This window comes from Porites lutea, chromosome 2 (genome assembly GCF_958299795.1).
Source record: "Porites lutea chromosome 2, jaPorLute2.1, whole genome shotgun sequence".
NCBI classification, from domain to species: domain Eukaryota; kingdom Metazoa; phylum Cnidaria; class Anthozoa; order Scleractinia; family Poritidae; genus Porites; species Porites lutea.
The window spans coordinates 41,528,858-41,600,503 of NC_133202.1; the positions used below are offsets into that span (position 1 = coordinate 41,528,858).

General features: G+C 38.7%; 4 protein-coding genes across 4 annotated transcripts; 3 read left to right on the forward strand and 1 right to left on the reverse strand.

Moving 5' to 3' along the window:
- The first annotated feature begins 12,502 nt into the window (after positions 1-12,502).
- LOC140927028 (monocarboxylate transporter 12-like) lies at positions 12,503-18,259 on the forward strand. The gene is made up of 4 exons (XM_073376690.1): positions 12,503-12,674; positions 13,938-14,506; positions 15,793-16,162; positions 17,664-18,259. The coding sequence occupies exons 1-4, from the start codon at positions 12,503-12,505 to the stop codon at positions 18,170-18,172; spliced, it is 1,620 nt and encodes a 539-aa protein (XP_073232791.1). The 3' UTR covers positions 18,173-18,259.
- A 4,171-nt stretch (positions 18,260-22,430) lies between these two features.
- LOC140928646 (E3 ubiquitin-protein ligase rfwd3.L-like) lies at positions 22,431-32,709 on the forward strand. The gene is made up of 12 exons (XM_073378424.1): positions 22,431-22,932; positions 23,171-23,262; positions 24,937-25,233; positions 25,946-26,084; positions 26,527-26,625; positions 26,795-26,955; positions 28,482-28,688; positions 29,400-29,497; positions 30,109-30,200; positions 30,339-30,426; positions 31,463-31,605; positions 32,333-32,709. Exons 1-12 carry the CDS (start codon positions 22,540-22,542, stop codon positions 32,489-32,491), a joined length of 1,968 nt encoding a protein of 655 aa, XP_073234525.1. The 5' UTR covers positions 22,431-22,539; the 3' UTR covers positions 32,492-32,709.
- LOC140928644 (glucose-6-phosphate exchanger SLC37A4-like) lies at positions 32,317-42,972 on the reverse strand. Its single transcript, XM_073378423.1, has 6 exons — positions 42,550-42,972; positions 39,014-39,410; positions 37,538-37,623; positions 36,397-36,510; positions 35,535-35,673; positions 32,317-34,436 (listed from the first exon to the last, which is right to left on the reverse strand). The coding sequence occupies exons 1-6, from the start codon at positions 42,964-42,966 to the stop codon at positions 34,273-34,275; spliced, it is 1,317 nt and encodes a 438-aa protein (XP_073234524.1). The 5' UTR covers positions 42,967-42,972; the 3' UTR covers positions 32,317-34,272.
- A 2,364-nt stretch (positions 42,973-45,336) lies between these two features.
- On the forward strand, positions 45,337-48,699 carry LOC140927029 (histamine H2 receptor-like). The gene is made up of 3 exons (XM_073376693.1): positions 45,337-46,351; positions 46,656-46,869; positions 47,901-48,699. The coding sequence occupies exons 1-3, from the start codon at positions 45,572-45,574 to the stop codon at positions 47,975-47,977; spliced, it is 1,071 nt and encodes a 356-aa protein (XP_073232794.1). The 5' UTR covers positions 45,337-45,571; the 3' UTR covers positions 47,978-48,699.
- Positions 48,700-71,646: the final 22,947 nt, after the last annotated feature.

Genomic DNA, 71,646 nt, shown 5'->3' on the forward strand with positions numbered 1-71,646 from the left:
AAGAAATCAGTTTCTGTGAAAGGTTTGAACCCAGGAGTCATTTCAAAAGTAGGTTGAGTTTGATCTTCCGGGTGAACGTAGTCCTGAATAGGACTGTTGTTAACAGTTACAGACGTTTCGACAGCCTGTGCTGTAGTCATCTTCAGAGTCAAAGTGAGTTGTGACATGTCAGTTGATGGTATTATACTCTGGTTATTGATCTGTTTCGTCAATTACGTGTCGATGTTATTGGTCGTCTGTCAGTTAAGCCGTGATGTTATTGGCTATGAAGACTCGTAATCAGTGATGGGTGCGTTTCGATCCTCTATTGTCTATAGACCATTTTACAGTTGTGGGCTAAGTACCCTAGCCTTCTAGTGAATGTGAGGCTGAAGGTGACCTTGTTTAGATACAAACCTCCTTTGCTTTGTTATGGAAATTGTCCTTGAAAAATACTAGTTAGCATAAGAATAACTTGGTTTACATAATAAAACAGGAAGGTTTGCATCAAAACAAGGTCAACTCCGGCCTCGCTTCCATCCATAACTGTAAAATGGCCTATTGTTAGTCAGTCAAATTGTCAGTTCTCCAGTCGTTCCCCCAGGCTCGTAGTTAGTTTTGCTTGATCTCGTCAATAAGTCGTTTGTACGGTGCTGGTAACTGTTGGCTACGATTCAGTGGCGTTTGTTCTGAGTTAGTAAACCAGCTCTCTAAAGTAAGTCGTTGATAGTAATCTTTAGAAAACGTTATAGCAAGAATTATACACCGAATGAAAATATGGCGGATCTCTTGGCCGGCCCGGGTCTAGTTGCGCGAAAGCGAGGCTAGTGAGGCCTCGGAGTTTTGTTTTGACTTAACCAGAGTTTAATTTCGTCTGCGCGCAGGCTACGCGTCTTAGCGATTCAGTCAATCAATATGGTTCCTTCGAGTTGTTACGTGCTTAAGAGCCATCAAAGAGGAGATTTAACTCCAGCAGAGACGAAAGTTGATTATCGTTGCTTTGCCAATGTTCTTTCCGAAGAAAGAAATGGATTCAAATGGCGAATGGAGGCACTTTTCTATCACAATGTTAAAAGAACGAAAGTGTGCTCGCCTCACTTCAGAAGAGAAGACTCACGAAACTATTACAATGGGCGAATAACTGAAAGATTCATGGTTCTGTTTCAAGTTTGCTTTGTCCGTTCTCTTGCCAAGGAAAAGTAAATATCCTCGAGAACGAGTGAATCCGCCGTTGCGACTTACCAATCTTTAGGCGCTCTCAGGGACACAACGACAGACAACAAGGCCAGATGTTTTCACAGTCTTCACGATCCTGTGTTCAAGAGTTTGAGCAGTGCCAAAAAGAAGCAATTTTTGGAAAATCGCTGTTAGTTTGTCTCGAAACCATTCGACAAGTTGGTAAAATAGATCACGTGCAAGGTCAAATACAATGCTCGAATACTTGCACGCTCTTTCTCTGCCAGAACCGTTTTCCTTCTTCTTACTTTCTTAGTTGGCAATGGTTTCTCTGTTAGTTTTTTCAGTGCACTTTGGTCAAGGATTGTACTTGAAATATGTCGCTTTCTTCAGGTTCTTACGTAGTTTCACAGGCCACGCTTGTAGGATTAACAGGCGATTGTTATTGTTGTTGTTATATTTTAATGCAGCTGTTTTCAGCGTGAAATCTAAAAGATCTTACAGTCCAGAGCGGATGCTCTAGCCTGCGCAGCAAGCGTTTCCTCGCGAGTTCGTCGAGAAAGTTGGAAAGAGAGCAAAAAAAAAAAAAAGGAATGACGGGGGAGGGGGAAGGGGAATTCTTTTGCTCCCGCTCTAACTTTTGCGCAGTAACTCGATTGGAAACGCTTGCTACGCAGGCTAGGATGCTCCCGTTGTCGAGAATGTTTACCTTTTGTTGGATAAATAGCAGACCATGCAAACATCTTGGAACAGCACCATCTCTTGTGAAAATTATTTCATTCCAATACTTTCGTGAGTCCTCTCATCTAAAGAAAGTGTTCGAGCACACTTTCGCTGTAAAGTGCCTCCCATCGCTGCGCCGAATCGCATGAATCCTTAACTTTCTTTGTAAAAAGATCTCGGGAAAGTAAAGGTTATTCCAGCTAGAGTAAAATCTTCTTTTTGGTGGCCCTCAGGCACGCAGCAACTCGAAGCAAACCATATCGATCGACTCAATCGCTAAGGCGCGCAGTCAAAACAAAACTCTTGAGGCCTCACTAGCCTCGCTTTCGCGCAACTAGACCCGGGCCGGCCGAGAGGTCCGCCATATTTGCATTCGGTGGTTATTCCTTTCGTCTGTAAATCCCTGCAGGGGGGGGGGGGGGGGGGGGGAGGGGGTTACTTCCATATAAGAGGCTAATGGGGATGTTCCGCTGGATGGGGTCGTATCATTCACGTCTGTAGTGACTATAATGGGGCTGCATTTTTAATACAATTTCTAGAATGGGGTCGCACATTTTCTGATCTTTGGTGTAAGACAGTTCTTCATATTTACGGTTACCAAAATGTTTGCACTGTAGGTGAGAAGTAGAGTGTTCTTCATTCAATATAAGACATATAAGGCAGACACATAAAAAGAAAGTGACTAAGTCTCGGGATCGCGAAAATTACATATTTGCCCAAAAGTGACTAAGAGGGGGTCTATAATTGGCCACAGAATAGACTATAAGGGGGTAGAGTCTCTGAGAGCACAGCGGCACATACCCAGCAAAAATTCACCCAAGTAACCCCCCCCCCCCCCGCCGGGGGTGATGGTACGTGGGTGGACGTCGATGATAGAGAGAAATCGTACTGAATAGCCCTTTCTTTAGAGTGAATCGGGAGATTGCTGGTTATTTGTGGTTTATCTATGATTTTAGAAGACGCTATTAATGCGAACATGTAGCCTACGAAAACAGCCGGTTCTCATCCGTCTCTCAGTTTAGGGGAAAGTGGTGGCATTAGAAAAAAAAATTGGAAAAATTAGGTGAATGAAAGGCGCTAATTAATTCCGTGGGGATTAGCGAAGAAAAGGTTATTTAATCCTATTATAATGGTATTTAGAGTAAACAAACTTTTAGATCCCAGAAAAGGGTACAAAACTTATTAGTCGATACACAAGCTTACGATTCCATCGCGGAATCTTCAATATTCTAGCTTTTGATTTTTGCGTGTTTATACTGACTGAATACAGATGCCTTTGCTCACCGTGTGACCGGTAGCCATGTGCTCTGTCCTCTGGCCTAGAACGCTGACCTATTTTACGCATACTCATATCTTGGACACTCGCTGAAGGCGCCAGGGGGCGATTTGGGCCAGAAGAAAAAAAAACCTTTCTCATTTTTTAGTTCGGCGTTCTCATGGAAACGCCTGAGCAATAAGTAAAAAAAAAAATAAAATAAATTATCACACTGAAAAAAGTGAAACCATTTGCACAGGTCCGGTCAAACGTTTCAGACTTTTCAACGGACGAATTTTTTACCTGTGCAACCCGTTCACACGGAACCGTGTAAATTCTGTTGCAGATTACCTTGCATGGCAGGCGTTCGAAAGGGAAGTGAAGGGGATTTTGGGAGGGAGAGAACGCGAGGGGCGCGAAGGAGGGACGGAGGGAGGGAAACTTCCTCCCTTCTCCCTCGTGCGCGGTCAGTCCCATCCAAATTCCTTTTCGCTTGCCAGTTACAGATTGACTGTTTGTCGTTCAAAAACTTGCATGGTTCTTCGTGAGTCCCGTGTAAACGAAAGACGGCCCTATGCAAGTTCTTGTCCATTCGAAAGTTTGTCTAGCGCCGTGAAAACGGGGTCCAAATAAAAATGAAATTTCTTAAATTATGGGATTTGTCAGGATATTCTGAAAGAACAATGTCCAAGAGACCTACTTGCCAAAAACGAGCATTTGGGGGCAAATTGTCTCTGAGATCGTAGCCCAGTTATGCTTACAAAATTCCATACAAACCCTTCTAAATTTTTTTGGGTCGACCCAAGAAAAAATTAGAAGGGTTTGTATGGAGTTTTCTGAGTATAACTGGGCTACGATCTCAAAGACAATTTGCCCCGAAATGCTCATTTTTGGCAAGTAGGCCTCTTGGACATTGTTCTTTCAGAATATCCTGACAAATCCCATAATTTAAGAAATTTCATTTTTATGACGTCATCACTTTAGTATTCTATTGGGGAAAGTAGAAATAGCAACCCGTAGAGGGGGTGGGGGACGGGGGTCGAGGGGTCACAAATTAAGGCGAGTGGCTCTGGGGACGAGAATGGTGGGAGGAGTCCCCCATCCCCCGTTCCCTTTGACTCGCCCCATTTTCTTCTGTCTTTTAGAGTATGGCGCTTTCGCGAGCAAAAACATTGGCGCACCCGAAAAACAAAACGCCTGCCGGCATTGCAGGCTACCTAAACCTATTGCTATTTTTACTGTTTTTTTAGCCGTTCTCGTTGCCGTAAGCAAATCGACTACCGGGGGATATCCCATCATGCAACATTAAAACAAAACTAATTTTAGTTACTGGCCTACTGGACAAGCCGGATAAACCTGGCTAAGCGGAAACAGCCTGCCAGGTTACAGGGTAACTCCATGACCAATATTCATTTTTTCTTTAAATTTATTCAACTGTGGTAGCCCAGGGCCTTTGGTGGTCTTCTCGACAGCCCGAACAGGTATGGCAGAATTGTAATTATTCTTTTGTGAACTCTTTGCGATTACTCACAACGTAAAATTACTTATCTTGGAAAATTACGAAATATTTCGTGTTCGAATGACAGGGGCTGTAATCCCAAACGAACTCTTAACTGCAATATGAGAAATTTTATTATCAGTTGAAAGCCGTACTGTGGAGTGATTCTCAAAACGTTTTTTAAATATCATGATTTTATGCTAAACGAGTTGTAGCTGCAACCTGAACTTTATTTTAATTGAGCTCACCACGGGTTATTTTCAGCTTCTATGGCTGGAATAATAATTTATGACGGAGTATGTTAATTCAAGAGTCTTTGGCGAGCAAATTTACTCTGACTTTTGTTAGCCTTTGGAACTTAACCAAAGTTTAGTTTCGTGTGTGGTGCAGGCTAAACTTCTGTTTGCATAGTTATTTTTTCCGGAACTTGAGCTTGACCTAAGGTCAATCGAGTGTGTGGTAAAGGTGCTCAGGCTTTACAGTTTCCTGCTGTAACTTATCCTCGGAAACGTAACCTTAATCGAATCGAAGCCGCCGAACAATTAGTCAGTTATGCAGTCAACTTTACAGTCTTCTTGTTTACATACCAACCTATGGGTGCATTATTTCCTCGTGTCATTTCAATTGCATAATGGAGTAGATGTTACACTCATTTGCGTTGAGAGGATCATGAAAATAATGAGAAAACTTCTCTGTAGATTAAGTCAGCAGGTACTTTTTTGTCAATCGTTGCAGAAAAGAATTTTTTGCATCGTTATTTACATCACCGGTTATCGTGATATCGTTTCGTTTACGAAATATTATCTGAAATAACTATTGATTTTCATAATTGTTTCCAAAATAACCATTTTCAGTGGTCTGACTGATAAACAAATAAAAAATATCCGGGAGTGAAGTTACACTTTATTACAACAAAGAGCTACCAAATGAACAAAGGAAAACATGGGGTGTGCTACGTCTTTCACTCAAATTCCATGTGATCATGTACTTTGTAAGATTGGCAAAAAATTAATTTATTGCACAATTTTGTCGCTGGCAATTTCTCTCCAGACGATTAAAAATCAATTATTTAACCTACTGAGTGGTAAGGTATAGAGAATTTACAAAATAATAATAAGGTGAATTACGCTGATCGTATTGAATTCCCCACTGGTGCTGTCTTGCTTTCGCTGGACCGACTTCGCTTGGTGCATACTAAATCGAAAATAATTTGAGGGGGCAGCCTTTACCACTTAGAAATCAACTTGCCACTGGAAGAATGTTAGTTTATGTTCGTTTTTCTTTTCCTTTTCCTCTGTGCATTATGTCTCTCTCTCTTTGCTATTTTTACATTCAAACGATGTTTGGTATGAAACTGTATATGTGTATAGCTCACCGAGACTGGGCAAACCAGGGCGGATAAACCTTTATCCGCCCTGGGGCAAACCCCGCTTGGCGTTACGCAGTGTTCCAGGAGTGTTTTTAAAATGGTAACATGCGCTTGCCTCCGCGATATAGAGTTTGATGCTAGTTTAAAACTTTGAAACGCAGACTCGTGCACTCTATTAGTTAGTTGAATGATTGATTATTCAGACTATTAGTAAACATTATCCGCGGGTTCTCACATCAAGCGAGCTATAGAGGTCAATAGCTAAAGAACTACTAGAGAGACTGTCAATATTATTCACTATTTGGTAAAAACTACACAGTAATTTGCACACAAATTTGTTTCTAGCTCTCAGTTTTGTTCTTCCAAAATATTATGTCCCGAATATTTTATTTCAAACAGTTTTAAGTTGAAAAGTGGATTTAGACCCTGTTTACATGGAGTGGGGGACCCCGGTCTAGTGGGGTAGGTTTCTTTTGTTTTGTGTCCCCCAGAGCGTGAAAACAAAAGAAACCAACCCCACTAGACCGGAGTCCTCCACTCCATGTAAACAGGCCCTAAAAGAAGACAAAATAAAGAAAGATAAAAATTGGGTTGATTTCCGCTCAGTTTCTCTACAGGCCTGGTTTCTGTATTTGGCTGCATTGAAAGGTTTGTCATTGGTGCACTGTGGAAAGACTTCCCAGTAGGGGTGGTGCGAAGACCTCATTCCTTCTGATAAATTACTTGAGTAACAAGTATTTTGCTACAGTTGCAATTTATCAGGTGTTCTTTTCTTTGTGACTTTGGCCTACGCCACAAGTGTACAAATTGTACATTGTGTAGCGTAATCTTTATGGTGTGACGTGCCGGGTGAGTGAACGTCGCAAATCAGCAAATGTCTTTATATTCTTTATTCTCTATTTTCTAATTCCCCATAATACACTCTGTTTGCCCCCCAAATTCTGCATAAACCATTGTTTTTAAATGCTCCTGGGAGTATTGCATTTTCCCAAGAGCATTTTAAGACAATAAGTGACGCAAAATTTGGGGGGCAGACAGAGTGTATTATGGGGAATTCGAAAATAGTCAATAGTGCTTCGAAAAGAAAATCCAACTACGAAAGTGGAAACAAAAGAAAACAACAACAGAAAAAGAAATGACAATTGCATTACTCAAGGTGGCATAACCTAAATATATTTCATTCAAATACAGTTGTCACACTGTGAAAGGTTTGAACCCAGGAGTCATTTAAAAAGTAGGTTGAGTTTGATCGTCCGGGTGAACGTAGTCCTGAATAGGACTGCTGTTCTTGACAGAATGTTCGCGTGCAGGTGTCTGTCACGTGCAGCTGAACGGAGAAACATTGTGCTCAAGTATTTGATTTGTATTCTTTTTCTTGTCAGAAGTAGCCATGTTTTTGTAGCCGGAAAAATTATCGAAGCCCCAAGAACGTCTGCGTGGGAGGTTAGAGTACTGGCTGTGTAGTAGTGGTACAACAAATCTTTTCTGTTGCACAGCTGGTGATGAGAACGTGCCCAGTGACGTCCGCTTCACCTTGCTAAAAAGAAAGGAAACTGAGGACAGACAAGTTTTGTGGGTGTGGACACCTTAGCGGGGCTAGTTGCGGTGCCCTTTCCAGCTGAATATAATAAAAACAAGACGTTTTTGAACGACGAATGTTAACCGGAAGTGGACTTTATTCGGGAAAAGGCCTCACTTCCGGTTGCTGTGCGTAGATAAAAGCGCCTTTTCTTTAAGACATGTGCATGTTCGCTCCTTAAACTGAACATGTTTTTGGTACATGGCACTCTCGGGATGCAAGGGTGGCGAGGGAGGGAGGGTTGAGTTTGTTGTTGGTTCTCTCCCTTGCTCCGAGAGGTTTTTCTCCGGGTACTCCGGTTTTCCCCTCTCCTTAAAAACCAACACTTCCAAATTCCAATTCGATCTGGAACGCACTGACACGTTAAAACGAGTTCATATGAACTCTTAAGTGCTTCGTGGGTAAAAAAGCAATTTACAATTTTAATTTATTTTTTTTCCATATATCAAAACTCTCTGTATTCCTTGGTCGTTGCCCAATGGTTTTTTGCATAGACTGTTTTGCACAACCTCGTTCCCAGGGTTCTCTCCTACCAGCCCCCATGGGGGCGGGTAGGAGAGAACCCTGGGAACGAGGTTGTGTTTTGCAGACTATGTACATTCGTAATAAACCTTTTACTTTAAGTGCGATATACAGAAATGTCTCCGATAATGGTACCGAAATAAGCTATTTTCAAGGCATGAAATTTGAACTTGATTTATTTCGGGAAAAGTGTCTTTCACCGATCAATCTCCGCCCGCGGCCTCAGTGCCCGCGCCCGGTCCTTTGGGTCCTCTGTAATGTGACGCCGGGCGCATGAAAAACGGAACGACCGCTTGAAATTAAAAGGTGACACAGGATGGGCGTTACCAAACAAACGAAACATCGAAACACTAATGTTTTCTCCTTTATATGTTAATGAGCAAGTAGCCCAAATTGATCACTCTTGCGTTAGACATTTCTTAATAAATGAGGTCCAGATGGATGTTTTCGAACCCTAGGCCTGAGGCGGTCCGGGAGCTGTAAAGTAATAAGGTGCCGCAGGCGAATTCACACGAAAATCTCCACCACAAAAAAATCTCCACATACTGCTATCGACGTGTTCCGAGTGGCATGTACGGGGTTGGGAGATGCACAAAAAAGTCTAGAATCAAGTTATCGTTGTGCCAAAACAGGTCCTTGGTTTAACGCCAGTGTTTAAAACTAACAGAGGATATATGATAAAAAAAAAAAACTGAGTAGTCTCACTCTGATATAAAAAAGTGACTCTGGGTAAGTGTAGTACAGAATTGTTTCATATTTCCAATACATACAACATTGTTTGCCTTTGCTTCACTTGTCAAGCTCTTAAAGTTCCAGCTGACTTCTAACGTTCGTGGATTGTTGCAACATTTTTATACCAGATCCATCGTGAATTTAGCTGTCACTTAATTGAGTGTAACATTGGTTCTCATTTTTTCTTAAGTTTTACTTTGTTGAATGCTTTAAGTGCAACTTCTCTCATTTTTTGTTTGACCTTGTCCCTTTTTCTGAAGCAGTTTTGAATCCGGCGTGAAATGGAGATGAAGGAAATTCAGTAAAACGTTGCCGGGGGAGCAAATTGTTGAAAATTAAAGAATTGAGTCGCGGTATCAAAGGAAAAAAATTTCGGTGTAATGTGACAAGAGAATTGAGTTCTATTCAGTTTTTTTTTGCAAATGAATATATAATATATATAGCCAGTGTATAAATATCAAGTTCTTATACTTTTAAGTAAGTAAACCATAATCACAACCTGTTGGCATTTGGTAAGGCGTCAACCGTTCTGAAAGGCCAATGATAAATGTAATAAGCGCGGAAGATGTATCTCAACCTGTTGGCCGGAAGCTGTTATCCACCTGTGTTCTGTTGGAAGCGATTAACGTTTCAGACTAAACCGGAAATAAATGTTACGCTTTGTATTGTAACTCTTTAGGATGTGATATTATAACCTGCATCGCGTCGCATGGCTAACTAAAACGTAACTAGTAATGCTTCTGTAGTAAGACCAGTGTAAGATTTTCTTTGGCTACCTTCTTGTGATGTCCTGTTGAAATCTCGTTTACATTGGGGCTGTATTCATGATGTAGTCTTGGTATTAAACCAATCTTTTGGAGGCCCGGAATCTAAAAATATGAAGTTGCCGACAATCGGCAACTTCACACAGAACTTGGCTCCTACTTAGTCGTAAAAACCAATTTGACCAGATTAAATTGAATCACAGACCGGATGCCGTCAACAAAAAATAATCAAGGTCCGTAAAGTTTATCTATTTATGCCCTTTTAGCTTTTCCAAAAATATTTATTGTCAATCCTATGAATTCTAATTGACTTGGGAGGAAAAGAGTGTCGTGTAAAGTACTGTTAGGTAAATAAATGAAGTAGCATGTCAATCAAGGATTGATACCGGTGACGATATCAAAGTTAACACAGCTTGTTGGACTCGGTTTAAGAGGCTGGGCATGATGAGGAACGTTATTAACTTTAATGACCCTTTAAAAAACTTTCCACTAGTGTTGAGTCCCCAGCATTAAAAGGTAATAAAACCAGCCATTCATTACGCATAGCCACCTGATCTGTGATATGCAACCAGCGATGTTTAATGTTTTGTTCATTTGTTCATTTGCTGGGGGTATTATGGAATTTATTACTATCATCATCATCATCATCATCATCATCCGAATTATTATTATTATTATTATTATTATTATTATTATTATTATTATCATTCTTATTATTACTAATCTTTAATGGGATATCATTCATATAACATATGGTTTTCAAAAAGGATCTGATAAAATAAAATAAAACACACGCAATTAACGAAGACGTTAAAAAGCTAAAATATGTAAAAACTATTAAAATGATATTAACTCCAAACCATTTATATTACAAATTTAAGACGATTACGCTTAAAAATAATTAAATTCACGGATTGTCTGATTGCCGCTAAGGGTGGAGTTAATATCCTTGATGGCATGAAATGCAGTCAGTTTTATTACTATTATTATCATTATCATTATTATTATTATTATTATTATCTTCATGCTTTTCATTCATTTTCTAGAAGCAAGGTGAACGGATAACTCTGAATTTCATAAGTACACAAGCCGACTTTCACTGCTGCACAAAGCTCATTAATATGTATATTTAAAAACATTCGTGCCTCTTAGCGGGCAGAAGCGAAAACAAACTAACCTCGGCTTTTCCCGCTTTTTCATTTGCTTGGATTCGATTGGTTCATTTGACTTCGGGGCCTTGTGATTGGCTCGAGTATCACCTTTTATGATTGTATTGTAGGACGCTTGAAACCGCTCTAACAGAGTCTTGAAACTGTAATAAAATTCAAATTACTTTTGACAAACCTACAAGCACCTGCCTTAATTTTCCGCGGACACGGTTTTTACCCCTAATCATCTAATTGAAAGTCAACTTGCTGTTGGGACGACTTGGTTAACATCACTTAAAATTCGCTACCTACTCCAGGTTTTGTTGGATGGAAATTTATGGCGTCCTTTGTAACGTTTTTCTTTCTTTCATTTGCAGTTTGGTTCCCAGAAAGAAGGTCTGAGAACTAGGCGTGGCTTTGAAACCTCCAGCTGATTGTTTACAAAGGCAGAACTCGGTAACCTGTAGATTATTATTACAACTTGATTAAAAATAATATGCCACAGTACTAATAAGGGTACTAGGCTAAATTCATTTTATGATAAACCTGTTTGCCTCTTAACGTGCATTTTCAAAAGTAATTCAACACGGGACTTAAAATGATATCGACTTATGGCTAGCTAATTCATAAATTAACTGTTCTTATGTTGACTAGTACAGGCGCAGGTGTTTTCCACCATGAATGTTATTATTGTTTTTGCCGTTATGGTAAACGTTGTTTTCCAAAGTGTGTTTCGAGCAGCATACGAAAAATCGAAGTAGCTACAGTATTTGAATGTCCTGTAAAACTGTTCATACTAAGCGTCTTCGGCGACTTGGTTTAAATTTTAAGATCACACACCCTGAACAGTTTAATGATATTTCGCCTTATTTCAACCTCCAGCTCAGACTGTAGAACCACATTACTTTACTCATTTGTTCATCCAGTTTTCCTGCCTTACGTCAAAGTCGTCTTAAGACGACTTTAACGTCTAGTTAATTTATTTTGTATAAAAACGGTAAATAAAACAAACGCATTTAACGTCCGACGACATTAAGTGCGTCGTTCAGACTCACTTAACAAACGACTTTAACGTCTCAGACGTAAAATGCGTCTAGTATAAAAACGGGACGCCGTAAATTGGGACGCGTTTCTGCCCCACTCGTCCAGAGAAGACTGGGAAGAGTCAGTCACGGTGTTGTGTATATATATATTTTTTTCAGAAAACCCTTTTTTTAATGTTATCGTCTAGTTTTATGCGTCCCGATTTTACACCTGTCGAATCGTTGTGTTTGTCTGATAAAGAACTACTCTGGTACAGCTCCGCTGCCATCCTAAAACATATGGGAAGCGAGCTTCCTCCTTTATTGCCCCAAAACTATAGAATACCCTCCCATTAAGTATAAAATGTTCAAGTCAGCAGAATCTTTTAAATCCACTCTTCAGACGTACTTTTTTAGAGTTTACTTTATTGTAAGAATCATTATTATTACGTTTTTTCAGGCTTTTCTATGGTACTTAGTTTTCTTTATCATTCACTGTTGTAAAGCACTGTTGGTTCAGTAGAGAAACAGCGCCATATAAGATTATTATTATTATTATTATTATTACTATTATTACTATTATTATTATTATTATTATTATTATTATTATTATTATACGTCTAGATGACTTTAACGTCTCTAGTTGAAAATTGCCATGCTTTCCTTTGTGATTCTTTGCTTCCGATCCTTATTGATGTCTCTTTTACATGACCAGGTAAAGAGACGAAAGGCAACATGGCGACAAAGCGGAGAATTCGAATGCAAGGGACCCTCGACGGCGGTCTAAGTTGGTTGGTTGTTTTTGGATCATTCATGTCACAGTTTGCCGTTCTGGGAATACACTTCGTTTTCGGCCTTTTGTACATTGATCTGTTAAAGGAGTTTGGACAAAGCAAGGCCACCACAGGTGAGAATGAGTTGCAGCGTAGTTGGGCCCCCGAGTTCAATACCCGCCCTAGCCGCTGGCTGGATTTTTTCTCGGTTTTCTCGAGTGAAACTCCTCGGCCACGCTTGAAAATAGCCAACTGGTTTGCTTCTGGCTAGTTCTGATTTTTAACCTTGCTATGTTTATTTCCAAATTTTTGTTTCTACCTTTATTCGTGGTCCTTAATGAAAAGTAATGGGTCAGTATCTTATATCCATCTGATGCATCTGCATTATCTAATAGCGAAGACTGGAAATTATTACCTCGCACGTAGGACTAGCACTCCAAACGGAAAAATTTTAGTTTGGAGGTAAAGCCTAGTGGTTCGCTCTGACACTCACCGTAAATTTCCTTCTTTAATAGCAGTAGCTGTTTGGTCAACTGAATCGTCAGCTCCACCCCTCGGCCACGCCTGTTTGTAGCCAACCGGTCCAATGTACAATTTACATTTTAAATTGTTTTTACTTAAGCCATGTAATGATGAATTTAGGTTTGCCTGATTGTAAGATTTACAATAACAGAGCCTTGACAAATGCAGTCGAAACCCAACATTAGCGTATTGTAACTCCAAGAGCCGGGTCTAGCCGTCCGGTTAAAAAAATTGCGGAACAAAGTAAAGATATAATTTCACTGATAATTTGCGCTATTATCAACGAGTTAGGAGAGTGTCAAAAAAGCGACTGTGACACTTTCAAAACGATTATTTTTTAAGTATTCTGACAACTAACTAAATTTTTTTCCCGTCAGGCTTAGGTTAAAGTCCCGTTTATATGGGGAAACGTTGTCCCGGAAAACAGGGTCACCCTCTCAGCCGAGTCAACTTCTGCGAGCGGTGCATATGAGAAAAGGGTTGACCCCTTTACCCGAGCGAACAGCGTTTTCGCGCGCTGTGGTTGTCTTGCCTTGACCGAGGTGACCCGACCGGGTGGACCAAAATTATTAGGGTCATCCGACTTTCGAGCTAAAAAGAGTGAACTTCTAGCCTAGTTAACTTTGTGTATTTCATGAAAACGGCTCGCCAACGTTTGTAAGGAAATGAAGGAAACGTTGTGTCACCCAGGGTAGCTTAGCCTGGATTGCTCATAAAGCGCCTGTTATGCAGGCTAGGGTAGCTTGGAAACCTGAGTGACCTTTTTACCCGGGACAAGTTTTCTCCATTAAACCGGGTCCTGAGACCCCGTTAGCTTGGTGTCCTCATTATTATCCCTTGACATTTCCGGAATTGCAATTGCATTTTTTCAACAGCATGGGTTGCTTCCATTGCATTCGGCTTCACTTTTCTCCTGGCACCTCTGAGTAGCTTGCTGTGCAAAAGACTTGGTTGCAAAGTAGTCATGGCAGTCGGTGGAATAATGATCGGAATTGGCATTTTTGTTTCCTCTTTCGTCGATACGATTTTCCTCATGTATGTCACATATTCGTTGATATTCGGCCTAGGATCTAGCATGTGCTACATAGCTTCAATTTTGGTACTTGGCGAATACTTTAACAAAAATTTAGTTGTTGCCAATGGAATCGCTCTGGCTGGAGCGGGCGTGGGAACCATATCACTTGCGCCCGCATTGAGCCTTCTTCTGGACAATTATAGCTGGCGTGATGCAGTTCGTATTCTCAGTGGAGCGTCACTTGTTCTACTGTGCTGTGCATTTATTTATTATTTGGTACCTTCGCCGCTGGAATTTGTCGATGCTGAGGATTACCAAGAAGAAAAAAAATGTTTTGACTTCTCGTTATTTAAGAACAAGGCTTATGTTCTGTTGATTGCTGTTAATGGATTGGTGTTATTTGGATTTTATATACCATACGTTCATTTGGTAAGTTTATTCTCTAGTCAGCGGTGTTTAGTAGCTGTTAGTTAGCCCCTCACGCAAACGTTTTTAGGGCATTACACACGGTAGGAAATCATGATAAAGCCCTTAGAATGTCTGCGTGGGACGCTAGTAGATATGTATACGGCGCCTTGATTCACGAAGTATTCCATCATAGAAATACTGAAGTTCAGCGGTTGGCTGCTCTAAGGTGATCAGATAGTAGGGATGATGTGTAAAATAATAAGATAAAGGCACGCGAACATATGAGACATTTTCTAGAAATCGATTGCATGCCTAGCATTTTTTCTAAAACGGCAAACGCCTACTTATTTTATTATTGTCGTTATTATTTTATTAACTGCATAGCCTTAGATTTTGAAAGTTTGATCAGATGTATATTTTTTTCTGTAGAATTCATTTTTAGTAACAGAGAGCAAAGTAACGTAAATTGCCGTCTATAGCGCCGTCCCCCCCCAGCTATAGGCCCATCAACCCGTAGACAATAAAACACATTCGATTATAAGCTCCCCGTGGATATAAGCCCCCCCCCCCTAGCTTGAGGACCTTGTATTGAAAAGAAGTTTTTGTTGTTATTTCATGTTTGTTTTTTGTTATTATTATTCATTTATTATTTTTGTTTATTTATTTATTTATTTTTTAACAATTAGGTTATTGTAATATTTTAAATTAATATTTATTGCTTATAGCGCGCAAATTAACATTCGAATATGATCAAATGCGCGTTACATCTAAGATACCTAAAACTATAAACAAAAGCAAAAGAAAACTATATACATCATATAAAAAAAACTAAAAATACATCATAAAAAACTAAATTACATCATATTAAAAATAAGATAATGAGCAACTAAATTAGATAAAGTCTCGCAAGTTTTTGAACAACTTGCTCTAGCATTACTTGCTCACATTTTCCTCGTTCACCCTTTTTTATTAGGTTTATTACTATATAAGTGTACATTATGAAGTTTTGAATCTTAATTGCTATCATCATTGCTAGAGCATGTTTGAAAGCGCTTTTTCTATTCGGTTATCAGCCCCCACGGATATAAGCCCCTCTATTTAGAAGCCCTCTTAAAACTCCTTGCGAAGCTGTGTAAGCCCAGGGCTTATAAGGCGCAGTTTACGATAGTTCAAAAGAACAAGTGTTCTATGGCTTTCACTTTGTTATTTAAAGGGGTGTTTTCACTAGAAGTCTCGCAAGTTTTTGAACAACTTGCTCTAGCATTACTTGCTCACATTTTCCTCGTTCACCCTTTTGTCTCATGCAGGTAAGACACGGACAAGACCTTGGCATCCACAAAGAGGACGGTGCAGTTCTAGTCGGCATCATTGCAATGTCTGAAACAATTGGAAAGATTTTCTATGGCCGAATTGCTGATCATCCACGTGTGAACCGAATTTATCTGTATCAGATGTGCATGTTGGTCTGTAGCGTTCTTACCACTCTTCTTCCTATTTTGACCTCCTATAAATCCCTGTTAGCCTATTGTATAGTATTTGGCATCCACGATGGCGGCTTTGTGGTCCTTATAGCCGTATTAATAGGAGATGTCGTCGGAAGGAGAAAGATGGCTTCAGCCTTTGGGATCATGTATTGCATTACTGGCATTCCAATGATGCTAGGAGCACCAATCGCTGGTAAGTGTTGCATTGTGGGTGCAGCTGACAACTAAACTTATTTCAGCCAGGGGTGATCAAATCATAGTCACACTGAGATTCTTCTCTCAAGAGGAGCCATAGCAAATGGCATGAGGCATTCTTTTACTTACTTATTTTTTAAAAAAGAGTTTGTTTTTTACTACGGTCGATAGAACGCTTGACTGCTAAGTTGAGGTCTCGTGTTCGATACTCAAGGCCTGGTTGTTCAAAGCAGGGTTACGATAATCAAGGGTTAGTGCCATCAGATATGAAAGCTTAAAAACCAAATTCAGTTTAAATTCTTTTTGTCTACAATTCGATGATTCAGTGCTTTAAAGTAAAGAGAAAATTATCCAAGAAATTACTTTTAAACAAAAGAGCTGAAATTTAAATAACTGAGAAATAAAGGTACTCCCTTTCACTGCAAGCGGCTAGACCTTCGGCTGGCTCGGATGACAAATTGAATGGTGGCCCCGTTTCCAGTTGGAGGCGTAAAAATAATGTCCCCAATTAGTACTTTCGTGCTAAATACATTGACACTCAAATATAGTGCTTGTTTATCCTTTGTCTGACAATAGTCACTTGGGTGTTGATCACTACGTTTGGACTACGTTCTGCAGGTCTTTATCAGGAGGTGCTGCGTCCTCTATTAACGCCAACAATAGGCTGATTTAGCAACAGAACGGGAACTTCACTTGACGACGGCGCGCGCAAATCAAACAACTGGCTTGACCAATGGCAGAGCGGCAAATTGAGCACCGGAAGTCGTGTTTAGTCTTTTCCGCGCGCTTTCCCGTCGTCATCTGACGTTCCCGTCCTGTTGCTAAATCAGCCTAATGCTTCGAAACGAAACCCACTAACCCAGCATATTGCCCAGGCGTTCTCTCTTTCCTCGTTGCTTGCGCGAAGTCTGGGAAAGAGCGGGCGGCGAGTCTCTCTCGGTGACGCTACAGCTCACGGTAGAGTCCAGGATTGACCCGGCAGAGAACGCCTAGGGACTAGGCTGCCACCAACCATGAGTGAGGTTCGTGATACACCAATCCCTAGCAACCACGATGGTAGTAATAGCAACTCTCAGTAAGTTGACACTAATAATGACCTGCAAACGCGCGATTAACAACTAAGTGGCGAAACAAGCGACAGAAATGAATACACATGCCACCCTTGAATGATATTTATTTTTTTTTCAATCTTTTCGTCGGTTTCTTATAGGAAAATTAATTAATATGACATGCATATATTCTCTGGTATGTCTTCTGCTTTACGTTCACATTTCATTACAGTTTTACTGTGTTTTGTTGATGATGTGTAAAAAAAGGGTACGACTCAGAAAAATTTAATATAGCCCTGGGGGAAGGGACGAATAGAGACCTTTGTGATGAGTGTGAGTTTTAAATTTCCAAACATGTGCTTTGTGATTAGAAAAAATCCGCCGCGTCCAACTTTTTTCCCTGTCTATTTTTTTCATTTATTTTTTATTTGTTTATTATACCTATTTTAGGATGGATGTATCCTATTCTCCAGTCGTACGTTCCTGCGTTTTACATGTCCGGCGCCTTCACTACACTTGGAGTATGTCTTTTGTTTCTGATTCCTTTTCTACTTCCTCCTGAAATTGCTCAGGAGTGGCGCATGCGTAGAAAAGGTTATCGGGTGCGTATCCCATCATCCACCTCAAGTCAAGCAACAAAATCATTGACTTTGGATTCCGGATCGTTCGCTTCTGAGTCGGAAGCTAATGATAGGAAAGTTTCGGAGTCTGGCAAAGGGGTGGAGAACTATGAAAAGAAAGATCTTACCATTTGGTCGGTAAAAGATCATGTTGAATTGGAGGTTGTCAAAGAAAAACCGGATACATCAACTGTAGGATATGTGCTAGAAAAATACTTTTCTATGCCTAAACTCGTAAATCAACAAGACTGCCTTTTGGGATATTTTAGTGACTATTTTAGGGATTCAGACGACGTGTGGATTCACTCTTTGGACCCGAACAGAGAGACTATGGTTTAGTTTAATGTTACTAAAGTTGCCTATTTATTACAATTTAGGTAATTTATTCATAACGGTTAAAACATTTTAAGGAAGGGCAAACTGTCTCGCGGCCCTTTGATGGTGACAAAAAGAAACAGATCCGAGTCCGACCTAGTCCCATACGAACAATGAAGAAAACCTTTTCAGTAACCGCAAGACCATAACCTTTAATATTGGGAGTCAACGTTCATAATTTAGGCTATGTTCACACCATACCGGACACCTCTTACACCCCCCGGCACGAAGACTATACCGGATAGGGCTTCTGTTCATACATAACAACCAGGGGCGGATCTAGGGGGAGGGTGCAAGGGGTGCGCACCCGCCCACTGAGATGACCTGCGGTTTTCTAATACAAATGGTATTCTGCGAAAAAAAAAGTGGTTTATTGAGACGAGTGCACCCCCTCCTTAAAAAAACCTTGATCCGCCCCTGACAACGGTGATTTCAGTGCGTTTTCTACAACGGAGCGAAGCTGCGCCGCGCTGATCTCGAAAGAGGAGCATCACATATCGCATAGTTTCAGTGACACACTTTTGGTGCAGTGTGAACAGGTATTCGGACCGTAGCCGCCGCCCAGTCAGCGCCGGTCTGCTGAGCGGGAGGCCGTAGGTTCAAACCCCGGCTGGACCAACACTCAGGGTCTTTAAATAACTGAGGAGAAAGTGCTGCCTTTTTAATAACATCTGCAAACGGTTTGACTTTCTAGTCTTCTCGGATAAGGACGATAAACCGTAGGCCCCGTCTTACTAGCCCTTGCACATGTGATAAAAAAATCTGTGGGACGTTAAAGAACCCACACAGTCTTCGTAAAGAGTAGGGCACGTAGTGCCCGGTGTACTGGTCTATCTCACTTTCACACTCATGTATGGGGGCATCATTACTCATTCCTTCATTACTTGTAAACTGCACCTTAAGCAGTCTGGCAAAGTCCCCCAACCAGTGTTGTAAATTATCCCTGAAAAGCCCAGAGGAGAGTGGATAATATGATATTTGCACATTTACAATAAGTAGGAGCGAGGACTGGAATCCACTGACACCGAAGTAAATATTCAGTAGTTAGGACTGGGATTTAGTTCACTAAACCCACACGGCACGGCCAACCGCTCAGGCGCGATGTTTGATGTGTGTGAACGATTGCCTAGTCACTCTATGGTGTTTTCCCAGGCCCTCTGAGTGAATTCACCTCGGTGACGTATCCGAGGCGAAGGGGGCTGGAAAGTCTGGAAACACCCTCACTTCTTCGCTTGGACCACGTGGCCCGAAACGCATTGGCCGCGCGAAATAATGAGGCCCACAGTAGCGACTAGGCAAAGCGAACGCCTCGTCCCAGTTGTGTGCCGTCGCTGTTCACACTATACTGGATTAGCTTTTCGTGTCGGCAGTATCCTGTGAACATAGCCTCAGGCCAGGGTCAAATATCGAACCTCACGTGGGACGAACCTTAATGAGCGAGAGCATTAGAATTTAGGAAAACTGTTTGAATGCAGAGGCCCACGCAACGCCTAAATATATCTCAAGTGACTGGTTCCTCTCCCCGGATCTCTAATTAAAGAGATACTGTAGCCAGACGTCAGTAAAATGTACAACAAAACAAATCTGAAGGCAGGGCACTTTGCCGTAGTGCCAGCATTCAGTTTTGTTTTAATAGAATTTACTCACTGGTATAAGTTTCATTGCAAGTGAAGTTCGACGTTTAACCCTGGCTTTAGTTTTCTCTTATTATGCTAAATTTCAAGCCATAGTAGAAAGGCTAACATTTTAGTGTCGTTTAATCGAAGCGTTTAATTTATGTTCTTGTTTGTTTTCATCTTTTTTATTCTTATTTTATATGATACGTACCTTCTCGATGCATTTTAAACAGTCTTTTGCAATTTCGTTTTTAATCGTGCACATTATTTATAAGTGTAACAGACGTGAAACAGCTGAGTCTTGTCTAGGAAATCATTTCAGTAGCTCAATTCTAGCCTGCGAGCTAGCGTAAGAGTAAATTTTTGCCTGGCGAATTGGGGACGTAGGGGTTAGTAGAGCTATAGTATCTTTTAAATTAGCGTACAATTTTTTCAAGAGATAACTATTTATATAACCTAGTGTGTTCATAGTGATCCATAGTCTAAAGAACTATTGCAAAGTTGAAAGCTTGGTTAATTGTCAGGTCATTTTGCAAGCTTATTGAATGGTTGGGGGGGGGGGGGGAGAGACATTGCAAAGGTATCAAAAAAACTGAAGGGCGTTATTTTATTATTCGTCGTCCTCGGCGATTTCGGATGCGACGTCACCTGTCAAGCTTGTCCGGAAAATTCGCTTATCGCACTCGGTTCCGAGCCTCCTCTAGTAACTCGGATAGCGCGAACTGGCCTGGGTATGAGGCTAGTGTTAATAAAACACTGGTTAGGGCAATTAGATTACAAGATTGGAAGTAGCAAAGTGGTAGTCGTTTCCACGGAGTATTCCGGTAGATTTTGGGTGGGTTTGTGCTGTCCTATCCTTCAAATTTGGACCCCGTTTTAGAGCGATTTTGCGCTCAAAATAATAAATCTTGTTCTAGATAACATTTGCGGATATATTGACCTTTCGTGCGTTCCAGATATTGATCAAAAATCACAACAGGGTTGGGTGGCACATCCCCACCAACAGTACCCAGTGGAGTCTTCCACCCCCTCCCCTCACGTGTCCAATGATAGCCAAGAGGCTTGAAAATTTTGAATGCTTAATGCAGATTTCTGGAGTATAAAGCCCAGGAAGTCAGGTTTTGCTCTTGTTTTAAAGGGCTTTGTGACGAGTTCCCCATTTGATATGTGGACATTTCTGTTGCTTAGGGTGGAGAGGTACCGGGAAATTAGAGTTATTTATTTTCAATTATTGTCTTTATATGAATTAGAATACTTATAGAAATAAAAAGGGTTTTATTCGACTGAGTTGAAGGCTGTAGATTTCAAACAGATTACCTCCTCTCACATTAGAATTTAAACTTGAGCGATTTGTTGGTTTTCATATGTTTAAAAAGTGTTCCAGAATTTAAGTGTGGCTAGAGAGGAGAAGCCATTACGTCACGTTGCCATGGTAGCAAAAATTTTGGATGAAAACAAACCAAAAAAAGTCACTACGAAATGAATTCGCTTCTTTTCAAACTTCATCGATCCTATTCAATTCCACTTAATTTGTTGCCGAAATTTTCTTGGGTTGAATCCGAACATAATGCTTCAGTTGAATCCAACTGCGCCCAGGTCCCCCCCCCCCCCGCCCCCCGGGCCACTGCGGGGCATTTGCCTACCTTGTCAGTCCCTGGCCTGGCGTGGGGCATTAGCCAATTTTGCGTTTGGTCGGGCATTTGCCTTCCCCACGCCCACCCCCTTGGTCACACAATAAAGCCAAAAAAGTCGCGTAATCGATAAATTCACACCAAAAAACACAAGAAGACATCAAAGGTATGTCTCCTTTATTTATTTTATAGAAAATTTGGTAAAATATAATGATATTTTGCCTTTACAGACCTCAGTTTTACTTCTCATAAAACGTCTCAACTGTCCCCGAGTGTAAACGCTTAGAAACTGTGAAATCAAGAGACACTTTATTTCAGTGTGCTTTATTCAGTTTTTATCAAACAATCATTATGGACGTACCGACGTACCATCTAACCCACAGTGGTTCTAGCTTTGAGTTGAATTCAGGGGTCAACATAGGCTCCGCCCTAAGCTGAGGTAGGGTCACATACCTAGCCTGCGTGGCAGGCGCAAAAAGGGGAGGGGGAGGGGGGAGGGAGAAAGGGAAAGGGAATCCCCAATCCCCCTCTCCTTTTCCCCTTCCTCCCTATCCCCTACCCCTACCCCTTTCGACGCCTGCTACGCAGGCTACACATACCATTTTTATTGTATTACCATTATGTTGACCGAAAAGGTATTCTCTTTTAATTTGCCGTTTCCGAACGCTGTATCCCTTTTGAGAGCTCTAAATGAAACGTCTCCTAACCTTGAATAAATCCCTTAACAGAGATTTTTTTTTCTTTTTCCCAGCGGTCGAGTGCTTTACCTCTCTTTGGTCCTTTAACAGACCAGGGGCCGGTTGCTCGAAGCCTGGTTAGCGCTAACCGTTGGTTAAGAGGTATCAAAATGTACAGGTTTCCATGGTATTTAACGCTGGTTAGCAGTAACCATTCTTCGAGCAACCCGGGCCTGAATAGAAGCGGTCCGACCGAGAGTGACTGGATCTACTCATAACTGAGCATGCTCTTGTATGATCACGTAAAATGGCGCGTACTGTGAAACTCAGAGGAGGTTTTGAATATTCGAACATTTAATCGGAATTATATAATAATTTAGCAACTCAGTATCGATAGAGAAAACCTGATGGCAACCCTTATACAAAATGGAAATGAAGTAATTCAGGAAAACAGAGATCATCGGAGCGAAAGTGTCCGTAATGTTGTGGATTTAACAAGAGGCACCAGTGATGAAGTGCAAGACATGGAAATAGAGACGAACAACGAACAGCAAACTCTGAATCAGGCAGAAAACACAAGCACACAGCCAGTGAGAGATGAAAATACTACACCAGATGACGTTCACGTGCAGGTGCTACAGCAAAATGCAACTCCTGTAGTTGGAAGAACTGTTCAAGTCTTGGAGAGTTTACCGGTGAATTCTCCTGATGAATTTCAAAACAAGGCTTCAAAATCTTCTAAGACAAAGTGTTCAAAGGCTATAAAGTCACCTCTAAAATCACCCGAGAAAGACGACGATGTAAGTTTAATAGGAGCCATTTGTTGTTGCCAAACACTCAGAGAATTTAAGTACATTTATCTCTTCCTGTCCGAACCCAAATGGAGGGTTGCAGAAGCCCAGAGTCCGTGACTTCTGATAAAGTTGTAGTTTCTCTCTCTAAACTGTCTTATGTTTGCTTATGAAAAAGCAGGAGAAGCTCAATGCATGCACCTATTCATCATTAAGGAAATACTAATCATGCTTTTCCTTTTATTAGTCGCAGTGTTGTCCAATTTGTTTTGAACCTTGGTCAAACTCAGGTTCACACAGACTCTCCTCACTTAGCTGTGGACATTTGTTTGGAAGAAGGTAAATACATTTAAGATTGTTGAACATGAGGGTAAAAATCAGTCTATAAAGGTCACATGCAAAATATCAGACAATCTAACTCAAGAAAAATTAGCCCTGGTTGGTGGAATGTAGTAAGCAGGCTGAGGTGGCTCCCTCCAGTGTTGAATAGCACGAAAACAATGTTATAGACTAATCATATGGAATTTTGTTCTGGCCACAATACCTTTAATCTCACTGCTGGCTCAACACTCTCTTCCACGAGAGCCAATGTGAAACCGAGACAAGAAAATGGTGCAACACTCCATCACAAGAGCTTGCTTACCGGGTGGTTAAACGGCAATTCACTCGACCTAAATCTAAACTATTTGCTTGACTTTAAAGTTACAAAAATTGTAGTTAGGAAACACATTTCTCACATTTTGTTTTTGCCATTTTCTCATTATGTTAACTACTGAGAAAGACAGAAATTCATGACAACACAAAGAACTGGTAGGAGTAAATTTTCCAGTCAGTAGATGATGGAGTAAAATCCTGGGGGAGGGGGTACTCCTTGGAATTCTTGGTTCTTGGTGGGGATGTGCTGCCTGGTCCTCCAAATCCTGACCCTATTTAGACCAAAAAAGGTCATTTTCCACACCCATTTGCAGACATAGCCTCTAAAATCCATACCTGTTTACAGACCTAGAGGTGGGCACAAAACGCAACATTACATGTATACGTGGAAGAGAAATTATGTCATCATTACTGAGATTAAAACTGTAAAAAAAAAGATTTCTAAAAAAGAATGCATTCAAAATTCATATATCGCTCTTTCTTTCTTACATATTTGGAATTGAAACGACGAACGCATTAATACACAACAATAGTTCCTTCGTAAACCATACCTGATTGCAGACCACAATGGGCAAAATCTATTCTTCTTTTGAGACCAAAATGGTGCAAAACCCCCTACACTTTGGGGGAGCACATACCTATTTTGCTTATAAAAGGAAGTAACCCCCTCCCCCTGGGAGTAAAATGCTCCAGTCAGTAGTTATTCAGTTTTTATCAAGCAATTTTTATGTACTTGTGTCGTTCACCTATGGATTCTAGGTTTGAGCTGAATCCAGGCATCAACATAGTTTTATGCTGCAGGATATCAGGACTATCGGGGTCGATTTGAAAGATGAGATCAGTTGGCAAAAATGTTCTTTCTTATGACTCTGTATGAAACAAGCCTGCTGGAAAATACACACAAACTGGATGATGAAAACGTGGAACCTGCTATCGAAATAGTCCAGTCGTAGTTTGTTTACCTTTAGTCGAGTTAGGCTGGTTGCTGAAAACAGTCAGCTGAAAGGAACACTCAACGCATATAGCTCAACCATGGAAAATATACCTAAACCTACTGCGTATAGGCCCCCTAGTTATATCTGATAATGAGCACCCTCCAGGTAATAATTATTATAGGCCCCCCTCTTACTTGTATTGGAACAAAGTTGATTTATTATAATATTGTTTTGACCCAGTGGCCTCCCAAACGTGCAGTGTAGTTTGCAGAGCAATCACTAATGGATTCAATTGTCACATGATAATTTATTTATATTATTATATTATTAGTGAACACAGTGTATGGGAGTATGTTTGACCTGAGGAGACTGTGAAGCCGTCAGTTGGTATTAAAATGCTAATTGCCTCATATCTTTTCAACAGTTGTATTGAAAGATGGTTAAAGGCAAAAGGCGGAAATGACAAATGTCCACAGTGTAATGCACCAGCAAAGAAAAAAGACATCAGAAACATTTACACCAAAGCAATAAAGTCTATAGATACAACTGAACGTGACAGGGCACTTGCAGATTTGGAGAAAGAGAAAGATGCTCGTCAGAAAGCAGAGGAAAGGGAAGCTCGAGCTCTCTTGCAATATCAGTTGGCTAAATCAGAGTGCGAAAGAATAACAGCTCAGCTTAGAAAACAAGAGCAACTGGTTTTAAATTTACAGACACAAAGGCAAGAAATAACATTGTAATATTTTTTTTCAGTATGACCTACATGTAGGTGACTGTATTTTACTGACCAGGGCTCAAAATTGCGACTAATACAGTCACCTGAATGCGACTGACATTTTCTCCTTGGCAACTTTAAATACTGGTTTAGTTGTCTCTTTGGCAACCAGATTTCTCTATGATCTAGGTTTAGATTTTAAGAGTGTAGTTAAAACAAACATTTCATCTTATTTTGCTTTGCTTTTGTTATAAAAAATGTGCCAAATTGCATAAACAAAGCCACTTTACCTCGAAATTTATACCAACTTTTGTCCATGATATTTTCAAACAAACAAATCTGATGGATAGTGCCATACACTGTACTATGAGACGCATCATTTAAATTATACAAACTGGCGACTAAAAATTTTCATCTGGTGACTATATTTCTTCAGTTGGTTGCCAAAAGGCCTGCTGACAATGTTAAACTTCTGTGTGTACAGGCTGTTGTAAAAATATCTTTGTAATTAACATTTTCCTTTTTTTGGCTGAAGGCAAACTACATTGTTTTACACCTTAACCCTCACCTCAAGAAAGATTGAGAGGTATAGGGTTACAAACCCCAGTGCATCTATGTGACTCTAACTTGAGTCTGTGAACAAAAACCTTCTAAAAGCTACAAATTTCATTGAAATTGATTGTCTTTGCTTTTACTTTTGACTTCAAACTCTATACAGGTCACTGCTGTGCAGTAGATGCAATTCTGAAACTGAAGGAGCATCAGGCGGTATAAGAACATATGGTCAGAGCACTGCAAGTCAGAGCTCACTATCGCAGAACTCTTATATCCTTCAAACCTCCTTTCAAATTGCACAGGTACAGTGTACTTGTTTTGATAGGTTCACTGTATGCTATGAATGAATATGTACCTTTTTAAGAAAAATTTATAAGATTGTGTGACAGTTCAAAATTTTTTTAACCTAGGTTGATTCTGTGCTTCCTTCGTCTCCTATGTGTAGTCCTAATTCATGAATAATGAATGGCACATACTTTGTGGTTTGATTTTCAATTTTTGCAGGATTGAGCTCATTATTGGTAGACTTCTTTTGACATGACAAACTTGGTTCTGTATTTTTTAAAACTGATTTCTGTTTTGTTTTTAAAAAATAATTTTCTCAAAAAGTTCTGTTTTATTATTATTAAGACTAGTATAGGTCATATAGTCCTGCAAGTCTACACAGTTGTTGCATCTGAATGAAGAGTTCCACATACAAGCAATATTAAAATGCAAAAAATTTTAAATAATTTCCCTTTACAGAATGGTTTAAGAGTGCTTGCATTTGACAGACATCATGCCATGTTGGTGGTATCAAAACCGTCACCCAACAATCTTTTTCCTGGCTACGGCATTGTAAAGGTAAAGTTAAATATTAGCCTCCAAAAATATCATTATGTCTCTCTCAAATTTGTAGGTTTGCAATATCTGCATATAAAGGTTTGCTTTGTAACGTACTTTATGCTGCAGTCAAGCATTTTTCTGACTGAGCAAATTTTCAAGAAAATACCTGTATTTCTGTCCAATTCAGGTGAGCTCTTTGGACTCCAAACATTGTGAGTTTGTGCGTATTCACCAGAAGCCTCTGCGTGATGTGGCATTTAGTTGCCGTGGTGATGGCTTACTGCTGACAGCTGGAATGGACAAGACTGTCAGAGTCACAAGTATGCTAAGCAACGCTGTTGTACAGACGTAAGTTAGGAAGAATTGTGCTTTACTTTCATCTTCATTAAACTACATGATTGTATAATGTAGCTATTAGAGATTTTACAAAACTATGATGGTATTAAACTCCTAAAACACTATTTAAGGCTTATGAAGCAAGACAACAACTGCATGTGCATCATGCTTTTTTGCAATTTTCTTAGCCATCCCTGCACAATGACCAAATCTTTTAAGACACAGTCCTCTCCTTTCAGCTCCAACCTAATTTCCCTTCTTCTGTAAATGGGTGGCATGGAAAACTGACAAAAAAAAAAAAAAATTGAAAGGAAGTGAAGTGTGTTTTTAGTGACATTTCAGGCTTGGCTTTCGTGAAAGCTTTAACTCATTGTTATATTAATGATTAATGATTTTAAGTACGTAGTTCCTACGTTGTTATAGTTTTATTGTAAATTATTAATTTTAGCTATATATATAATTTTTTACTTATAAATATAAATTAAAATATTATTTTCAGTTTTTAAATATTTATATCTAGTGTCTCCAATTAGCTTCATTAGCTAAATACTCTTGACATGTAAATAAAATTCATCATCATCGTCATCATCATCATCATTATAGTGACACCATTGTTGTAAGGTCCTTACTGGGATGCACAGTGCAGCAATTTATCATTTGCGGTTACATTGTACATTCAAGTTTAAAATTTGAAGATCCTTAATAGATAGGAGAAGTCGTTATGTCACGTTGCCATGGTAGCAAAATTTTTGGATGACAACAAACCGATAAAGTCACTTTATATTAATAGTCTCTTTGCACTATTTCAAACTTCACCGATCTTATTCAGTTTCATTTAATTTGGCAAATCTTGGCGAAATTTTCTTTGGGACTGTATCTATCATCATCTAAGTTTAGAAAAAGAAAGCAACAATTTTTTTGTTGTGTTCACCTACTCAATAAAGCGGGCTCGTGAAATTAGGAAGTTTCATGTCATAGTGCTCCAACAACGGCAAAAAAATGTACAAAATAGCATGATGCAAGTGCAATTAAGTTGTTGTTTGCTAATTATATTATATAAACATTATTTTTTGCCATTCTCCTTGCCGCCGCCATCATTGTTGGGTTTGTTGACATAGAGAAATAATGCTACCGTGGTAATGTGACGTCACACTTATCCTCTCTATACAGGCCAGTAATAATAATATCAGTAATACCGGTAGCTAATTGTCCTTGTTTTGTTTTGATCAGATGGATATCTTCAAATAATATTGGTTAATGATTTCTATTAACCCTTTGAACCCAAAGATCAACATTTGAATTCTCGTTTGTTGCCCCTATTCATTTCCTACAGAAGTCGTAGGGAGAAGTTGATAAAATATTGAGCAAATTCATCTTGTGTGATCATGTCCGTAATTCTCATGACCACTCTGTTTTACAAAGCATTGATATTACAAGGAGAAATTTGATGCTGATCATTCGTAGGGCTTAAAGAGTTAACCATTTAATGATTGATTTACAATAATGATAACTAATGATAAATGTTTGCTCAATTTTAGTTATAACACACCAGCCCCAGTCTGGTCTTGTGCCTGGAATAATTATGATACCAATTATATCTACTGTGGCCTGCAGAATGGCACTTGTTTGATATTTGATGTCAGAAATACAGACACTTATCTAAAGAGTCTTCAGAATGCAACTGGAGGCTCCTGTCCTGTCATCTCTGTCGCTCATGTGTCACCTGACCTAAATGGTGATCTAAGGTAATGTTACTGTGTAACTATTAAACACTATTAAAACTGTAGCAAAGAAAAATACATGTAATTTTAACAAATGAACAACAATTTTCCATGGTTTGTCTTCTTGTTGACCATAGAAATGATGTCAAAATGTTCAAAACCCAAGTGAAACTGTGAGTGGTTTCACTGCAATGTTTTGAACATTTTTATATAATTTCTATGGTCTGTAAGAGTACAGACCATGGAGAATTGTTGTTGATTTGTTTTTTGAAATAACAAATGATTGGCAGTTTTCATGTCCATTTCTGTGTAAGTTTCTTGGAAAATCATGCACGCTAGAAAGAGAAAAACAATTTGCCCTATCATCACATCATTTCCATGGCCTGTACTCTTATCAAACATAGCTCACGACTAATAAGCTTGCAAGAAATCTCCCAGTTATGGTAAAAACTCGGTTTCTGCCATGGAGAGATACACTAGCTGTAGAATCATGTTTAAAGCAAAATAAGTTTCAACACCGTGACTATTACCAAGGTTTCCCTTAATTAATGTGACGTTTACTGTTTATTGTATCGAATAAACTCATTGCAACTATCTTTTCCCCAATTTGATGTTTGCGATTGAAGATTGCATGAAAAGACCTATTAAATTGTACACTATATTGTATTGTGGTCTTGGTTGCTGTTGTGGAACCATTTGTTTAGGTGCTGTATTGTCCACTCTATCTCCTTGTAGGCCCGGAGGAATACTTGTGTGCAAGTTGGAGGGTGCGTCATTCTGGGAAAAAACCCCTGGAGCTGATTACCTACCACATCAACTGACACTGCCTGAAGGTACTTAGAAAGCAGATTGAAGGTTTTAGCACTGTCTTAATCAATGTAACAGTTCAGCTTTTTTGTATGAATAATTTTAGGACATGTACATAGTGCATGATATGCACTATCACTGTGTAGACTACACTTTGTCAAAATCTAATTGGTTGTAGTGTCAGTATCTAAACCTGTCACATTGTCTTTTCTCTTGTACAGTTTCAAAATAAATGTAAACCTTGTTTATTTCACTTTTGCTATGGTTCTTTGTTGACACTTCACCTGAGCTCTTTCTTTTTTTAATATCCAGACGGTTCAAAGCATGCAAATGTCAATTGTTCAGGTCTAGAACTTATTTGGGTATGATTACATTCATACATTCCATTCATTGTTCAGGACAGGTGGATCCATAAAAAGCTGAAAGTACCGTAACAACTGCTCAAAAGAAGTGACCTTCTGAAAGAAACAATAAAATTTCACATGTGTTTGGAAATCATGAAAGTAGCGACCCCTCTCTGAAAATAACCATCCCCTGAAAAAGGGAAGGTTTACCTACCTAAACACTGAATACAGCGAAAGTGATAATACACATGTAAGTAACTTTGATTTTGAAAGTGATTTTGTGTTTATTCCAGGATCCTGTACAAGTCTGTCATTTGAACCATCAACTCGACACTGTATGTTCTCTCTTCGCCCTTCCAAGAACTTTCCTCATACAAGACATTTGGTACGTTTGTTAACATTGATCAAACAAGATGTGTTCTTGTAGACACCATTCCACCATACAGAGTCAAACCATGGGAATATAATATTATTGTATAATAAATAGATGATTAACTTTTGAATTGTGGTGAATTTTCTTTAGGTTTGCCAGTTACAAGGAAATGGTGTAGGGGTGTCTACAGTTCGGGCTGAAGCTGAAAGATCTGCAGATGCAGAGACCACTGACCAGGGTATGTAAGACTTCTTGGCCTTTTCATTTCTGCCCTTGTTCAAAGGAATATTACAACATACAGAAAGAAGAACTTGATTAGGTGATGTGACCCTTGTGATACCAAAAAAAGCAAATTAAGGGCCTCTTTACATGAGCCCAGTATAACACAATGGCCCGCTTACTGGGATGAATTATGCCTTGGGCTCCTATGAGAAATTTAAGCCCAGGATCCCAGTTAAGAAAAGGCCAAACATCCTGGGGACAACTTCTGGCACAAATTCAAGAAAAAAAGTAAACGTGGCAAAACGCAAATTTACTTGTATAACTCTCCAGCCTGTCATAGCTTTGGCAACTCTAATGGCTGAATAGGATGCTTATGATGTGGAAAATAAAGCAGGCAAACCAAGACGATGTCATCCGGGCCGCCAAATTAACCCGCTTTCATCCTGGTAACCATGCTGAAGTGTGCATAAGGCAAAATTTTCCAGCCTGCTTACCAAGATCCTGGATAGATCAGATCTTGGGAACTGAGCCAGCCTGTGCTCTCATATGAACACATCAAATATTTTACCAGGGGTTAAAGGGTAAGGCAATATCTTGGAAACCGATCCAGCTCAGTCAACCAGGCTCTTGTAAAGAGGCCCTAAATTTCTTCATATTTAGACAGTCCATACAGTCTGTACATAGGATACTAAAGACTTGAATGCAGACTGCAAAACAGTCTGCTTTTTTCTCAAAATCGGTTTTTTGACATGCCCACATGGGATTTTTGCCCGTAGGGCATGTGAGGTGAAAGAGAAAATTTGTTTCTCCCAAGTCTTACTCTTTTTTCCCCTTGCTCCAGGACTTTCGTTTGATTGCTTCCCCATTCTTGACGTGCAAAGTATTATTATGCAAAAATATGGGCTGTTTTACAGTCTAACTTGAGTGTACAGTGGATTTTTTAACTTGAATTCTACTAAAAGTTGAAAGCAATTCAACAGAAATAAAGGGGCTCCTTTGAAAAATAGAGAAGCACTCTAACAGTGATTCAATTTTTAAAATTTACTTGACAGAAGCCAGTCTCTGTACATGTCAACCCATCAATCAGTGTGTGGGTGGCCCTACACAGAAACTTCTAAGCAAATCAAGATTATTTACCAGCCCAGATGATCATAACACCTTGATGGTGGCTGCTGGTGATGAGAGCTCCTCGTCGGTAAGTGATATGGACATGTAACACAAACTAAGTTGTTGTCAATTTGTTTTTTACAATAACATTGACAGTTTTAAACATCCATTTCTATTGAAGTTTCTCAGAAAATTGCACAAGGACAATCCCACAAAGACAAAAAGACAGTGTGTCACAATCATGTCATTTCTATGGTCTCTTTCTTGACCTATAGACCTTTTTACCGATACAGCGGCCATATTGAATTAATTCGGTTTAAGAAGTATTATAGGATGTCCAGGGGGCATGAGCACATTTCATTTGTATTTTCGAGTGCTTTTGGGACATTTTTTCTTAAACTTTTCTTAGAATAAGATTGTAATGGGAAAAAAGACCCCTGTGCCATGTTTGGATGTGATAATGATCGCCTTTTTCCCGAGAAATATGCAGTGAAAGACCATATTTCTAATACTAAACTAGAAAAAGGCGATCATTATTACATCCAAACACGGCACAAGGATCTTCTCTCTCATTACAATCTTATTCTAAGAAACTAAGAAAAAATGTCCTGAAAAGCGCTCAAAAATACAAACGAAATGTGCTCATGCCCCCTGGGCATCCTATAATACTCCTTAAATCGAATTAATTGAATATGGCCACTGTATCGGTAAAAAGGTCTATTGGAATATGAGAAGTTACTCAGTTATTGAAAAATTACATCTAGAAAGCACACAGCAAATGCAATTCAAATTACGGACATTTGGTTTCCTTGTAGACTTTAATATGGAATGGAAGGACTGGAAGTCAGCTACAGAAACTACCCAACCAAGGAAAAGAGACTTTAGATGTTCTTCCATTTGCTGCTAACGGAAGTGACTTTCTGGCCACAATTGATGAACAGAAATTAACCGTGTACAAGTGGCAACATCTATAATGGACACCATATTAAAACTGAAATAATTGAATGAAACCCTGTGGAAATGTCTCGCCAGGAAGATAATAACTTTGACCTTGTCATTTATTTCTCGGTCAATGACTCAAGTCACCATGGAGTTTTACAGAATATGGGTAAACATTGCTTAGTAGACAGATGTTAAATTAAATTTTTTATGTATGAAATTTTTAGTAAAATAAAACTGTGTCACAAATCTGCTTCCTTGGTCAATTCTATTATTGTCTGTTCTTACATCCTCTTAGAGTGGTTTTCGTTTGAGTGTCGTAAAACCAAAACCAAAGTAATTACTCTGGCCAATCACATAGGACACAGACAATACATTGAACCAATCAAAACTCGAAGTAATTACATGTGGCTGACGCAAAGCGCGGGAAAATGCATGCGAGCGCGTCACAATTGGCTTTGGTTTTACTTCTGATTGGATGAGAAGGTGGCACGAATCTTTTAAGCCAATCGCATCGTGTAGAAAGTGCAAAACCAATTACTTTTCGACACTCAAATGAAAACCGCTCTAATAGTGGAACCTGATCAATATGAACACCCTTCAGCTACGAAAATTTGGTCCTTTTTTGACCGACTTGAAGGGGATGGGCTAGTCAAAGCTGTCCTGAACTAGCTGTGTGACGGCAAAAAAGATTACAAAAAGACTACCAATTAATTTGGTGGATGCTCAATTTGTTATCAAAAATATTGTAATATTATTCTGTGGGTTTGGGTATATGAGCTCATGTCTTTATTCTAACTGTAATATTTCATAACTTCTACATCATGATTATTATTATCAGTCTATCTTTATAATTATTATTATTGTATTACACGAAAAAACAACAAGCAGCAGTTGCTAAAAATGCCATATCAGTCAAACTTATTTTGCTTGTCACTTTTCTAATATCCATTTTACGTGTAGTTCAAATATCATTTGCTTGCTTGTTCCATTGCTTAGTGGCAAAATATTTCCATGATTTTCGGGACTTTAGGCAAACAAAGGATATAATCATGTCAAAGATTATACTTGGATAAGTGTAAAGTGAAAGATCCTTAATTGCAGGTGGGGCTTTGTCAGATATACTACTGCTTATTGTCTATAGCATGTCCTGGATTCCTTGATGGAGGTCGCATTCCTTGTAAGAGATCTTGATAAGATGCACTTTTATCTTTGAAGATGTACTTGAAAGCCCTTTCATTGACTAGTAATTGTTTTCAGTGTGATCTTGTTGTCTTCATGACCTTCATTCAGCTTGAGCATTCAAAGAACACATCCCCTTGTTGTTGGTGGTGGTGAAAATGTATTTTTTCCTGTTAAAAGAGCTGTGTCACGAAATTCAGCCAAATTACAGGTATTAGAAAACGCCGCAAGAGAAACATGAAAATATATAACCGCTTAAAACATTAAAGGAAGGTTAAAATAACACAACAGATACAACAGATGTCACGGATGGGCAAAAGTGACAAAGATTGGAACAGATTGAAATTACGGTTTTTGAAAACTGTTCAGCCTAACAGTTTTTCAAAGTTTATCTCTCTTGTTTGCAACTTCAAAAATCATGCTCAGGAGACATATATGTTTGTCTTGAATCTCTGACTTTGTCATTTACATGTAATTTCTTTGTTTACTTTAAGTTCCATAGTGATTGAAGGCGAGTAATTGGAAAAATTAAACAAAATGGACTGGACTCCCATGACACAGCCCCTTTAAGTGTCATTTAATGTGCAAAGAAATTCTGAGATTGATGCCAGGACCATGTTGGTTTTGATTATCTTCATTCCAGCTTTGATGGCTGAATCATGCATGTGTTAACATTCCTTGCTCCAACCAGTAAACAGAAACAGAAAAGAGAAGCCAGTTCAAGAGCAACAAAAACACCTCCCCAGTCATACGACTTGCTGATTGTTGTGAGGGGAATTCCAGCAAGTGTTGCACCAACTAAAAAATTTTAAAGAAAAGGAAGTCTTGATAAACAGATTGTACACTATTATTATACATTGTACTCACTATCTGTTTCTCATTGGCTAAGAGCCTACAGCTAATTTTAGAAATCAGTGCAACCTACAGATAAATAGTTATCTGCTAGCAGATAACTGACTAATCTGTAGGTTGCATATGCGATGCATGATTTCTAAAACACATTATCAATTCAGGTTCCTTGTGACAGTATGTTTGTCATTATTTTGGCCAAAACAATGTTTAATAAAACAATTACTAGATTCAGTTTTTGTGATATCCTAAATAATCAAGGTCTCGATAAGTGTTATCAGCCTTGGCCTTCAGCTCGGCTGATAACGCTTATCTCAACCTTGAGTATTCCAGATATTACAAGAACCTCCCTTATCTCAACCTTGAGTATTCCAGATATTACAAGAACCTCATCCAATAATAATTGTGTATTATTTTCTTGAATAGCCCTTAATTTTTTTACAATTTTTTTTTAACAGCCCTTATGCTGTTTGTCAGTGAGCAAATTTAAACACTTTTTTTGCCTTGTGAAATTGAAAATTTGATTTACCACGAAATTAGAGCACTCTTGAAAAGATTGAGAACAAATGCGAGCAAATGCGAGACCAGTTAAACCAGGTTTGTGGTAAAGTTTGCTTGTCTGATAAAAACTTGCAAAAAGGCTATTTCTTTCTGTGAAAACAAAAAAAAAATGGTTGGTTCCAGAAAATATCAATAGCTTGCCCCTGGAGCTCATTAAAAATTCCAAGTGAGAAAAGGCTCTCAAGTTGTTTTTTACAATAACATTGACAGTTTTTGACGTCCATTTCTATTGAACTTTCTTGAAAAATCCTGCATGCAAGAAAGAGAAAACAAATTGTGCCACCCTCAAATTATTTCCATGGTCTGTTACTTGTCTTACCGACCATAGCTCTCATCCAGTCAGTGTGCAAAAAATCACTCAGTTATTATAAAATCAGTTATTACCTAATCGTCATAGAATTAATAATTATTAAATAAATAAATAAATCAGAATTAACTACTGTTTACATTTATAACAATCATAAAATATCAACATTGTTTCCTTACCATTTGCTGCTAAAGCAACAATGGCATGTGTGGTTCCAGTTAATCCTGGAGGACCATTCTCTATGGCTAGAACACCATACAAGTTGATGGCTGTATACAGTGAGAAACCTATTCCAAATACTAATGCAGAAATCAACCACTGCAAAAGAACAAAGATTCAAAACAGATTAGTGAAATACATTGAAGCAAGATGCCAGTGGTAGGTATTAGTACAGTCAGTTCCACTTTAATTTACAAATTGCCCTGAGGCAAGCAAGATAGCCACCTTTCGGCAGGTGGGGGACAATAATGAGAAGTTTGGGGTACAAAGCTGGCCTTTAATTCCTTACCCTGTTTAAAACAAAAATCAAACATAGGACAAGAGACCTTGTCACATGACCCTGATTCATTTTGTCTTGCATACAAGGTAAGTGATTTTTTAAACTAACATCATGGAACCACGTTTTCTGGAAAAAATTGTTGGCACTCTACTCATCAACGGTCATACTCTTTTCATGCTTCCAGTCCAAAAAGACACCCTGTTCAAGATGCTAAATAGTGAAAATGTATATACTATTTATAAGATGTCTAAGATGCAACACCCTGAAAACCATACCCTGTTCAGTGGCACATATCTGTTAGGTCCAAATAAGGGAGTGCCCTGGCCCGCGGGGCAGTTGTCACATTTCTTCTGTCTGGTGAGATAAGGATGCATAATTTCTCCTTCCTCCAATATTTATTCATTTTTATATTGAAATAGGTTTCAGTGCTCAAAGTTTGCACATTATGCTACTAATAATCTGATAATATTGTGTACCCGATAGAATGCCTTCACAATTCGAACACCTGTAAAAGCACTACAGTTTTCTCTTTAGATACACACCAGTGATGAAGTGGATGTCACGCCTGTATGTAAAAGATAGATACATGCTAGCTGAACAAGTGCAAACAAAATCATTGGTGGTATTCTGGGACTACTTGATGTTGATGTTCCATACTGCAAAGAAGACAGGAGAAAACAGTAAGTTATTTACGTAATAAACTTTCCGTCATTAAGTGTCAGCTGTACTGAAGGAGTGTGGAGAATTCACTAAACCCGTACTATCCTCCTTTGCTTTCATTATGTGTTTCTAGACCATTTTCATTACCATTTCCATGCTAGCAAAGTCTAATTTCTGATTTTATTGAAAAAAAAATTGTTATGTAACCACCAACCAAAGTCACATGTGAATATAACCTGCCTTGACATGTGAAAAGATTACCCTTACCATAGCTACATGATACATTGGCCTTTTGCGGCAAAAAGTGAATTGGTTTGGTTATATATTTCATTGGTAATTTATTTAATTATAAATAGAACATTACATGGCTGCTTGGAGATTAGTTCTCTCTCATGTTAAAAAATATTTCACTTATTCGCTGTGCTCACTCATAAAAATATTAAATGCTCTCAGTCCTCAGGGAAATTTCACAGCTCCATGAGGCCATAAATAAATTATATAATATCCTCCATCTCTTGTTCATAATAAAAGAAAGAAAACTCTTCTAGCTGGGAAATATCATGGGTTTTATAAACATATAACTCATTTTGCAGGTAAACAATGAAACGCACCAAGAGTGTAATAACTAAACCAAGGCTGTCGAGAAGATTAGAGACAGGTGTAGAATGTTTTTTAAACAGTAACAAAATCTCAGAAAATGTATGCAATTGTGTTGTTGGGATTAACCAGAATTCACATTATTTGTCAACCGTTTATATTATGTCATATCTGTCCATGTGAGTTCTGTGAGCCATATTACCTTTACTAACTACCTTCATAAACATGAAAATTTACATTCCTGTGAAGTTTGCTGTTATGTAAGCATATTAATAACAGCAGTAATGATGAAAATAAGGAAATAAATTATTTCATTGGCATTTTTTCAACATTGTAACAATTTTTTTCCCATTAAGGTTAGAGAATTACTGGAATGTTGACAAAATGCAAATGAAATTATTTCCTAACTTATCTTGTCACTAATACCTTTTGAACTAACTTGTCTGTGACATATCCGGATGTTAAACTACCACATAGTCCACCAATCTCCAAAAAGCTCATAGCAATACTACCTGCAGAATAATTATGAGCAAAGGTATCATAAGAAATCATAACAAAATGTTTTTACTAGAAATTAAACACATTATTTTCTTGCAGTTTAACACAGCACAAAAAGAGTGAGACCTACATGTATGTACTTGGCATTATCCATTTAAAACATCTTGAACCCCACCAGTAAATACACATGATCTGTTTATAATTCTTTCCCAATCACAAGTAGATAAATTGTCTGTTTTGGTTTACTCTTATCCGCCATTTTAGAAACGAGAATGAGGAAACTGGGCCCTGTAGAATTCCCAAAGACTTTTGCAATTGTTACAGCTATTGGCCAATTTGTTTTCCCTGTGATAGATTTTTGTGCCCAATCGGAAGCCAGCATCTATCACGCTTCTTTCATGATCTTCTTACACTAAGGCATCAAGCTGCAAACTCGACTGTTCGCTGTAGATCGCTGTACCTGTCTGGTTGTGAAGGAGAGCTTTCTTCAAGAAGATTTTTCAGTTAAAATGGGGCCACAAAACTGAGGATACGCCATAGTTTAGCATGCTAGCAAAACAAAACAAAATGAAAGGTAAGATTTCTATATAACGCATACATTTATTATGCATACATGTTTCCACTTTGTTTATACAGGTGTTCTAACTACATGTATTGGTGAGAAAAAGTAGGAAATTTTTGCATGCATAATAAATGTTGGGGTTATATGGAAATCAAATTAACCCAAGGTGCATCTATCTGAAGGTTTAGTTCCATGCAGTTTACATATATTCAATGGAACCAGACTTTGGACTGATTAAAGGTTAATTCATAAACACCAGAGTTCTTCTAGGCTTGTTCATGTAACTCTGCAAGATTACTCTACCAAAGTTTGTTCATTTAGTTTGCAGGTAAACAACTTGGTATCAGAGGATTATGAAAGCAGCATGATAGATGCTGGCCTCCAATTGGGCACAAAACCAATCAGAGACAAGCATTTGAACGAGTTGTGGAACTAGTTTGTTAAGAGTAGAATCTTGAAAACTTTCGCCGTCATTTATCCTTTCCGGACTGACTGTCCCTGGGTCCCCGAGGATGTACCAAAGTTTAAACTATTAAGAGACAAATGATAAGATAACCTATCATAGACAAAAGTACTGTACAATGGAGAAGTTAATTTATCCTAGTTTAATTACAAACTCACAAAACCGCGGATACCGGAAATATTTCAGGAATGTTTAATGTCTTACGACCAATCACAGCAAACACCAGGACACACAAGCTAGCCACAAAATCAAAAATTAATTACCAACAATTGCTTGTGGTTTAGTTTTCCCATGCCTGATTGGCTATTTCCTTGCAACACAATAACATTCCAGGAATATTTCTGGTGTTCATGCTTTTGTTATTTTCACTGTAACATACTCTCATATCGTGATTTTCCTATTGTCTGAATCAAGAAAAGCTGAGTCCATTCACCAACTCCTGTCTTCACAAAGAGAGTCATGAGATATCCAAAACTTAGTACCCATAAAAATGGACTCTGCATCAGTGCTATGAGGAGTTTTCTTTTATTCCTCTCTGAATTATTTTTATTTCTTGACGTCTCTGAGCTAGACTGATTAAATTCATCCAGTCCTGCTTCTGATGGAGAATCAAAAATCACGAAATATACTAAAAGAGACAGTATTGCAGTGCTGATTCCAGGAACAGTAAAACCAGCTGACCAGCCATAGTTCGTTGTGAGAAATGTTGTTAATATTGGAGACATGCTTGTTGCTAAGTTGCAACCTGCTGTAAGAAGGCTCCATAGTGTTGCAAACTGAAATGAAAGAAAAATTCTCTCTTAATTTATTACTAATCTCCAAGGGTACTTTCCCATAAGCTGCTTTTAGTTTACCCAACATATTTATGTAGTCTGAAATCCTGGCCCAAGTCAAACGTCTACAAGGATAAGAAGAAATTGAACATCGGACAGCAACTCAATGAAACTTCTACAAATGCAATGTACATGAACAAGAAGTGTAACTTATTGTGGTTGTATTCCTTTGAGCCAAACTTTTTTTGTGTTCAGTCAATCATGATTGTTTGGATTTTCTTGCTAGCCAGAACAAAAATCTGAAATAAGATTGATCCATACAAAAGCTACCTGCTCCTCTGATCTTCTTCGCATTTTCAACACATCGTTTTTTACTTCTTTCCACAAAATTAAACGTCTTCTTGTGGAGAAATGGAAGGAAAAGTAGCTCTTTAACTAACAGGTGGTTTATGCTGGTACTTGTCAACTTGGAATTTTCTGGAATTTGATTCAAACAAATTCAGAGGACAATAAAATCACATGTACAAATTCTAAAGTGCTGAGAAGTGCACCCTAAACACGCATACCGATACATTGGACAATTTACAGTGACAAAATCCAAGCACATTTGCTAATTTAAGGATTTAGAGTTACCATGGAACTTGATTTTAATATACTACAATCCTTTGGTGCCATAGAACAACAGAGGAGTATCAATAACTTTTGCCTGAACTGACCTTGAACCGTCGTGTTTATTGATGAACAAGCATATTCTTGCTATTGAAAAGCAGTTTTGTTAAATGGAACAAAAATCTGAAACCCGATTGAGATGCCAATCCAAATGATCCAAGTATGGAGGTGGATCATTCAGATTGCAATATAGGATTGGTTTAGTCCTTAACAAAATGAAAAATCAAATTTTGGATCACCAAATCTGAATTTAGATTGGTCAAAAGGAATGCAACCTGTATTGTTTTTTGGTTTGAACAAAATTGATACACTTTTTTATGACTGTTCAATTGATTATTTCAAATTTTACAAGCAATACCCACTGCCCACAGTTAGCAATTAGCTAGTCAAGGCGAGCAGTGGTTACACGTTACTATTTTATATAATAAATAGTTCACAAGCAAGACTAGAGAAAAAGAGCAAAAACATAGATTAAATTAAGTTTACAATCTCGTATAATTATTGCAAATATAAGTCAAGTGTTCAAGAATTTTTTGTTATTAAATTGGGTGAATCAATATCATCATTTTCTTCTGAAAGTATTCGGAGTATATAAATGTGTCATGGACATTGATTTTAAAGTTATTTTTGGACATTTGACATATTTCACACAGTGGACTATTCCAGATTTTTATGCCATATTTCGAAAAAAAGACAAAGTGTCTAAGGCTGGCAATAATAGACCTATTCGGCTAACTCAGTGTCGTACCCAATTCAAATCTCCCAGGAAGATTCTTGGTGTATTGTATTTGCATTATAATGTGCCATTTACGTTTAAATGATATGGAAATTCCTGAGACAAAACGTTTTATTCCCAAAGGGTTTTAATTGGGTACAACATTGAGTTAGCCGAATTGGTCTATGCCAATTGTTTTCCTTATTTTTGAAGCAATGTGGGCGATGTGGTATTTCACAAGAGATTAAAATCAATAAGCACACCTAAGTATTTGACAAAATTTTTGCATTCTAAATGTAAGAGTTGGTATGATGGTCAAATACTTTCAAGTTGACTTGGTGATGTAATTTTTTTTTGTCTTAGTCGAAAAATGACAGAGTTAGATTTTTTTATATTTAGTGATAATCTATTTGCAATTAGCCAATTAATTGACTGACTCTAAGAAAATGAGTTTTAGTAAAAACCAACAAGCATACAGCTTTGATTCTATATATGCCAATAAGCAACATAAAGGCAACCCTTTGTTTGCAGTTCTCTTGCCAAAAGCTTTCTCGCATGAACGACCCCACCTGCTACACAGGCCAGTTTGCAGTCCATCTTTTTTCTTAAAATCCTCCAGTTCTTATCCCAGCAGCCCAATTGCAAAGAGCAATGTTGTAACAAAAATATTGGACGAGAGTCATGAGAAAAGACGGACTGGGAACTCTTTTGTAGTAAACAAACCATCCATCAGTCCAGAAACGGAGTAGCTGATTGGTCAATTTTACAGCTGCTGACGGATTAATGAAGCCTGGTTTCCATATAACCATCCCAATCGTCCCAGTTGTCTCAACTAATGTTCAGATGATGGGGACGATCATATGGAAATGCTACCTGGACGATCGCAAATGACCAGGATGACTGAAAGGACCTTGATTGCTTGGATAGCGTTGAAATCTATCCAGACGATTGGGACGATTGTGTAAATTTCGAAGTGATCATTTGGAAATGCTCTCAGACGACTGGGGCAATCGGAAGGATCAAAGGCTATCCCAGAAATCACTATTACTCCAAATTTGGTCTGGACGCCGCTGAAGTTGAAAAAATAATGCAAAAATGTTTACACCGTGAATAGGCACTATTTCAAATGTCTTTGAGGAACTTTTTGTCAACACCACAAAATCAAGAGAAAGAGCAGATAGCAAGGCATGAGGTTCACTCTCCGATTAAAATTAATCACTATGCTATGGCTATGGCTATGGCTCTTGGTTTGGCTTGTTTGCGAAACACGCGCAAAATTCTAATGTCTGACCCAGAGACAGCGCTGACGACCCCATGTCTCTTGTCCTTAAGGTGATCAAGACGATTGTATGGAAACTATCTATCGTCCAAGTCGTCCGGATCGTCTCGAAATGTTTTTAAATAACTGTGGTGATCAGGACAATTCAGATTATCATATGGAAACCAGGCTTGACTGAATAAGGGTAAGACTGGTGCTTTGCCACTCACAGCCTGTCGCTCGCATGCATGGGTTTATACACGTGGATTACTTTTGCAAAGAAAAATATGACACTGCTCGCAGTCTTGCAGAAATTGTGAATGGTTGGTTAAGCGTATTACTCACCACTCACAGATTAATAATTTATTTCGATAGCTCTCAATGCAAAATTACCCTTGGAACTACAATGTTAAACTGCGGGGGTTAAAAATTGTACAAATGCGTCGTATGTGATGATGGTATTCCTCGGCTACTAGATGTAGATATACATGAACGCTTACCTGGTATGGGGCAAACCATTCTCTGAGTAACTTGGCACAAGGAGGCCATCCACAACCTTGTGCTAAACCATTGACACTCCAAAGAAAAGTTAATAGCCATACATTTCCAGTGAATCCTATCACAATGTTTATAATTCCAGTTAATAACATTCCCGTTGTAAACATTGTTCGCGGGCTTAAAGAATCAGATAAGAGACCTCCGCTAAACTTTCCGATACCATACATGGCGGCAAAACCGCTCGTTATAACTCCGAGTTCGTTCTTCTTTATGTTTAGTTCACTTATGAGAGCTGGAACAACAAAAGTGTATGATTTTCTACAAAAATAATACGAGGAATAGCCTAAAAATAGACAGATGTAGATAGACCATCTTATTCTTTGGTAAAGCGAAAAACGAGAGTCGTTCTCGGCCGCCATGTTTATGTCACGTGACCCACAAAAAATATTTCCATGAGCGCAAAACACGAGTGACTGGTAACGCAAGGGACGATGGGGAGGATTCTTCCCGCAAAGCTCAATGTTTATAGAAGTTTGACGCGGCTAATTTAAAAACCAACATATCGATTGTAAGTTGAAATCCTTACCGTGTTTAAATAAACTCAATTAATTCATTCGTCTTTACACTGCAAGTCTCATTCGTCATTGAGCCCCGTATAATTTCCCGTATGTGAGTGGTCTCTACTTCCTCTACCGGGGCTTTTATGATGTTGGTAGTTCTCAGCAAAGAATGACAGAAATGACAAATGACTTGGTCTTTGATCCCCTGATTCTAAAGCAGTGGACGGCAGTATGCCATTAAGTAAACAGTTTAAAAGATAAGGAATGTTCGTAAAACCCGCAAAACAAGACGGCGCGGGTCTCAGTCGCACGATAGATGCCAAATTAAACATGTAACACGAAAGATCTCTATATAGGGGTGAAGTCGTAACGTCGCTTTGCTATCATGTAGCAAAATTTCTCGATCTCAACAAACCATGGTCCTGCAAATATGGCAAAAAAAAAAAACATGTATGACTTTCCTATGGATGATTGCACTCAAGACTAAACGAACAGCTAATACTTCTCTTCGGTCGCTCGGGCCGTCTCTTTCATGAAAGGTTGATGAGATCTAGAAATTTTGCTACCATGGTAACGTGACGCCACACTTCTCCTCTCAAAAAGTTTACATTGCATTTGTATCGTAATACTTATTCGTAATATCCAACCGAGAAAACGGTACATATTGTACTAATTTTGAGAAGATGGGAATTGTAAAAAAAAAAACTTTTTTCATTTGCTCTTTCTAACTGGAGTTCGGTTATTTTCGAGTAAAATGTCAAAAATTTAATGTCCTTCAATTTTCCTCTTCTTTACTCCCTATCTCTTCTTTTCTTTGTTTGAGTTTGTCTCATTTGACTGGATTAAATCGTTGCCGATGGCTAGTTTCAAAGTCAGGACGTCATACCTCTTCAAGATCACTCCGTATTACTGATGGGGAACGCGTACAGAACATCGTCATGTTTTTTCAGCAGTTACTTTATTTTGACGGTCTATTGAAATATTATCAATTATACACTAAAGCATAATTTGCTTGTAGAAAGTTCAGACGTAATCCCATGACTGTTGGTTGGAAAATTCACAGGCGGGGATTTGGAGAGGCTTTGTCCCAATAATCGAACTTCTTTGGTCTTCTTTCTTCTTTACTATGTATGTGTTTCTTTCCAAGAAGACTTCAATTTTTTGAGGGTGGGAAAGGGTATTTTCGTGAACCGTGAATTGCTTGTTTTATTCCCCGTGAATTGTGAAATCACCTTTCTACTCCTCGTGAAACGTGATTTTGGTAATAGCCGTGAGCCACGATCATCTGTGAAACGACAATCGGGTGTTTAATTCACCGTGAACTGTGAATTTCTTTCATGTTGTTTTAAATTTTTGGAGAGAAATGATAACCTCAACTGTTCGATTGAAGCATACCAGCTCTCTGAATACGATGACAACTCCTTTGATGACAATGATTCTGTATTAGAAGAAGCTGGTGCCGAGCCTCAACTTCTAAACAAAGAACTCGGTTTCCTTTTCACAGCACCAAGAACAAGAAACGGAAGAATGATGAGGACATCGAACAAGGAAGTTCTTTGGTTGTAGTTCTTAACCGAAGTAAGAAAGACTGATCGTATAAAAACGTTTTAAAACATGAAATGCCGAATTTATTGTCCGTGAAATGTGAAATGGCCACTGTTATGTTTCATGAAACGTGATCAATACACCACCCCCTTTACCACCCTTTTTTTCTTCCTTTGTCCGCAAAGTATTTCTGGGTAGATATTTGAACACATCGCCCATTGTTTCCCTGTTTCGGTTCCATTTTCTTTCTTTTTCTTTGGTAAACTAAAGCTTAGCACAGCTGTATTTGCTTAAAAGTGAAAGAAATGGATAGTCGGCCAGCTAAACTCCAATTTAAAAGCTAAGCTGTCATTTTACATGAAGATGTTTATTTTAAGTGATATGTTCATTAACAACGCAGCTGTAAATGAAGATCGAAGAATAATTTTCTTTTATATACTTTTTTCCAAACATCAGTAATATGAAATACACATAAATATCATTCAAGAAACAATAGCGTTTTTCGTAATCATACAACTTAGATAGAGCCATCCGTTTCAAAGTAGAAATGCAAATGCTACCTTATAAACTCAATCCCTTAAGCAAATAAACTACGAGAAATTTCTCATTAGAGATTCAAGAAAATCTGGGTAGGCTTGAGATTAACAATTGGGATAGTAAATACAGAGATGAGTTTTTGAATATTGGAAATAGATTGAGCATTAGTCTATTTCAAAAGCTTCGCATCGAATAGACTCAGGTAACGGCGGTGTATCCCAGTACAGGTCTAAAGCCGAAAATTCATATTTTTCATCAAAGAATACATCAATTGTCCAAGCGGGCTTCTTTGGATTTGTCTTGTTGACAATCACTTCCACGTTTTCTCTCGTTTGGACAGAGCGGTTGAGTTGATGTCGGGAGATGTAACAGGAAACCAGCGATGAATTTAAGTGAAAACGAAACCAGCCTTGGAGGTTCGTCCACGTTATGTGACAACTTTACAAGTCTCATATCCATGGCTTCTATACAGTTCTTGTCATTTTTGTCTAATCTCGTGGCGGCCATAGCAATTTGGAAGCTCCCAGGTCTGGAAGAAAACAAATATCACCTCGTCGTTCGGACTCTGGTCATCAGTGATCTTTTGATTCCTCTTTCAACCTTACCTCTCTCCATTGTCTCCTATGCAAATTGCGCTTGGATTGGTGGTACAATTCTATGTTCTGTTACTGCGTTCATCTCAACCACATTCTTAAGCTGGTCATTTTTCATCGTCTTTATAATGTGCTTTCTGCGTTTTCTCGCCGTCACAAGACCGCTATTCTATAGAAACCAAATCACATGTGCAAGAGTGCAGAAAGCCCTGGTTTTAGCCCTCTTTTGGCCCTGCATTCATTTGGTCCTGCCTGTTTCGGGTTTTGGTCAGTTTAAGTTATACAAGACGGGATTCCAATGCGCGCTCGATCTTACGCCCAAAGAATCCAGAGGTAAGATTCTGTTATATGCTACTGTGGTCGAAGGAGGCTTGGTCATTGTTGCTTTGCTGTACTTTTGTGGAACAATTCTCTGCTTTCTGAACCGGAAGCGCAGAATCAGCAGTTTGCTATCCGAACAGCAACAACGCGGCGCGGGCGTTAACAGGGTAAACAAACAACATGGTGGTTTTGCTCGCATTACGTTCTTTATTGTTGGGCTGTTTTGTGCCTGCTACGTTCCCTTTCTGGTAAGTGTTATATATCATGTATCGTAATTTCTGTAAGGCACCCTTTTACTGAAGGCCTCCCTTTGAATATGCTTCTCCTTTGAAGAGAAATAAAGTTATCAAGCACGCCCCTTCCGTCGTTGCCACCTATACTTTCACTGACAATCAACCTAATCAGTAAACAAGACCGTATTAAGCAATACAGAGTGGATTAGGAACAATCCTAGTCAAATTTTTGTGAGGAAGTTCAAGTGACAATTTTGTACTGATAATAGCTATAATTAAGTCCAACTCGTTCCATTTGCTTGATCTCTCTGTTTTTCAGTCTTACCGAGTGTTCATTCTGATCTGTGGCCCTTCTTCATACAACGAAATTTCTTATTTTTACACGGAGCTCTTGGCCCATATTAACCCACTTCTAAATCCGCTGGTCTATGTACTGTGTAGCAAGCAATATCGGGTTTCCGTGAAGGAACTCTTTACAAAATGTTCCTGTACAGGTCGATGCGGCTTTTGCGGTCACACATTTTACTTAAAAGGTAAGTGGAAAAGGGATAACTGGAAAAAACCAAAAAACCAGCCTCATAACTGTTGCATCGCTCAAATATTAGTCTGGTTTTCCCAAGTAACTTGAGTAGGACTTCAATAGCCTGTGTACAGACGTCCCCCCTCCCTCAGAAAAAACTCTTCTCCCGATTTTTTTCTGAGGGAGTAGGGACGTCTGTACACAGGCTAGAGTTTCAAGTGGGAGTGTTATTGTTATTGGCAACGAAGTTGGTGCGCATGCAGCTGCACTGTCCAAAAAGATCGCAGCACCGAGATCGAGAATCATCCGAGCTATCAATCAAAAGCTGACACGTTCACTGAAAAGGTCATTGAGTATGGGAGGGGTCAAACAGTGGAAATTGTTCAAGAGGCGTTCGAGTTACAAAGCACTGTAACATATTCTTTTGCAATCAAAATTTAACATGAAACGCATGTAAGTACAAGCCCATAATCTGCGCAAGATGTTTCGGTAGCTGACAGAATGACACGCAGTGTGGAGAAGAGGGAGCAGGTATCATAAACCCTAAGAATCATCTGTAAGAGTCCCTGTATCCGACCAGTGTACAAGCTCTCACGTTACCCCTCCCCCCTTCATCCCTAGTCGAGAGATAGAGGGAGAGCTATTTCGCAGCCCTAGTGTGCCTACCTTTCCGCTGGTATTAGAATAAAGCAGAGAGAAGTTATAATGAAAATAATAAAATAACACAAAAATCGAATGGCCATCTACGACAGCAAATCATTTAACTAAGTCATCTCTTTTTACTTTTTTTACTCCCCTTTATTTGGTCCGAAAAATTAACTAATCTGATTTTTTCAACTTACAGAAGCTTTCAAATACGTTTGTATAACCTACGTCCGTTGAAATAAAATTAAAACCATTTCTATTCCAAATCAGTATTTAAGAGCTGCAGGACCACAGCGACAAACTTTTAAGAGGCACAGGGTCTTTAGTAGACCTGGATCGGTATAAATAGAAACTTTTCCAAACCTATTAACTCTTATGATCTTGAACTTTATTTTTTAGATGACTACGGACGAAGTATTGAGTTACGGAAGATGTCTGCGTTTTCGACGAGAACCCAGAGTATATTTTTGGAGTAGAGAAAAGGCTGGTGCTTCACCTGTCCACGTCTTCTCAACGTTCACCCTGTCCCGGGCATCCTGCAACCAAAAGTTTTCAAACAGAGCTCAGTAAAGTACTGTTAGATTTTATGGAGACCCAAAGAGGTCTTAAACAATTAAAATACAGAGGGATCGGATTGATTGCAATCAACAGAAGTTACCGAGAACTCTGAGCTTTCGATCAGAAAAAAACTTTTTCGTAATTGATTGTCTGCAACCAAGGTCTGCCTCGTCGGCAGAGGTCTCTTTCTCTGGCGCGTTTCGTGCCGGCTCCTCTTTACAAAGAAGCGGCCGAGGAGAAAGCTTTCGAGTCTTTGTGAAACTTTGTCGCGTTTTCTAGCATTTAACGCAAGTGTGTTTGAATTTGAATATGCCCAGCGTCTCGTTTTTCTATGAATTGTACCCATCATTTTAAAAGAGTTCGAATCTAGACGGGGCAATAAAAATTTGACATCTAAGAGCCGTCTGCTGTTAGCAACGACATACAAATTCGTCATGTTTTTTTTTCAAGTCTGTTTAGTAAGCCTGGGAGCGCAAAATAGATGTACTTAACGATCAAAAGAGGCTAGCTGCCAGCGGAGCCTTCTCTGTATCTGAAAACGCAATAATCAGTAAGGCCATGCAACAGGCCATGGTGCAATGGCCAGGTTTTACCCTCGCCATACCAAAGACGAGAGCTAAGAAGATTATTTTAAAGTAATAATAATAATAATAATGATAATAAACTACTGTTCAAAAGGTAAAATAAAAGCATATTTTAGACTAGTACAGAGGTTGCAATGTTAAAAAAGCTTTTTGTTTTTGGTTTCCTCACCCACGAAACATGTTCAGCATAAGACCGCGCTTACTTTTGAAGTATTTGTAATGCAAAAGCAATGATGTTTATTTTGTTCACCCCTTCGACTCCCAATTATTTCACACAAATTATGACGTTTCCGCGCATTTTGTTCATGAGCCAAATTTGCCGGACTCCTCAACATGAATAAAACAGTTGCTCTTTTCTTGCACTATCCCGTTATTTCTTCTAAAAAGAAAATAAATTTAACTTGTAAAGGTCCTCGATAAACCATTTGCAATTGACCTTAATTCAACAAAACTGATCCCGCGCATTAATTATGAGTCACCAATATGGCTGGTACTTAGTTGATACTCTGACAACGGCCGAAAACACTGAATTGAATGGGAAAAATGAACGAAGAAAGTTGACGATCGGAATAGCCTGCGAACAATCTCTCCATTTGGGGGATATCAATAGGGACCTTACGATCAGACAACGGCGAGGTCCATGACAACGTCGCTGAAAAATAGCCCCAGCATCCTTTCAAACCATTTCCCGATTATCCCAAGTCGCCCAGTTACTTAAAAGGAGGGAAGTTATGCTGGAGCTGAAGAGAGGGGTTCAGAAAGAGATGGTAGAATTTATCGCCTTGCCGTTGCCGTCCTCAAAAAAACTTAAAATTTGGTCATTTCACGTCGTAGTTGTGCAGGGACAGCAAAGAAGTGTACAAAAAAGCGTGATGCACGTGCAAAATTGTTGTTTTGCCAATCTAATCCTATTGCTTTTTGAAGCTGCCGTTGCCGTCGCCGTCAAAGCGCGGAAGGAGACACGATAGCGAGGGCCCTTTGCTCGCGCGTTCTCGCGCGGTTCGCTTCGCTCGCCGAAATACGAAAGAGAGCTTGCTCGCAGGCCAGACCGGAGAGGTGCGACATACACGATCTAGTAGGTGTGGCTTGTGAATTTTAAAATCGCTGGTTAATTCATACGGCGCGAAAGCAAGTCAATACGTGGCAATCAACTAATAAGTTGAATACCTGGTTATTCAAACACTGATTGGTCAAAGCCGATTGAACTATTGTATTCTCGGCAAACATGAAAAATTTAAAATTTAAATTTTTCACCGGCAGGACGTCGCAAAGGTCGCATTTTCATTCTCTAGTTCAATAACTCAGCTTGCCGGTCGCTGTGCAACAGACTAGTACTCACATGAGACAAGGCAAAAAAGCTGTAAAATATGCCGGGCAACAACAGCAACCAACTCTTTGCGACCTGAAAACTGAGATCGAAGAAAGGCGATACCAAGGTCACGAGAAAGGAGAAAACGTAAGATATAGAATATGTAGGATATGAAATGTTGTAGTTTAGAAGGTGAAATACGGAATGACAATTGTATGGGATGGTGAATGAATAACTTCACTGTAACACAGTCAGGTTAAATTCCTATTTATTTAACCTTTTCTTTGATTCTTTTAATATTGGAAAGCAGAAAGTTATTGCATAGGTACGAGTAAGCTAATGTGAAGAATTGGTGATCCTACTGAAAACCGTGTTAGCCGCATAATTGGTTCGGCTTCTAAGATGCAGTAAAATCATTTAACACTTAATGGTAGTTTTATCGGGCCAGTGGACAGTGCATCGAAGGAAATAAGAGAGGCGAAGAAATGATTTCAATCACCGCCGTTGTTAACGCCGTCCGGCAAAGGAACTTAGTTGTGGTGCTTTAGTTCAAACCGGATCTTACCACAATTGCATAATTACCTGCAGTACAAGCGTGTACACGTGCTAGCTGGTCTTTGTATCAAAGCAGAAACGAATTGATTTCACTGTAACTTTAAATACTAATAACAAAGCTTTATGATATTAGACAAGCCCTGCATGGCTTTTAAGTCCTGGACAACTTTCTAAAAACTTTAAAATGCAGTACAAAACAATATTGGATCGGGCAGGAATTTGGTTTACATGCTGCGTTTGCGGGAAAAACTGATTTTCAAGGAAATAAGTGCATTTTCGGAACTACTGCTTTGTTTGCCGGTTTTTTGTACACCACAGAAATTTTAGTTGTATATCGTGGTATGGTCATTTAGATTGCTAGCAAAGACTTTCTTTAATTTCCAGCTTGCTCCATTTTGGCGTCCTCCTTGATCAATATGAAGACAAAAGGACGCTAAGTGTCATCGCAAATAAGTCATTTCGGTGTTAGTAGAAAGTTGATTTAAGGATTAAAGGACCATGCTAATATGAATGAAGTTGCTTTCTATTTAGTTGATTTCCTTAAATAGGATTGAAAAAGTCGTCTGTTGACCAAAAATTTAGTTCATAAGTTTAAATTATGGTAAAACATTGGAACCGGCGATTGATAGAAGCTTGCACTGATTAGCTTATGATTGTCGCTTCGTTCATTTATCTTGCACAATAGAGGATTTTCGCGAACAATAAGCTTTTTATAAGACACCATGATTGTGCAAACAAGGTTGAGAGGAGAAAACGACTCGAAGCAATCGGATGAACTCAGGCTAGGTTTCTTTCTACTTTTCCGTATTTTCGTCATATTTACTTCACCTGGTTAGGAATCTCTTCAGTTTGAAAACATGAGAAGGATTAAACGGATTTTTTCAGAAAAAAAGCGAGCAATTTATTTGTTTTTGTTTAAGACTTGTATGCACTTGATTGAATCTCTTTGATTCTATTAATATTGGAAAGCAGAAAATTGTTAAAGGGTTCGAATACTTGTACAGGTACGAGTAATCTAATGTTTTATACTGGTGATCCTACTGAAAACCGAGTTAGTAAAATGCAGTAAAATCATTTAACAGATAATGGCAGTTTTATTGGACCAGTGGACAAAGCATCAAAGGGAATAAGAAACGCACATACTTAGGGAAGAAATGATTTCAACCACCGCCGTCGGTTAACACCGTCCGGCAAAGCAACTTAGTTGTGATGCTTTCAAACTCGATCTTACCTCAATTGCCTTAATAATAATTATAATTACCAGCAGAGTACAAGCATGTATGCGTTCTAGCTGGTCTTTGAGTCACAGCAGCAACGAATTGATTTCACTTTAATTTTGTCTAGTAACAACAATTAAGCTTTGTGAAATATAGGAAATCTTTGTTAACATGGTTGCGATCGTGATAAATGTCGCCCACGCCGATGAGACAAGCCCTAGCTTTTAAGTCCTGGACAACTTTCTAAAACCTAAAAAATGCAGTACAACACAATATTGGATCGGGCAGGAATTTGGAATACACTTTATGTGCAGAGTTGGCGGGAAAAACGTATTTTCAAAGTAACAAGTGCATTTTCGGAACCACTGCTTTGTTTGCCGGTTTTTTGTAAACCATAGAAATCTAGTTGTATATCGTGGTATGGTCATTTAGATTACAAGCAAAGGCTTTCTTTTATCTCCGGCTTGCTCCATTTTGGCGTACTCCTTTATCAATAAGAAAATAAAAGGAGACTTAGTTTCATCACAAATAAGTCATTTTGTTAGTAGAAAGGATTTAAGGACCATGCTAATCTGAATGAAGTTGGTTCAATTGACCAAAACTTCGGTTCATATTGGAGCTTATTAATTATGGTAAAATATCACAACCAGCGGTTGATAAAAGCTTGCAATGTTTGTAGCTTGATTGTCGCTTCATTCATTTATCTTGCACAATACAGGATTTTCGCGAACAATAAGCTGACTCGGTCATTTCGTTACTAATTGTTTGTTAGACGCCATGACTGGCGAAAGGGGTTTCGTTCTACTTTTCCGTATTTTCGTCATATTCATCTGGTTAGGAATCTCGTCAGTTTGAAAACATAAAAGGAAAACTTCAGCAAAAAAATTAAGCGGATTTTTTTCAGAAAAAAAGCGCGCAATTCAGTTTACTCAAGACTTGTATACACATGAAAATTATACCTCTTTTGAACCTTTTGTTTTCGTTTTTGTTGATCTGTTGCCGCGCTGAAAACCCCGCCTTATATTTGCGGAATTTTTTCTGTCAAAAGACCTGATGCTGTAATTTGATTGGATAAAATCACTTTCAACTTCCGACCGATCAATCTGATTGGCGGTTTCCTAGATACACTTTAGCATGTGTTCAACAAGACCACGTTCTCTGTCATTTTCCAGTTGCCGAACGCTCTTATACAAACACCATTTATCGTGAAAAATGTCATGAATGCATAAGGCGTAGACTAGAAAAGCATTTATCTTCTTAAATAACCCACTACAAAAAAGGTCTGAAGGTCAAAACATTGCCAAACCGCGGTCCAAGTTAGCCTTCGTACAACATGATAACCGACCCATTGCGTCCGCTTTAACGACGCCTTACTCAAACAGAAAAGTACTCGCTTGTGGTAGCCGGGTGATTCAGTTTTGGTAGGTCAGCATTTATTCTCACCATTTACTTGGTGAATTTAATAGTAGAGTACTGTTTTGTCTTGGGGCGCTTTCCATTTGTAAGAACTGATCGGTGAGACTGTTTGCGTTCCAGCAAGATTAGTCAAATCCTAAATTTTATGCACGGAGCTGATGGTTTTTCATCTAAACCTTCTGGAAAAAGCCTATTTCTTTGTCAAACTGACTGGTCGGGCAATGGTCAGGCCGGCCAGTTCTGACAAATAGAAAGCGCCCTGAGTTTTGACGCGGTTATTCCAACGCTGATTGGTCATAGCCGATTGAACTATTATTCTCGCTCGCTAAACATGCAACATTGTAATTTTTACCAGCGTGAATGAATATAACTTGACTGTAGTATGATTCTTTTAATATTGGAAAAGGGTTCCAAAGTTGTATATGTACGAGCGAGTAATCTAATGTTTTAGAACTGGTCATCCAACTGAAAATTGAGTTAGCCGGCGGGGCACTTCCAAGATGAAATAAAACCTTTTAACACATCGGTAGTTTTATTGGGCCAGTGGACCATGCATCAAAGGAAACAATAGAGGCACATACTGAAGAAATGATTTTAATCACCGCCACTGTTAACACCGTTAATTTTTTTGTTTAGATAAGGCTTCAAGATCTTCGGGATAACAAGAGCCGAACAAGCCACCATCCAGCACGCGGCAGGACCAGCTGGGCAGACTTGTTGGTTTAACAATATGTGGTAGAGAAATTGTGTTCCTTAGTTCTTGACCCTGTCCATCCGGACGTTTTCCATTTTGAGGTATGTTGGCCTAATATTTTTAAGGGAACGCTTAAATTAATAAGTGTGTTTGACTTCTCTACATTTTGGGGGGAACCTTTTGTTCACTGATCTTTCTTAGAAACATTGAGAAAATGATGTGTTGGCTAAGTTGCCATTTTGTTGCTATAGATCTACGGCAGGGGCACCAAACGACTGTGTTCTGTGACGGATGATTTCTGTTCGGAGAAGTAAAAAATTGCCTAGAATTTTCTAAAGCACGGGGAAGGCTAAAAATTTCTAGATGACCGCTCCATTCATGTACAATTTTCGAAACTTATCTAATAAATTCCTTACGATTTTCTGTAGTTTAATTTTTCCCATTTCACTCCCCAGGTTAAGCTATTTCTCGTGAGAAAGGAAACCTAAAATTTGCGGAATCGAAAATGCGATGCCAAGAGAGAATGATCTTGGCGAGCGGAGAGGAAAACTTTAAATTGGAGCTTAAAATTTTCGGGAAATTAATACTGAAGCCCTTGCAATTTCGAAATGACTCAAGTTGCCCTAGGATGACCGAACAGATATGAATTTTTTAGCGCCAATTAGAATGCATTTCTAGAGATCTAAAAGAACTCTGGATAGCCTAAAAAACGTTTCAAAGCATTTAGGAGGAAATCGTCGTTGGGTGCCCTTGGTACGGGTATGGCCCTTTACATGTACAATGTAATCCTTTTCTGTTAACTTTCTCCTTTTACAGATGCTAGGCTAGTACTGTTGGGAATTTGCTCAGAAGATCAGCTTGAAAGATGGGATCATAAAACACTGTGAGTTGTATTCTCTTGTTAGAACATAAGCATAACACAGCCAAAAAGGGATATTCTCTAGGGAACCCGAACGCTGTATTTATCTGATAGAATAATTAAATGTATTTACGCTGTATTAGCTAATAAAATAATAAGATGTATTTGACTTTGTTCCTGTGTCTTAATATGAGTCGCTTTGGAAGGGATTTAAATCCGATCAGAGACGGTGTTGCCGGAATCTAATGGTTGTGCGTCGGGCGCTTCGTATTAGGACGCGAGAGTTACTTCTAAAGTTTCCAATATTGTTAACTATTAACTTTCCGTGGTAAAGAGGAGAAGAGAGAAACTAAATTAGACCGCAAAACAGTCCGTATTTTTGCGTATTCAAGTACGCGCGAGCAGTCAAACAAAAGGTCTGGAATGAGGCTGAAAACAGAGAGCGAGACTGGGGAGAGACGCTACGGGCGTGTGAGGCTCGAGCGCTTCGCGCGCATAAGACTCTTACGCCACGCTTTACCAATTTCTTTACTGATTTTGAGAAAAAAAAACCCGACTGTTTTGCAGTATAAAACTAAATTGAAACCAGAGATCTTCTCCCAAGGAGAGTTACTAGTTAACTTGAGATATAACTGTGGCGTCCGACGCGCCAGACAAACATGTACTTGATACTGTCTCTGATCGGATTCAAATCCCTTCCAAAACGACTAAAAAACACAGGAACACAAGTAAATGCATCCTATTTTATTACCTTGTACACCTTAAATGCATTTATTGTTTTATTAGCTATAAATACAGCGTTTGGGTTCCCTGTGGATATTCCAATTAAGTAGTGATCAGGTAATCTTGCAGTTAAGTTCAACACAACAACTGGTTAAATATCAGTGTAGTATACTCTTAATACATAAATAAGAGGATTGCTGGTCTTGAAACTGCAACTGAAATTAGCATGAAAGAGTCAACCATGCGCGCCTTCATTGACTACCCGTGATGTAAGACTACACGAAATGTATCTCGCTTACTACTTCATGCTCCGGTGAATTAAGGAATGGGGCACTGGAAATTTGGAGGGGGCTCGTCTGTTTTAAGAGGGATTTTACCTTTCGCATTGATATTGTAAATTCAATATCTACTTCCCATTAGCATTCATTTTTCATTATTACTAATGTATTATCTGTGTCACGTGACTTGCCACACCCATTTTTGACTTTTTATTTCAATCCAAATTTACACCACTTTATAAATAACACTTGTTATTTAATTTACTTTTTGTCAATGGCTATTGAACCAAAGTTTATGGAATTAATCGGGGTTTTCTTAAATTATCTACGTTTTGTAAACCATAACGTTTCTTGTTAAGAGGGAGACTGGGACGAGAGAAAAATATCTAATAATTACGAAAGAATGGATCATTTCACAAATCCCCGATTAATTTAGCTTATTTGACTGTAAATGAAATATTATGGAAGGAAAAACGATTGTGGTCACATTCAGTAAACTGGTGTAATCTGCAAAGTCCAAATTTTGCATAATTATGGGCGTGGCTGATCACGTGATCTAAAAAAAAGAGTGTTTAAGGTCCAAAGTGGCTCTGGTCTTAAACACAGCGGTCTAAGATTAAAATAAAGGAAGATACTGGAAAAAACAAGATCTAGTCATAAAACCCCGCATGTAACGAGGACCTATTCCTTAATTTACCGGAGTGTAATGCACAACATCATGGCTCTCTAAATCTAGTACATTTTCAATTATTTATCTTTGTGGGAGCCATTGAAACTTCAAAGTTTGTGGTAAATTTACTGTTTACGGTAGATTCATCCCAAATAATTAAAAAAGATGCTATCCAGACAGCTCCTCAATCATTAATTAATTTGTTTGCCGCTATTATTTTTCTGTCTGGAAAGCCAGGAAATTTTTATAAATATTAATCTACAAATACAGTTATACATTGAAAATGTAAGATTTGGCATTTCATCCGTGCAAGAAAAATAAGAAGTGAAAACACTAGAAACTTCTGTAATATTTTCTGGTATATATAACATATATATATATATATTTTTTGATCAGCAATACACCATGATGCATACATCATTTCTTGCAAACAATCTAATTCGGAACATGTTTAAATTTGTTTTATTAATTTGTTCCGCTACCGTGGTGACAGTGTATGTAGTTAAATTTATTTAAATCAATTTATTTATGTATTCAACTTTAATCACATGTCTTTAATGCAAAATTATATCACAAGGTTAAACTTACAAATTGATTTCAGAGGTCCGTAAAAAATTAATGTCCATCTGCAGAAAAACCAAATGAAAATTTAAATAACTATATGTAATCTATCAACAAAACACTTTTACGTCTAATACTGCCTTGTGTAATTTAGAACTTAAAGTGAATGAACAAAGAAAAACACCGCAATAAACAAAAAAAAAATTTATTGTAAATTAAAAGGGAAAAAAGGGGAAAACAATCCAAAATTAGAGGAAGCGGTAAAAAAGTGACCAAAAGGTTTTAGTCTGTGAGAATAATTTTGATGACCACTCAAGCCATACAGTGCCAGTGTGCAACAGAATGCAAAAATTGCAAAAAAGGATGGCATGGCATCAAATGAAAACTTAAATAACTAAATGTAATCTATCAACAAAACACTTTTACGTCTAATACTACTTAGTGTCATTTTGAACTTAAAGTGAATGAACAAAGAAAAACACAGCAATAAAGAAAAAAAAATGTATTGTAAATTAAAAGAGAAAAAAGGGGAAAACAATCCAAAATTAGAGGAAGTGGTAAAAAAGTGACCAAAAGGTTTTAGTCTGTGAGAATAATTTTGATGATCACTCAAGCCATACAGTGCCAGTGTGCAACAGAATGCAAAAATTGCAAAAAAGGATGGCATGGCATGGGATTTGTAAAGCTGTAGGTCTGGATTATGTTGATAAAAACTGCTGACTGTTGGGTTTGAAATGAGTTTCAGTTTGGTTTGCTTATTATATGAGCAGATAATGTGGGTATATTTTGCTTACTCAGTTTGCGACCATGTTTTCACATGACAACTAGGCGCTTGGCTAGGTGTACAATTAGACTAACTTTTAGCCAACTATATGACTGACAGTATTTAGGTAAAAAATCCTTAAACGTTTAATATTAAAGATCATTTGGTGAGAAAATGTTCATATTACCATCTTGCAATGTTGTTTCTTGGGTTTTGGACCTTTCCTTGACGTGTTTGTGTGCTGCTTGGTTGTTTGTCAAGGCAATTCCTCTGATCATTTTCCCTTTTGTTCAGGGGAATGTGCCCAGTCTCCAAAAAAGAACTGATAGGAGTTGGAATGAATTCCAGCTATACCCGTTACAAATGGCTTTGAGACTTGGGTAGAAAGAAAAGTGTACTCGGTATATTGTTTTTCGGAGGTGGTAGAGTTGTCGCAATAGTGTAATAGGCTTATACTAGAGAGTTCTTTGTGGGCACATGTCTTGAATCAGTCGTTTAGGGTAAAATGATATAGATGGTTTGACTTGATTACAATGGATCCAAAAAAAGTTGGAATGATGATCAAATGGGTTTACTCATTACTAGTGGCTTTGACACTTTGGGAGAAATAATTGTGACAATTGTTTGTTAAGTTAATGCAGTTGTTGTGAGGTAAATTACTTCTTGGAAGAAATAGAAAGTGAAGTACTAGCTTCTTCAGGCTAGGATTAAATTCCCTGTGAAAATCTACTAAACTTTGAATCGTAAATATGGTGTGTACTTGTTAAATTTTAATACTTGTTGGGGTTTCAAAGTTCAGCAAATTATCGAACACTATCGCTATGAACAGCATTAGCATTAACATTACTGTTCATAGCATTATCGCTATGAACAGTACTTGATATTTCATTAACTATATAGCATCTCCTGTGTCTTCCTGGGTCTTTTGGTGTTGTCTTGCTCAGCAGAAGTTTAAACTGATTTAGTCCATCTTTTACAAACACGATATCTTTGTGAAAAGTTTTACTAACCAGGCCAGATTACTTTGTTTGTCATTTGTGGTTTGTTTCACTCTCCTTCTGTATCACTAGTCTTTTTTCCTATTTGCCAATTGGGTCGGCAAACTGACAGCAAATTTTATTGAATGACATTGGTTTGTGAGTTGAACAAAAAGACGTCGGTCGGCATTTCAACAAATTTGTTGCCAAAAAGTAAATGCTTAACTTTCAAAACTAAAACGACAATTATCGTCTAACTCCATTTATGAAGAATCAGCAAATGAAGTCGGCCATAAAACGCAAAAGACGACTACATCATTCACTTCTAAAGATTAACCACGCAACACACACAATTTCTACTTAAAACGACCGGAATTAATTTAGTGTCTGAAAAATTATGACTCGACAAGACTTCAATTTACTTACAGAGTTCACTAATTTCCTTGCTTTTTTTGTCGGTTCCTCCCTATTCAAAATATCATCGATCATAAAAGTTTTCGTTGTCGGGGCTTTCACATGCCGTTCTGTTTTGTTAAATGCCGACGATCTTCGCCATGTCCCAAGGTTCTCAAATAACGCTCAAGGCTAGAAGTGGTATTGAACCATTTTTATCACCCAAACGCAACCTGAAAACTGTTAACAGTGTGTTAAACTCAGCAAGGCTTTTTAATGTTCTCTGTATAACTTTTTCGCTAACAAGGAGATGTGAATGCAAGATAATTGTGTCAAGTACCGTGGTCTGATGGAGTTTTATAGTATAATTTGTGTTTATAAAACTTTCAAGTTGTTTTTTATCGGCATAGGTCAAAAACGCTATTAGCTTAGTGTATCCGAGTTACTGAATTACTGAAAGAAGTTTGGATAACAGTAATCAGATTTCTCGTTTTGTGGTACAGTCGAACCTCTGCATACGGACACCTCTCTAATACGGACAGTTACCAATGTAACGACAAAATTCTCAGACATTTCCTGTAAAAAAAGCCTCTGTAATTATTAATTTGTTCTGCTACCAGTGACAGTATATTTACTTGAATTTATTTGAATCAATTTATTGATGTATTTAACTTTAAGGACATGTCTTTAATACAAAATTATATCACAAGGTTATAAAAGTTTCAAACTGATTTCAGAGGTCTGTAAGAAATTAATGTCCATCTACAGAAAAACCAAATGAAAACTTAAATAACTAAATGTAGTCTATCAACAAAACACTTTTACGTCTAATGTATACTTAGTGTCATTTAGAAGTTAAAGTGAATGAACAAAGAAAAACACAGCAATAAACAAAAAAAAATTGTATTGCAAATTAAAAGGGAAAAAAGGGAAATTATAACAATCTAAAATTAAAGGAAGCGGTAAAAAAGTTACCAAAAGGTTTTAGTCTGTGAGAATAATTTTGATGATCACTCAAGCCATACAGTGCCAGTGTGCAATAGAATGCAAAAATTGCAAAAAAGGATGGCATTGCATGGGATTTGAAAAGGTGTAGGTCTGGATTAAGTTGATAAAAACTGCTGACTGTTGGGTTTGAAATGAGTTTCAGTTTGGTTTGCTTATTATATGAGAGGCGATAATGTGGGTATATTTTGCTTATTCAGTTTTGCGACCATGTTTTCACATGACAACTAGGCGCTTGGCTAGGTGTACAATTACACTAAATTTTAGCCAATTATATGACTGACAGTATTTAGGTAAAAGTTTAAAGATCATTTGGTATGAAAATGTTCATTTTACGATATTGCAATGCTGTTTCTTGGTTTTTGGACCTTTGCTTGATGTGTTTGTGTGCTGCTTGGTTCTGTGTCAAGGCAATTCCGCTGATCATTTTCCCTTTTGTTCAGGGGGATGTGCCCAGTCTCCAAAAAAGAACTGATAGGAGTTGGAATAAATTGCAGCTATACCCGTGACAAATGGCTTTGAGACTTGGGTAGAAATAAAAGTGTCAGTCCTCGGTATATTGTTTGTCAGGGTGATGGAGTTGTCACTATAGTGTAATAGGCTTTAATAATAGAAAGTTCCTTTGTGGGCACATGTCTTGAACCAGTCGTTTAGGGTAAAATGATGTAGATGGTTGACTTGATTATAATGGATACAAAAAATTTGGTGATCAAATGGGTTTACTCATTACTGGTGGCTTTGAGACTTTGGTTGTTTGTCAAGTTAAAGGAGTTGTCGTGGAAGCATATTGATTTGGCTGCATCGTGTGCTTGGTAAATTACTTTTTGGAAGAAATAAAAAGTGAAGTACCAGCTTCTTCAGGCTAGGAAATTGCCTGTGAAAATTTACTGAACTTTGAACCGTAAATATGGTGTATAGTACTTGTTAAATTTTAATACTTGTTGGGGTTTAAAAGTTCAACAAATTATCGAACACCAAAATAAGAAAGTGTGCACATTAAAAACATTTACTCTCTCACTCTTTTTCCAACTCAGCTGTCTAAGACATGGTTCTTAAAATATTTTAAATCGCTATGAACAGAATTTGATATTTCACTAAGTGGCATCTCCTGTCTCTCCCTGGGTCTTCTGATGTTGTCCTTGCTTCAGCAGAAGTTTAAACTATTTTAGTCCTACTATCTGTTACAAACACGACATCTTTGTGAAAAGTTTTACTAACCAGGCCAGGTTACTTTGGTTGTCATTTGTGGTTTGTTTCACTCTCCTTCTGTATCACTAGTCGTTTTTCCTATTTGCTAATTGGGTTGGCAACCTGACAGCAAATATTATTGAATGACATCGGTTTGTGAGTTGAACAAGAAGACATCGGTCGGCTTTTCAACAAATTTGATCGTCATTCATGATTGTAGCTGTAGATGGAACTGATTCACCGTGAGGACAAGTACAAATATCAGTGTGGGTCTGCGTACCTAGGGTTTTCTTTTTACTGGTTTGAAAACGAGTAACGACGTGACTGGAAGGAGCAGTTTTAGGCATGGACGTAAACTATTTCTACCGTACTTTGGGGGAGGGGGCGGGGGGGGGCTGTTAAACAAAAGCTAGCAATACGCGAAACTAATGATGCATCAGAGGTACTGGAATAATTGAATCATAATGTTCTCTTACAATTTCCTGGCTTGGGTCTTTACGTATTCGCTTCTTGGGTCGTCCTTTCCTTTTTTTGTTTGTGTCGTCGACGCAAAAGCGCCTGCTTCTACTTGAGTGGTCTCTAAAAGGGATTTAGAAAGTGCAATATCTTCTTCGGGTCAACGCCCTAACAAGGTGCGGCTCGAACGCTGTGTTTTTTCTCCTCTTGGAGTTAACAGGGTGGGCTCACTTGTGGTACCCCCGGCACTCCTGCTTCATATAAATGCTCCTTAAGCATGTGGATAATCAGGACCAAAGGCAGGCTGGTAGGTCGACGAAGAGGTCCCTTTGGCTGTTGCAGTGTACCACGACCACGACCACGCCCAGACATAAAATGGTACGGGAAGAAGGCGGATTCTTCACCACTTTTTTGAAGGACTTTTCTGACGGGGACTAGCTGAAGCCTCTTCTTTGCTTAGTGGGTCAGCAACCCTACAACAAATTTTATTAAATGACGTCGGTTTGTGAGTTGCACAAGAAGAGAGACGTTGACAGTTCAACAAATTTGTTGCCAAACAGTAAACTCGACAAGACTTCAATTTACTTCCAGAGCTCACTAGTTTCCTTTCTTTTTTTGTCGGTTCCTCCCAGGCCTCTTTAAAATATCATCGATCATAAAACTTTTCTTTGTTGGGGCTTTTACATGTCGTTCTGGTCTTTTAAAAGCCGACGATCATGGCCAGGTTCCTAATGTTCTTAAATAGCGCTCAAGGCTAAAAGTGGTAAAGTCTTGAAGCATTTTTATCGCCCGAAACACAACCTGGAAACTGTTAACAGTGTGGAGGTCTGAATTGAAGATAACATTGTGAAATACCGTGGTCTCGTGGAGTTTATATAATCGGTGTTTACAAAACTTATTTATAAGTTGTTTTTATCGCTATTGGTCAAAAACGCTAAAACCTCTATAATTATTAATTTGTTCCGCTACCAGTGTCAGTATATTTAGTTAAATTAATTTGATTCAATTTATTAATGTATTTAACTTTAAGGACGTGTCTTTAATGCAAAATTATATCACAAGGTTTCAAAACTTACAAATTGATTTCAGAGGTCTGCAAGAAATCAATGTCCAGCTACAGAAAAACCAAATGAAAACTTAAATAACTGTATGTAGTTTTTCAACAGAACACTTTTATGTCTAATACCACTTAGTGTCATTTAGAAGTTAAAGTAACTGAACAAAGAAAAACACAGCAATAGACAAAGAAAAGAATTGTATCGTAAATCAAAATGGTAAAAAGGGAAAACAATCCAAAATTAGAGGAACTGGTAGAAAAAGTGGCCAACAGGTGTTAGTCTATGAGAACAATTTTGTTGACCACTCAATGCATAAAGGTCCATAAAGAGCAAGTCTGAAACAAAATGGAAAAATTGCAAAAAGGGATTGCATGGCTTTTTTGAAGGTGTGGTTTCAGTAGATAAAAACTGCTGACTGCTGGGTTTGGAATGATTTACAGTTTGGTTTGCTTATATAGTGATGACTTTGAGTGGATAATGTGGGTATATTGTGCTGATTCAGCTTGCGACCATGTTTTCATGGTTCAAATCGGTTTTTCGAGTCGTTCCTTGACATGTTGGTCATCAGCCGTAATGGGCAAGAGTTTTACATTGCAGTAGACGTTTTGTGTTTCCCATGAAACAAAGGCTTCGAATAAGGTGAATTTGTTCCGACAGAATATAGGCAATAACTTGCATTTTAAAAAAGAACGTGCTCAAACATAGGAAATATCGCCATTTTTAGCGGAATTTTACTAAACTGGAAAAGGACGATTTAGTTTGGAACGCCTTCAAGTTGCTTACCTCACATCGTCTCTCCGGTGGTGAAAGGGAACATCTTCGCTTGTGAACCAGCCGTCAAAGGGTCGTTGTCTACTAATTAAGCAAGCAGTTCGCTGAAGTCATCGTGTCCTTGGAGAAAGGAAACATCCTCTAAAGTCAAACCTTCAAAAAAGTCACAGTTTGACGAATCAGCAAACAATTCATTAATTAAAGATTCGTGTGGATCCATGATGCCTGGCTGTACTGTCGATACTACTCCAGTGGTAACTTGAATATTAAGGGCTGGGTCTCCACTTTCAGTTCCTCTCTCGTCAAACCTAAAAAAGTGATATTTTGTTGATATCAGTTCTTTTGTTCTTCGAAAGAATCACAGGTAGCCCAGGCTCGATATATGAGCATCGGTCATCGGTCATCGATGAGAGTTGATAGGTATAAGGCGGTTGAGAGACAAGATGAAGCAGGCTTGGTGGTTGGTACAGAGGTAGGTAAGGAAATTGTTCGCGGAGATCATGAAATGGTACTGCGGTATTTAGATGATCATAGACAAATCTTGGGTGAAGAAATGGTGCGAATGCAGTGTTGCATTTTAACTGATCGTGATACAAAAAGTGGTTGGCTAGAGCAAGTACCTCGAGAGGGTCAAGCTCTATCAATGTGTTCCTGTCGTTACTGTAGTGTGAGTCTGCAAAGTCGGTAAAAGTGTTGAGCGAGTCCTTATTAAACCAAGAAGAGGGAAAGGCCCTTTTCCTGGGGACACTCGCTGGCTGCGGGAAGGCACGGAATCTCTTACGCCTGCTGAATACCCTTGAGACGATGATTACTACCGAACTTGGCTCCAACGTAGAAGTTTAATCCAAGACTATACTGCGGTTACAGTCAAAATATAACTAAAGAAAATCTTACAAAACACCAGTATATAATCTAAGCTGATGAAGCAATACAGACTACTAGGTCATGTTTTAGCGAGGTAGATTACAGAACACAAGAATCATTTCTAAAAGACTATTGGTGGAAACCTAAGCTTGTTTTAAAACATTAAGTACTTTCAAAAGCTACACAGGAGGGTAGCGGCTTTTTACAGGTTTATTACAGCTTGAAGATTAAATACAATTATGACTTGATAAATTTACGCTCAGGTTGTTTACGGCTTAAAGAAGTTAAGACTAAAGAATAAATGATTTCTACATTGGCTTTTCACATTTTTATCAGCGAAAGCAAAATAACTGAATAACAAAAAATTATCTCTTCACACTTCACGTTCCTCCCACCTTAAGTCTCACCTGTCCTCAGCTGATTAGAGAAAATTAAAAGGAAAACGATCAAAAATATACGAGAAAAATTAAGAAAAAGTCACAGCGAATTAAACTTTCTAAAACTTACGTTTATGTTGAAATTTTATATTTGATCTTCTGTTTTTTTTTTGAAATTTTGTATTTGTTTTTGTGCCTGAACCGGGGCATAAACCCAACTAGCCTAAATATACTGGCCTCGGGGGTTCAGTGAAAAGCAAGAAAGACATGTAAATTTAAAAAGTGCAAGTCGAATTACGCAAGTAAACTAAGAACATAGATTAAATAGGTCGAGGAAAATGTCAGGAACAGAAAATTAAGAAAAAAAAATTATTACAACGTATAAAATTACATAAAATGTCACAGTTCTCCCCAGAAGAAACCAGTTCCGTGGAAGAGAGACGGATACAGATTGTGGACCGCGGTCACAATCGTGGACGCACGGGAACAATATTGCACGTACAAATAACGAGCAAAGTCCTCATGGTTATTTGTGAATAGGTCGTAAATGACTAGAAGGAAGTCCGTCGAAAAGTACGACTCTTGCAAAGTCAGGAGGGCATATTTTGCAATCTGCCGTTGGAAGTAGTCCTTTTCGAGGAGAAGATAGAGGGCCACGTCGACCACCAGTAGGAAAGAGTAGGTCGTCCGATAGTCCAGTAGTGTGTCATCAAGTAGGGCCACCATAATCCCCTGGCACTCGGCCGAGTGAAGGTGCCTGCTGTGGTAACAGAGGTATGTTCTAGGGTGTGCGCGACGTGCACAGCCCCGATTTTTACACTTGGTCAGGGGAGACCGTACTCGTGCTTGAACAAAAGCGCTGATACTGGACAGCTCCTGGATACTTCGTTTAGTTGTCTGAACCACCGCGGGGCGTCCTCGGCCACTTGTAACGCTGATTTTGAGATGCGTCCTTGCGAACGAAAGAGGCATGATAAAAAAAAACGTGGAGATGGAGAAGAGACTGAAAACAGTGTAAAGCGTGAATGAACTCCGTAGAGAAGGGTGAAAGAGCAGCGAAGAACGGTGGAATATATAGCGGATGACATGTGGTCAAACTAGGACGGACAAAGAAACAAAAAGGAAAAAGAAAACCAAAAAAAGGCGGCAAAAGAAAGAGCATCGCAAAATAAGATAGGTGTAAGTACCGGGGTTGGCAAGGGCTAAAGCTGTGTGTTGGAATGGTAACAAAAGGAAAGGAAGATAAAGAAGTTAGTCGTCTGTTGTAGTATCACGTGTAGAGAGAGAAATGGTAGGTAACTGTAATGGTTGCCGAAGACGACGAACAAAAATGAGCAACACAAAGCAATTGAGTATTGTTAAAGCAAATGTTAGATAAGTGAAAATATCGTTCACGGTGGTTGTGGAGGCTGTTTGTAAGTGAGAGATGTCTTCTCGGAGTTTTGTGAGACGCTGGGTGAGAGAGTGAACGAGCAGATTGTAGGTGTGATCTAAGGAAATGAGAGTAGTGTTATCTAACGTAAAGTCAGTGGGAACCGGAAAATTAGGGGCGGAAATATTAATTGTAGAGGCAGGTGTACTAAGCCAAGGAACATAAGTAAAGTTATAAGTAAAGTGATTTACCTACAGCACCCTCTAGGGTTTAATATGTTGGGAGCCCAAGCTTTCGCTGTTTCAGAAAGTTGTGATACCTCCACGAAAAGGGATACGCGGAGATAATTCGGAACTTGTTAGCGATTTTTGGATTATACGAGTAGTAGCTACAAATCTTTCTACTCGCATATGCCCACGGATCGGTACCAATATTCTTCCCCATCTCAAAAACGTACATAAAATACTCGCCGTGACCCGTCTTGAAACCGCTCTCGATGATGACGAAGTCGTCTCTCTCCTCCCAGGTTTTGCAGGTCAGCAAACCAAGTGTCGCGGTCAAGTTAAACTTCCTGTAGAACTTGTTCGCTCGCGGTGCTTTTTCCCTATCCACGTGGCGCTCGTTGATGTGTTCGTAGTGCTCGGCACTGAGCATGAAGTCTTCGTTTTCGTACGCGACTGCCATTTCGTGGAATTCGTGGAAAAAAAGGTTGTACCCAGGAAAGTGGATAATGGTTTCGCTAACCATCTTCTTAAGTAATAGAGCTCATTAGGGTTACTATTATGTTCGGTTCTAAGAAAAAAAGCTTCTAATAATTAATCATATCAATGGTAACAATAATCACAAGTTCGATTCATTAAATTTAGCTTTCAAATGGACAAGAAAAGAGTTCTTAGGGGCTTTTAGGACACACACAGGCTGTGTGTTTTTTTAAAGAGTGGGTTAGCGTATCGATGTGACGCCTGTCTTGGCTTGAATAAAATACACAGGTTGTTGTCTGTATAGCCAATCGTTATAATTTTTGCAGAAAAATTCTTTTCAGTAAATATTTATCTAAAACGCTGCTTAATAGCTAAATTTCACGCTTAAAGTTCTTCTTGGTTTCAGATCGCTTTTGTTTAGAGGACCCCATGCCGAATTAGTTCAAAAGGTGACCGTAAGGCAATATGATGCTGGCGTGACCTTTGATGACCATTGTTAGTCTATAAGGAACTGAATTTACCTTTTAATTCAGATGGTAATCTTAAGGAATATAAAGCGAAACCTTCATTCAGAAAAAAAAACCCGTATACAATGAGTTACTGGTTTTACATAGGGTACGCATACCGCAATGATGTTTGAAATAGTTAATGTATTTCTGTTGCTCAAACTTAACAAAAACGAAAACATAATCAATGTTGGGTATTGGGTACTATCTGAAAATCGAAAAAATCAATTCCAAGCAAGAAAACCAATCTGTCCTAATCGCAAAAATTTGTTCCCGCAAAATACAAAAAAATCGCAAGTGTGAAAACAGGTTTTGCCTTCACAAAAGGGAAAACTGACGGACGGGGAAAAACTCTAAAAACTCTCTGGGAAAGGCCTTTTCCTGGGGACACTCGCTGGCTGCGGGAAGGTACGTAATCTCTTACGCCTGCTGAATACCCTTGAGACAATGATTACAACAGAACTTGGCTCCAATGTAGAAGTTTAATCCAAGACTATACTGCGGTTAGAGTCAGGAACATAACCAGAGAAAATCTTACAAAACACCGGTGTAAATACTCTAAGTTGATGACGCGATACAGATTAGGTCATGTACTAGCGAGGTAAATTACAGAACACAACAATCATTTCTAAAAGACTATTGGTGGAAACCTAAGCTTGCTTTGAAACATTAATTACTTTCAAAAGCTACACAGGTGGATAACGGCTTCTTACAGGTTGATTACAGTTTGAAGACTAAATACAATTATGACTTGACAAATAAGTTTACGCTCAATAAATCAACAGGTTGTTTACGGCTAAAAGAAGTTAAGACTAAAGAATAAATGATTTCTACATTGGCTTTTCATATTTTTACCAGCGAAAGCAAAATAACTGAATAACAACAATAAATTATCTCTTCACATTCCTCCCACCTTAAGTCTCAGCTGTCCTCAGCTGATTAGAGGAAAAAAAAACGATTAAAAATATACGAGAAAAATGAAGAAAATGCACAGCGAATGAAAATATTAAAAACTTATGTTGAAATTTTATATTTGATTTTCTGGTTTTTTAAATTTTGTATTTGTTTTTGTGCCTGAACCGCGGCATAAACCGAACCAGCCTTAATATAGTAGCCTCGGGGGCTCAATGAAAAGTAAGAAACACTTGTAAATTGAAAAGCGAAAGGCGAATTACGTAAATAAACTACGAACATAGATTAAATAAGGCGAGGAAAATGTCAGGAACAGAAAATTACGAGAAAAAAAAGAGAATTGCAACTTATAAAAGTACATAAAATGTCACGGTTCTCCTCAGAAGAAACCAGTTCCGTGGAAAAGAGACGGATAAAGATTGTGGGCCGCGGTCACAATCGTGGACACACGGGAGCAATGTTGCACGTACAAATAACGAGCAAAGTCCTCGTGATTATTTGTGAAGAGGTCGTAAATGACGAGAAGGAAGTCTGTCGAAAAGTACGACTCTTGCAAATTCAGGAGGGCATATGTTCCAATCTGCCGCTGAAAGTACTCCTTTTCGAGGAGAAGATAGAGGGCCACGTCGACCACCAGTAGAAAAGGATAGGTCGTCCGATATTCGAGTAGGGTATCATCAAGGAGGGCCACCATAACCTTTTGGCACTCGGCCGAGTGAAGGTGCCTGCTGTCGTAACAGAGGTATGTTCTAGGGTGTGCGCGACGTGCACAGCCCCGATTTTTACACTTGGTCAGTGGAGACCGTACTCGTGCTTGAACAAAGGCACTGATACTGGACAGCGCCTGGATACTTCGTTTAGTTGTCTGAACCACCGCGGGGCGTCCTCGGCCACTTGTAACGCTGATGTTGAGACGTGTTCTGGCGAACGAACGAGGCATGATAAAAGAAAACGTTGGGACGTAGAATATACTGGAAACAGTGTAAAGCGTGAATGAACTCCGTAGAGAAGGGTGAAAGAGCAGCGAATAACGGTGGAATATAAAGCGGATGACATGTGCTCAAACTAGGAAGGACAAAGAAACAAAAAGGAAAAAGGAAAGACAAAAAAAAAGCGGCAAAAGAAAGAGCATCGCAAAATAAGATAGGTGTAAGTACCGGGGTTGGCAAGGGCTAAAGCTGTGTATTGGAATGGTAACAAAAGGAAAGGAAGATAAAGAAGTTAGTCGTCTGTTGTAGTATCACGTGTAGAGAGAGAAATGGTAGGTAACTGCAATGGTTGCCGAAGACGACGAACAAAAATGAGCAACACAAAGCAATTGAGTATTGTTAAAGCAAATGTTAGATAAGTGAAAATATCGTTCACGGTGGTTGTGGAGGTTGTTTGTAAGTGAGAGATGTCTTCTCGGAGTTTTGTGAGACGCTGGGTGAGAGAGTGATCGAGCAGATTGTAAGTGTGATCTTAGGAAATGAGAGTAGTGTTATCTAACGTGAAGTCAGTGGGAACCGGAAAATTAGGGGCAGAAATATTAATTGTAGAGGCAGGTGTACTAAGCCAAGGAATATAAGTAAAGTTATAAGTAAAGTGATTTACCTACAGCACCCTCTAGGGTTTAATATGTTGGGAGCCCAAGCTTTCGCTGTTTCAGAAAGTTGTGATACCTCCACGAAAAGGGATACGCGGAGATAATTCGGAACTTGTTAGCGATTTTTGGATTATACGAGTAGTAGCTACAAATCTTTCTACTCGCATATGCCCACGGATCGGTACCAATATTCTTCCCCATCTCAAATACGCACATAAAATACTCGCCGTGACCCGTCTTGAAACCGCTCTCGATGATGACGAAGTCGTCTCTCTCCTCCCATGTTTTGCAGGTCAGCAAACCAAGTGTCGCGGTCAAGTTAAACTTCCTGTAGAACTTGTTCGCTCGCGGTGCTTTTTCCCTATCCACGTGGCGCTCGTTGATGTGTTCGTAGTGCTCGGCACTGAGCACGAAGTCTTCGTTTTCATACGCGACTGCCATTTCGTGGAATTCTTGGGAAAAAAGGTTGTACCCAGGAAAGTGGATAATGGTTTCGCTAACCATCTTCTTAAGTAATAGAGCTCATTAGGTTACTATTATGTTCGGTTCTAAGAAGAAAGCTTCTAATAATTAATCATATCAATGGTAACAATAATCACAAGTTCGATTCATTAAATTAAGCTTTCAAATAGACAAGAAAAGAGTTCTTAGGGGCTTTTTTTAAAGAGTGGGTGCGCGTATCGATGTGACGCCTGTCTTGGCTTGAATAAAATACACAGGTTGTTGTCTGTATAGCCACTCGTTATAATCCCTGCAGAAACATTGTTTCAGTAAATATTTATCTAAAAAGCTGCTTAATAGCTACATTTCACGCTTAAAGTTCTTCTTGGTTTCAGATCGCTTTTGTTTTAGAGGACCCCATGCCGAATTAGTTCAAAAGATGACCGTAAGGCAATATGACGTTGGCGTGACCTTTGATGACCATTGTTAGTCTCTGTAAGGAATTGAATTTACCTTTTAATTCAGATGGTAATCTTAAGGAATATAAAGCGAAACCTTCATTCAGAAAAAAAAACGTATACAATGAGCTACTGGTTTTACATAGGGTACGTATACCGTAGTGATGTTTGAAATAGTTAATGTATTTCTGTTGCTCAAACTTAACAAAAACGAAAATATAATCAATGTTGGGTATTCGGTACTATCTGAAAATCGAAAACATCAATTCCCAGCAAGAAAACCAATCTGTCCTAATCGCAAAAATTTGTTCCCGCAAAATACAAAAAAATCGCAAGTCCGCTAAAAAAACGCCCACAAAAATTTCCTGCCACACGCTATTTTCTATCTGAAAGGTTGCTCTTACTCAAAGCCTTGTTGGAAGAAAATGAGTAATCAGACATCTAAGGTGAACATAGTAAGCGCTTTAATACAATCAACGTTCTGCTACATGCGCGTTGAAATTAAAATATTATCTTCTTTTTTTCCAATTTACGTATTCTACATTTGTCCGTCCATGTTCGACAGAAATTATTTACAAAAGAAAGTACAGTTTCTGCGGAAAGCTCTTTGTAGTTTTTAGCTTCAAAGGTTCTCGTTCTAGGGCGAAATATACCCGCAAGGTTGTTCCTCGTTTTCTCTTAGTCTTACTTTCTTCACTCAGTGATACAACTGGCTTGAGAGGGCTCCACTGGCGCTGGTTTTCTATCGTTAACTGACAATGCGTGGACAAAATTGATTGTAGATCAAACTTAGTGAACTAAAATGATGATACATTTGCCTGGCAAATCACTTGCAAAGCTCCATAGCCCAGACGTACTGTGGCCAGCCAGTGTTTGGTCCTCGTTTTCTCTGCG

Coding starts and splice junctions, on each gene's coding strand:
- LOC140927028 (XM_073376690.1), top strand. CDS start 12,503: ATGGCGACAAAGCGGAGAATTCGAATGCAAGGGACCCTCGACGGCGGT. Junction 12,675..13,937: donor ACAAAGCAAGGCCACCACAG/GTGAGAATGAGT, acceptor TTTTTTCAACAG/CATGGGTTGCTTCCATTGCA. Junction 16,163..17,663: donor GCTAGGAGCACCAATCGCTG/GTAAGTGTTGCA, acceptor TACCTATTTTAG/GATGGATGTATCCTATTCTC.
- LOC140928646 (XM_073378424.1), top strand. CDS start 22,540: ATGGCAACCCTTATACAAAATGGAAATGAAGTAATTCAGGAAAACAGA. Junction 26,956..28,481: donor AGCAACGCTGTTGTACAGAC/GTAAGTTAGGAA, acceptor GCTCAATTTTAG/TTATAACACACCAGCCCCAG. Junction 29,498..30,108: donor TCAACTGACACTGCCTGAAG/GTACTTAGAAAG, acceptor TGTTTATTCCAG/GATCCTGTACAAGTCTGTCA.
- LOC140928644 (XM_073378423.1), bottom strand. CDS start 42,966: ATGGCGGCCGAGAACGACTCTCGTTTTTCGCTTTACCAAAGAATAAGA. Junction 39,411..42,549: donor AATGGTTTGCCCCATACCAG/GTAAGCGTTCAT, acceptor CTTTCATTTCAG/TTTGCAACACTATGGAGCCT. Junction 35,674..36,396: donor TGACATCCACTTCATCACTG/GTGTGTATCTAA, acceptor GTTCTTTTGCAG/TGGTTGATTTCTGCATTAGT.
- LOC140927029 (XM_073376693.1), top strand. CDS start 45,572: ATGAATTTAAGTGAAAACGAAACCAGCCTTGGAGGTTCGTCCACGTTA. Junction 46,352..46,655: donor CCTGCTACGTTCCCTTTCTG/GTAAGTGTTATA, acceptor TCTGTTTTTCAG/TCTTACCGAGTGTTCATTCT. Junction 46,870..47,900: donor TCACACATTTTACTTAAAAG/GTAAGTGGAAAA, acceptor TTTATTTTTTAG/ATGACTACGGACGAAGTATT.